Source organism: Carica papaya, chromosome 2 (assembly GCF_054855325.1).
Source record: "Carica papaya isolate Zhongbai chromosome 2, ASM5485532v1, whole genome shotgun sequence".
In the NCBI taxonomy this organism is placed as follows: Eukaryota; Viridiplantae; Streptophyta; class Magnoliopsida; order Brassicales; family Caricaceae; genus Carica; species Carica papaya.
In genome coordinates this window covers 10,187,260-10,259,348 of record NC_142310.1, presented here as the reverse complement: position 1 = coordinate 10,259,348, position 72,089 = coordinate 10,187,260, and the positions used below count along the sequence as shown (strand labels likewise).

General features: G+C 34.4%; 3 protein-coding genes and 2 long non-coding RNA genes across 5 annotated transcripts; 2 read left to right on the top strand and 3 right to left on the bottom strand.

The window, feature by feature from the left end:
- Nucleotides 1-31,230: 31,230 nt before the first annotated feature.
- LOC110823964 (uncharacterized) lies at nt 31,231-32,476 on the bottom strand. Its single transcript, XM_022054473.2, has one exon. It carries the CDS (start codon nt 32,291-32,293, stop codon nt 31,319-31,321), a length of 975 nt encoding a protein of 324 aa, XP_021910165.2. The 5' UTR covers nt 32,294-32,476; the 3' UTR covers nt 31,231-31,318.
- Nucleotides 32,477-42,499: 10,023 nt separating this feature from the next.
- On the bottom strand, nt 42,500-43,048 carry PDE337 (VQ motif-containing protein). The gene has a single exon (XM_022054474.1). It carries the CDS (start codon nt 43,046-43,048, stop codon nt 42,500-42,502), a length of 549 nt encoding a protein of 182 aa, XP_021910166.1.
- Nucleotides 43,049-45,220: 2,172 nt separating this feature from the next.
- Nucleotides 45,221-50,441, top strand: LOC110824253 (uncharacterized). The gene is made up of 2 exons (XR_002541518.2): nt 45,221-45,784; nt 45,974-50,441. It is a non-coding gene; the product is annotated as an uncharacterized LOC110824253 (long non-coding RNA).
- On the bottom strand, nt 46,316-51,588 carry LOC148268750 (uncharacterized). The gene is made up of 2 exons (XR_015816951.1): nt 51,319-51,588; nt 46,316-46,674 (listed from the first exon to the last, which is right to left on the bottom strand). It is a non-coding gene; the product is annotated as an uncharacterized LOC148268750 (long non-coding RNA).
- An 8,814-nt stretch (nt 51,589-60,402) lies between these two features.
- LOC110824206 (adenylate isopentenyltransferase-like) lies at nt 60,403-62,307 on the top strand. The gene has a single exon (XM_022054778.2). The coding sequence runs from the start codon at nt 60,669-60,671 to the stop codon at nt 61,779-61,781; it is 1,113 nt and encodes a 370-aa protein (XP_021910470.1). The 5' UTR covers nt 60,403-60,668; the 3' UTR covers nt 61,782-62,307.
- Nucleotides 62,308-72,089: the final 9,782 nt, after the last annotated feature.

Below are 72,089 nucleotides of genomic sequence, written 5' to 3'. Positions count from 1 at the left end.
TACTAAATGAAAAAAAAAATAATCTGTGAATTAAGACTAGCTGAATATACTTTTAATAGAAATTTTGTAGTGGTAATTAATAAATCAAACTTTTATGTTCTTGATGTCTTTAGAAGATACATGGTGTAAGGTAAGATTATGTGCTATTTCTTGGTATATTCATAGGGAAGGTTGAGAAAATTAATTATTTATGTCAATGAGATTCCATATGCATGTGATCAAAATGGTCTTTCGGATCTTTTTTCATAAGATGTGATGATTGCATATGAGTTCAACCCCATGTGAACTTTGTTAAGACGTGTCAAAGAAAGTGGACTAAAGTAAACGAAAGAAAAAAGTCTTTTTTTTCTTTAATTTATTTTTTTATGGAAATGTCTCCCTTTCATTTTTGAGGGATAATTTTCTAATTGATTATTGAAAAGAACTTAATGAGTTATTTTTATTGGTTTGACTTTTCAAATTATTCCAATTAATAGATTGATGTCGATTTGATTAGCATGTGTCCTTTTTCTATTTTTTTGTCCATATGTATAATCATTAAGATGTTATTTTATATTTATATTGTCGTTGATAAATATTAAATATTAAATTGGAAGTTTATTAGTAAAATGTACAGAATTCAATGGAGAAAAAAAAAATACCCGAAGAAAAAAGTTTGGGATTTGAGGAGGAGGTTAGAGAAATGTACGGAGAGAATAAAATTCCTGGGAGATGGGGGCTTGAGTGTAAATCAAATTTGGGCCCGCGAGAGATTAAGGAAAATGGCTAAAGATTTTCAAAACTCAATTTGGAAAATTTACTAAGAGACGGATGAAGGTGAGTTGAAAACTCAATTTGAATGGCATAAATGTAAATTACTGATACTAGTGGACGGCTTAAAATAATTTTTATTATAATTCAATTTGTGACAATCATATAACAAAAGCTCATATTCTTCAATTATTGATAAACAATTTGTTGGACAAATACTTAGTGCAGTTACTGTAAAATTATACTTTTTAAAAAAAATTAATAATATAGTTAAATAATCATTTACTTTTTAATATCGGTTTTGAGTTTCAGATTGATGATAAACAATATAGGGCATATACTAAATATATATTTTACAATCAATATATTTTTTAAATTGGGTATGAAAATTTTTTAGTACTATTAATTTTTTTATTAAGGTATTGAGTAATGATTTATCTGAAAATTTAATGTCTTTTTTCAAAAAAATTGTCTTAAAATTTAAAATATTACTTTTTTATTTAGACATATAATAAACATCAACAATCAATTGATGCTATCATAATTAGAGGAGACCGAAAATTTTACATTTATCTTCAATTTGGATTTCCAGTCCTCCAAAGAAAGTATTGCATTTCACCTTCTTATTAAACTCCACACATTTGCTTTTCTACAACACATATGTGATTGCTTTTTCCATTATCCAAGTATAATAAATTATTAACATCTTTACCCTCTTCTTTAATTGTTAGAAACAAAATTGACTCTTCAATTTTTTAGTTATTATCAAGAAAATTATCATTTTCTTCAACATTTTAAGTATCTCTGTGACATTCCCAAGCAATATGGCCAAGTTTATGAAAATTGTAATATCTAATTTTAGACTTGCTTATCTCCTTTGATTTGAATTTTAGTTGTAGCCTCATCTTCTTCTTCGTACTCTTCCATGTCATCTTAATGAGGGTTGACTTCTCTTCTAATTGTTTATGCAGTTTTTATTTACTTATCTTCCACTATAGCCATAATCACATTTTTTTCCCCTTATCTACATCATCTAAATTGGTTTTTTTATCCTTTGTTATTCTTTGAAGTAGCTTTAGATTTGAAAACTTGATTTAATGAGTCTTATTATCTTCTTTTAACCTTTTTTTTCATAAGCTTGTAAAGAAATTTTCGATGATAGGAAACTTTTTTAAATCAAAATAAATCCGATAAATCTAAACATATAATCTTGTACTGAATCCATACGACCTCAAAAGTTGTTTTTCTCTACTGAGGGAATTTCAAAAAAATAAAATGACGGACAAATAATTCGAGAACTATAACTGCCTATTTATATCAATATACTTTTATATTTTTCATTTTACCCATCATAAAATGAAAAATTATAAAAATAGTATCCATACATAAGCCCGATGCATTAAGTCTCAATTTTGTTTAACTGTATTTGATCACTTTTAAACAGTCTCATAAATCAATAACATGTTACGTATAATAAAACCAACATTAAGCCCATTTGTTGAAAAAAATCCAACAATCTCTCCCTTGCATTTTATGTGACACTTTAATTATGCATTAAATAACTATAAGAGTACTCACTATCAATACCTGAATGCATCACCAAACAATCTGGTCCATCAACCATAATGGCATAGGATCAAAGTGGTTTTTCCTACAGCTATCGTAGCTAAACCCATCAATTATCACGTCTATCAGTATAACTGAACGACATGGATTAAGCATGGATTTGCAACATAAAAATTGCATACTATATGATCTAAGCATGCTTAATTCTATCTGATCCTGTCTTAACCTTTGTGAGATCACCTGCAAGGAATTTCAAAAATGATATATAACCCAAAAAAACTAAATTACAATAATTGAAATGAAATCATATATCCATAAACCAAAGCTAAAGTACAAAGTTTATGGCATATCTTACAAAATAAATACAACTATGGTACAAGACTCTCGCTGAACCTATACATCATCTAAAGATACAACACCCATATGAGCAGTGTGCTCATGAAAGACCGTAGGTGGTAATCCCATAGTAAGTGGATCCGTAATCATGGAGTTTATTCCGATATGCTCTATCGATATCTACTTACTCTGAACTCTTTCTTTAATAATGAAAAACTTGATATCTATATGTTTTGACTTTGTCGAATTCTTATTATTGTTGAAATACATAACTACAAATTTATTGTCACAAAATAACTTTAATAGTCTTTCTATACCATAAATAATATGCAGCCCAGTGATAAAATTTTGTAGCCATATTCCATGATTGAATGTCTCATAACAAGTCACAAACTCCACTGCCATAGTAAAAGAGACTACAAATATTTGCTTAGCACTTTTTTAGGAAATAGCTTCCCCAACAAGCAAGCAGATATAACATGATGTAGATTTTCTATTGTTTTGACATTCAAAAAAATTAGAATCAGAATAACTAATGATCTCCAACTGATCTGACATCCTGTATGTGAGCATATAACATTTTATTGTTTGTAGATATCGCATGACATGTTTGGCAACTTTCTAATTATTAATACTAGATTGCTTAAATATTTACCTAACATCCTAACAATGTACGCAATATCTGAAAGTGTACAAACCTGTTCGTACATAAGACTCCCTATAACTGAAACATAAAAATCTTTTACATCTTTGTAGTCTCTAGGTCGTTCTTGGTATATTAACTTAGAGTAAACTTATCTCCTTTAAACACAGAGAAGTCACTTGGTTTACAATCATGCATGTCAAACCTTTTAAAAATATTTTTGATATAACTTTTTTGTGATAATTCAAGAATACTCCGAGAGCGATCCTGGTATACTGAATTCCTAATACAAAGAAGTGTCCTTAAGATCTTTCATCTCAAATATTTTTTGTCAAAAATCTCTTAGTTTCGTACAACAAGCTTATAGTACTGCTGACAAACAGTATGTCATCGATATATAAAACTAAAAAAATATACTTACTCCCAATGAACTTGTGGTGTACATAATATTTCATTAAATTCATCTCAAAACCAAATGACATGACGACTTGATGAAATTTGTGATACCATTGACGAGACGTCTGCTTAAGTCCAAAAATAGATTTTTTTAGTTTGCAAAACATTTGCTTTACATCTACGGATATAAAGTTTTCTGGTTGCACTATATAAGTTGTCTTATCAATGTCACCATTGAGAAATGCTGTCTTAACATCCATCTGATGTAACTTAAGATAAAAATGTGTCATTAAAGCCATTATAGTCCTAAAAGAATCTTTCAATGAAACTGGAGAGAAAGTTTCTTTATAATCGATGCATTCTATAATATCCGGACCTAAAAATTAGCTCAGATAAATTTTTTTATAAATAATAAATAGAAAAAAATATTAATTTAATTTGTTTTAATTAAGTTTTGTTGAATTTTTGAGAAAAAAATGAATTAGGGACGAAATTAAAAATAATTTTAGAAACAATAGGTGAAAATTTGAATTTGGAGGATGTTTTTGAAAGAAAATTTGAAAACAGGGGGTTAAAACGCAAAAAAAAAAAATTTGACCACATGAAACGGCCCGATCAAAAACCTCAGCAAACCAGAGCATGCTGCATGGCAAGCTCCTTGACATCGGCACCACATGGGAAGCCATACAAGTGATCAGCGTATTCGACGATCCAGATCTCATCACGTGCGCGTAAATGACCCAGTTGTGTTCCCTCTTTAGGTGTGATCGAATGGTCTGATTCAATCTAAATGTGCGATCCAGATTCATTCCCTGAATAAGATGGATCCAATGGATGAGAGAGGGCCACGTATCCCTGAACGGACGACCTAGATCGACACAAGATGGGTATTTAAATATCGTATCTCAAGGAACCCTAAACCTAGTCGCATCTACCCTTGTCGGAGAAGAAGAACCAGACGTCGGAGAAGAAGACCAACCACCGATCACCGCCACACCGAAGCCACCGTCGACCGCCAAAAAAGGTAAAAAAATTTTTTTCCCTGCTCAGAATTCAATTCCAACCTTTTTGTAGCCATATCGGAGCAAAAGGGGTGGCGAATGAGCCGAAAATCACAAGCAAAGCCCGACGGAGCCATCGTGGCCAAAACCTTAAACCCTCTCCGATGACCACATCCCCGTTTCTCATTTCACACGATTCTTTGACCATTATGTTCACCGTTCTTTTCTATGCAGGTTAGCCGAAGAAGAAACTCCAGCCGCAAAGGAAAACCGGCGAAGCCACTGCACCCAAAGACACCCCCCCTGCCTCGCTAGTAGGTTCAGGTTTTTAATTTTTCTGGCCAACCGAGACTTTCTAATGTATTTTTCGTAGGGATACATGTAAAATCAGCCAAAACCAGCTAGGCTGAGGCGAACTGCCACCATGCCGAAACTCTAAAATTAGCTAGAAAGTGTTTTCAACACCGATTTTTTATTTTTGGAGTATTTTTGAGTACGTGATGACTATTTTGATTTTTATAAGAAAAAATCAAGAAATTCAGAACTCTAAAAGGCATAGTGGGTAGCATAGTATTTCGAAATACTGATCCAGGTAATGATCCCTCACCTTATTCTCTTTTACTGTAAATTGAGGCTTAATAATCAATAATATCGTATTTTATAAAAATTAAAAAAATTCTAACAATAATTATATGTTACTAATGGAGTCAGAACTGGTTAGTGTATGATTGCCCTATTTTACTATTTATTTCCTCTTGTGTTGTTTAAGATGTTTACTACTTCATTATGTGCATTAAATTGCTAGTTTAAAATATATTCTCGGTTATTTGGTTTATTTAGTTTTCTCCTATACTGTTTATTGGATTGTCTAGGTACTTGGTTATTCAGTTATGTTAAATTGTATCACTTACTTAGATGTCGTTTAAATTAATCTGTTAATATATAATGAGATGTTGGTATGCGATTGGTGATTGTTTGGATGATGAGAATCTATTTATATGGAAGCTTACTAGGTTTCCTAAGAAAAGGTCGACGGACCTAGTATATAGAGAACCCTATTGTGGACATTATTTCAAACAGACGGGGCTGAGAAGTCCCATACCAGAAGGGTTTGGGAGATATGGCTCACCTTATACCACACGAGGTATCAAGGTGATGGTATGTTGGCGCCCATTATCGGACGAAGTATAGGGACGGCCAGATTAATTGTCAAATCTAGATACTGGGTTCACGAGTAAGGAGATATCTCTATGGACCCCTAAAGGTCCTAATAAGTAGGTTAAAATGAAGAATTACTGATCTTGTACATGAAATTAAAATGTCACCTAGTTACTTGTCTTTATAGGTTGATTTTGAAAAACTCACAACGATAAGTATGGAAATAATATTTTAATGTTAAAGGTATTTATTTAAATGAAGGACTCCATTAGTCATTTTGTGATTTTTACCAACCTTCAGTTTTTTATTTTAATGATTAGTGCGATATTCTTATTGGTCTAATGTAGTTCACCCTTTTATTAACCGCCTCAGATTAAGAAGACCAAGATCCAGATCTCGATCAGCAAGAGAGTTGTGAGTAGTCTACCTCCCGGAACCCTTTCAAGTGCTAGTAGAGGTTAACCTCCTAGGATATTTATTAGCGGAGCAAATTAATACAAATTTTTTACAAATATATGAGTTTCAATTACATACATATAACTGAAGCCATAAGTGGCTGCAAAATACAAAAGAGGGCCACTTCTTTCACTATGTTATTTGTCTCATCAAAGTGTGGAAACAATCATACACTAAAGTTTTGTGGATCCATGGAATCCTCATAAACTTCAATAGGTAGGTAAGTTAATGGTTCCTTATTTTCTTCCTCATCTAGGAGGGAAGGGAACATGAAAAGAGTGAGTTTCATATGCTCAGTAAGAAAAATAGTATTTAATTATCATCATAAGGTTTAAAAGGTGAATTATTCTAACATACATACTTACCGCTTGATTACTTGTAGACCTATGTTATCTTATGAAAATAATTTATTTATTAGGGAAAACATCATGTTAGTATAATCAAAACAAACACACATCATACTAGAAATAGAAAAAATCAAATAAATCATGATCTGTTTAGGTTTTTGTGCCATGATTTGTGAAGTCATTACAACTTCCATCTCTGAAGGCAGATACTGATTTCCAATACCCATATGCAATGACCAAATCAGATACAGATAACGACAATTTGCTCAAGCACATTTCTGGCTTGCCAAACCATGGTATGATTTATGACTATAGTCGTATTAACCATAGTGGTCATATCATATATTCTATGGTCACGACAGTACTTAGTCAAAGGTGACCCCTAATAGATATTCGCGTCACCACTTTCGTTAGAGAGTACGCCATCATCCACAGGGAGCGGTCCTCTTACACCTTTCGAGACTAGATAGGGGAGGGAGAAATAGATATCCCAGATGGGGTTAGGGGAAGGGGAACAAACACCCCTCGGAGATAAAAAGCCTAACGAGACACTTGATGCATTATGCATGTCAATACAGATACATACTCGGACCATTCACGCTTCATTCCAAATTTTTCTTTTTTTTTATTTTTTATTTTCCAAGTAACCTTATCAATTTCAAATTATTTTAATTACACGCAAATCATCAAGTGTCTATAAATCACATAGCATGCTTGAAATTAATAACAATTCAGCTTATTAAACTTACAAACACAAAAGCATGCAAAACAAGTAGAATTACAAATTATCAATTTTAATCTTTTTTTTGGTTTAAAAATACCCTTTAAGATATTTAAAGAAATACTAAATTTCTTACCAAAACTTGATAATTTCTTCTACGTCGTTCTTATTTTCTTCCTGTCCTTCTCTCTCTAGATCACTTTCTCTCTCTCTCTCTCTCTAATTCTTGAAAGGTGGAAGAATGGAAGTATGGGGAAAATGGGAAGGAAGGGCCCCTATTTATAGAAATTTTGAGGCGTTGGATTTGTGCCAAGTGGAAAAAATTGGTGAAAAGAGAGAAGAAGATGCTTGGCACAAAAAACAAAGGAGGAAGGTCTCTTCCATCAATGGTAGCAGCAGGCCGCCTGAGGTGGGCGGTAGTGCACTGCGCGAGGTGACAGTGACTCGCCAGATGCACTGTAGGCTAGCTTGCAGGTGCACGACCCAGCCGGTTGCCCAGGCGTGGGGGCCGTGTGCGTAGGCCTACAGCATGCAGGCCCTAGGCGCAAAGGGCTTATCCACGCAGGGCTACTGCCCGGAAGGTGCATGCATAGTGTGCCGCGCTGGTCCGCATGTGAGGGAGGTGATGCGCGCAGGGCTGACCCCGCGTCGTGCATGCGGATGAGACGTGCGCATTGTGCGCACGTCCTGTGCTTGTTATGTATGCGTGCATGCATAGTGGGCATGTGCTCGCGCAGTTAGTTTCCTTTCCTATGGGATTTTCTCCCGTTTTTTACATTTTTTTCAAAAATTCTTTTTTAATTAAACTAAATAAAATAAAATAATATCAACTAAAATTTAAATAAAATTAAATAAAATAAAAATAAATAAAAATCAGCATAATTCACGAATTACGATAATAATTTACGGAATAAATTAAATGAGTCCAATGCGGCCTAAAGGCCCAGATAAATAGAATTTTTTCAAATTAATTAAGCACAACAATGGGTTGGGTGTTACAGTACAGAGGTTTTTTCAGTTAAGATCCCACTTCATCAATAGTCTCGTGGATGAAATCTAACTTTGTGTACTGTTGGTTCCCAATTTCATTCCAATAAGTAAGGGATCAGCATGACCTACCGTAAAGAGCTTTAAATAGAACCATACATATGCTTGAGTGGTAATTGTTGTTATAAGAGAATTCGAAGAGAGAGAGGTGTTTGCTCCAATTATTCCTAAAATCCATAATACACGCATGCAACATATTTTCCAAGATCTACATGATGCATTCTGACTGCCCATCGGTCTAGGGATGATAGGTAATACTGAAATACAAGTTGATACTAGGGCCTCTTAGAAGCTGTTTCAGAATCAGGAAGTAAATCGAAGATCTCTATCTAATACTATAGAGGAGGGTACACCATGAAGTCGAACAATTTTGTCTACATACAGACAAGTTAACTTACTTACAAGGTAAGTGGTTTTGATGGCAAGGAAGTGGACTGTCTTGGTTAATCTATCCACAATGACCCAAATATCATCGCAGCCACTGGTGGTCCCGGGTAGACCAGTGATGAAGTCAATGGTCACATGTTCCCACTTCCATCTTAGAATGGGAAAGTTGTGCAACAAGCCATCAGGTCTCTGATGTTCAACCTTACTCTCTGACAAGTGATCCATCGAGAGACAAAATTCATAATGTTCTTCTTTATTCCTTGCCACCAGTATTGACATTTCAAATCATAGTACATCTTGGTGCTTCTTGGGTGGATAAACAGCTTAGATGCATGAGTTACTTGAAGAACATTATACTTGACAATAGAAGAAACCTAAACATGATTTTGGAACTCATACAGTCCATCGTCAGAAATCTTATAATCAGGGAAATCATTTGAGGCGAACTTGCTAAGGTTTTAAGTGGGCTCAGGATTAGTAGACTGGACTTTTCAAATCTTCATGAAAAGATCTAGTAGGGCTTGGATCTTGGCAAGGTAAACACTATTACCATAATAGTTCAAACGGAGAGGCTGCATCGAGTTTATCAACTTTCAACTAGATATCATCATCTGGGTTAGCATGGCTGATTCCTTCTGACTCAGGGCATGAATGACTACATTATCTTTATTAAGGTGATAAAGGATTTTACAGTCATAGTCCTTTAACAAATAAATTCAACACCTTTGTCTCATGTTGTGAGAACATGTACTTCAGGCTCTTGTGGTGGGTGTCAGTTTCAAAGGTTTAGCCATAAAGGTATTGATGCCAAATCTTTAAGGCATGAACAATGGCCGTTAACTCAAGATCATGAGTAGGGTAGTTGCGCTTGTGGACTTTGAGCCGGTGGGAACCATATACGAATACTTGAACATGCTCCATAAGGACACACCCAAATCAACATGAGAGGCATCATAGAATACCGTAAACCTTTCTGTGTTGCCAGGGATGATCAACACCAAAGCAGTATAGAGTCGACGCTTCAGTTCCGTAAAAGGCTCTTCACATTGCTCATCTAAAAAAAGGCTACTCCCTTCTTGGTGAGACAAGTTAAAGGGGTTGTTATCTCAGAAAAGCCTTTGATAAAGTGTCGGTAGTTGTCAGTTAAACCCAAGAAGCTGTAGATCTCGGCAACATTGATCGGGTGGTTACAAGTCACAACCTACTCAACTTTAAAGGGGTCGATAGATACTCCAGCACCAAAAATCTCATGGCAAAGAAAAGACAACTGGTTTAGCTAAAAGGAACACTTACTAAATTTGGCATAGAGGTGGTGCTCACGAAGGGTCATCATGACACGAGTAAGGTGATCGACATGCTCCTCCGGGCTCTTTAAGTACACTATGATGTCATCAATAAAGACGATGATGTATTGATTTAGTGCATGACGAAAAACTTTGTTCATTAAGTCCATAAAGGCTGCAGGGGCATTGGTTAGTCCAAATGGCATAACTCTAAACTCAAATTGGCAATACCTGTAGCAAAAGGCCATCTTAGGAATGTTTTCTTCCTTCACTCGCAACTGATGATAGCGGGACCGGAAATCAATCTTTGAAAATACAAAAGCACCCTGCAACTGGTCAAATAAATCACCTATGTGGGGTAGAGGATACTTACTCTTTGTGGTTAGTTGATTGAGTTTGGGTAATTGATACACATGTGGAGGGATCTGTCCTTCTTCTTGGCAAACAAAATAGGCGCACCCCAAGGGGAATGACTGTGGTAGATGAATCTTAGTTCTTGCAGTTTGAAAAGTTAGTGTTCTAATTTTACAAGTTCTGCAAAGCTCATGCGATAAGGGGTTTTGGTTGGGTACCTGGAATCAGGTCAATCGAAAACTCTATCTTCCATTTGGGAGGTAGACCTGGAAACTTTTCTGGAAAGATGTCCGGAGAATTATATATAATAGAGATTGAAGAAATTACTGGGTCGAAATCCATGTTCATATCCAACACAAGGTGAGCAAAACAGCGAAAATTCTTGAAAAGTAGCATTCTTTATTTATTTGACATAATTTATATAAAGCAAAGAAAGTTTACTCCCTAAGTGAACATAGTTTTATAATTTTTGTTTCACAATCAATAATGGCTCTGTATTTTTTTTAGTCAGTCCATACCTAGAATGATATCAAACCCTGAAAAAACTAATAATACTATATCTACAGTGAGTTCCTTCCCTTAGGCTCTTACTTTACAATTTCTATATATACAAAAGGCTTCTAGCAGTCTCCTAGACGGTTTCTTTACAGCTAAAATCTTCTAGGGGTTTTGGCCTAAGGTCTAATTTACAAGCAAATTTACAAGATATGAAGGAATGAGAGGCACCTATATCAATCAAAGCATGTGCAGTGGTATTATGAACAAAAATCATACCCTGAATGATAGCGAGGGTGATAAGAACATCTGCCTCATCTAGTTGGTAAACACGTCCCTAGGCAACATGACTGGCGAGGTCCTTGGGTCTTTATGGGTAATCCTTCACCAAATGTTATGTACTCTCGCACTTGTAGCAGAAGTGGTTTAGACATTAATAAGGATGGTCACCATGGTAGCGACCACAATGTTGGTAAGGGGAACAAGTCCGAATAGGGTCTCTAGTAGGAGGGGGCAAAACAGTAGGGGTTGGAACAACACGGGGTCCCTTGTCTAAATAGTTAGGGCCAGAGTCAGGGAATATCCTCTTCTACTGCTATTCTTGCTGACTGCGAAAGTGGATGATGCACTGGTTGTAGGGCAAGATAATGTCTTTGGCCAACTGGACATTTTCCAACACCTCACCGTAGGAACTGGACTTGGACATGACAACTCGATCAAAGATATCTGGGCGAAGACCCTTCAAGAATTTTTTACCCTTCCAAGCTTCGGTGGACACCGACAGTGGAACGAACCTAAATAACTGAATAAACTTAGCCGCATATTGGCTAACCATTAGATTTCTTTATCGAAGTTATATAAACTCCTCTTCCTTCTTATCTCGTACATAGGCTGGGAAGAAGTTCTCATAGAAGGCATCCATAAATATTTCTCAAGTAGTGGGAGTCGACAGTAAATCCTTCTTTACTCGCCACCAGTGGGCCGCTTCACTAGTGAACATGAAAGCTACCAAGGAAACCTTATGCTCTTCTGTCACATCCAAAATTGTGAAGAGCTTCTCCACTTCTTGGGTCTAGGCTTCGACAATCATGGGATCGGGACTGCCATCGAAGTATGAAGGGTTCATTCTTTTAAATTCTATGATATACTGGGAGATAGGATGGTCAAGAGGATGACACTCAGGAGGAGGAGAAGGTTGAGAATTATTAGCCTGATTATGCACAACAGTTGCTGTCAAGCCTTAATGGCTCGAAATAACTCGATAAATTCAGCCCTAGTTGGTGTATCCTTGGCCACGGTTCTGTCTATCGATGGTTTCCCCTATGTCATTTCCTATAAAATGAAAAGGGAGACAATTAGGAGGGATTTCAAAGAAGTTTCTAAATAAGGTTTCTTTATGCTAAGATTTTCCTAACTATTGACCTCAGTGTAAGGAATTTTTCTACAGATTCTGCTCTGATACCACTTGTGACATCCCCAATACTAATCATAACATAGGAGTGCCAGATATCAATACAAAATACGAGTGCATTAGATAGAATATATTTAGTGAAATTTTTGCATTTCAAAATCTCTTACAAAACATATGATTTTTCAATCACATATACAACCTAGGCTAGAACCGGTAATAAAATACAAAATACAAAAAGATACAAAAGAGGGCCACTTCTATCATTATGTAAATAGACTCATCAAAGTACGGAATAAGACACGCACTCGTCAATAATCATGGATCCACAGGATCTAGGCCAGCTTCAAGGGGTAACTGGGACAACTCATCCCAAACTCCTCTTTGACATCATCTGGGAGGGCCCAACATAGAAAGGTGAGTTCTATGAAATTCAATAAGGCATACAGTATTAAAATAACATAACTAAAAAATTTTATAAAACTAAAAGCATTTAATAAAATACATTTTTCTGCTTACAATTTTTTAACATTTTGTGGATATAAGAAAAACATTTAATATCAAGATCATCAAATAACGTAACGATAATGCATCAAAAGAGAAAATTAAACAAATTAGACAGTAATTGTTATTAAGTCTTTTACCATACTTCATATGAATTATGTTATAACTTTTTATATACTGGCTAATATAGACTCCCAACTACCACTGTGGTGACTATAACGGCTTCTTATGGTTTGCTCAACAATAACAAATTTACAACTCGCTACACCAAAGCTAATTTGCGGCTCGCTGCACCATAACTGATTTGCGGCTCGCTCACCATAATTGATTTGCGGCTCAGCACACCAAGGCACAATCTATGACCACGGTCGTGCTAACCACTATGATCCTAAAGACTATGAACATGGTCGTACTTTCCATAATGGTCCAAGAATATTTTATGCATTTTGACAAGGCCAGACACTTAATTCTGTGCATGCGCTGTTCGTGTAGTAGGCCTGCAAGCCTTGGCCTACGTGCCTGGGCCTTCGTGCAGTAGGCATGCGCGTAACACCCTGTGCGCTGTAGGCTCTGCACGTGTGCAGGCTAGATCCTACGCACGATAGGGTAGGCCGACCACTACAGGCTAGGCCTATAGCGCGCGGCTGGCCTGGTGAGGCACACTGCCGCCTCAAGTAGTGTGTCACTGCCCCCTTAGGCGCTGTGCGCCACTTTAGGTTGAGAGCCATCGCCAGTGGAGGATTTTTCCTCTATTTTTCATGCCGCCATCACGTCACATCAAATCGTTCATCTTCTACTCAACTCTCTCTCTCCTCACCAGATTTTGCCACTTGGTGCAAATCAACGGTCTCCATTTTCTATAAATAAGGATCCCTTTCTTCTATTTTTTCTCATCACTTCTATTTCATTTTCCCATTTTTCAAGAGCTTAGAGAGAGAGGGAGTGATCTACAGAGAGAACAATTCGACTCATCTGAACACAGAGGCATACAAAATAGACAAAATCAGAATCATATTAAATTAGCTTATCTATAAAAATTCCTTAAGACGTCAAAAGAAATACTAGATTTCTTACCAAAACCTTGATGTTTTCTCCCTCACCGTTCTAATTTCTTTCTCTTTTTCTCTCTCTAGACTACTATCTTTCTCTTTCTCTCTTTAAAACTTTATAAAATGGAAGAATGCAAGTTTGAAGAGGAAGGGAAGGGGGAGGGCAATTTATAGAATTTTGAAACTGTTGGATTCGTGCCAAGTGGTAAAATTCAGTGAAGAGAGAGGAGAAAAATATTCTTTGCACGAAAAACAAAAGAAGAGGGCGTTCTCCACCAATGGAAGCAGCGCGCCATCCAAGGCAGCGGCAGTGCACTACCTGAGGTGGCAGCGCTCCGGTCGGCACGCTGCAGGCTAGCCTGAAGGTGCACAGCTCTCCTATCGTGCGCACAAGGCCGTGCGCACAGTGTGCAACGCTTGTCCGTGAGCAAAGTGACGTGCAGAGGGCCTGTTTGCCCGCCTCACGCGTAAGCCCTGACTTTACACCGTGTACGCTATGCACAAGTCCCGCGGCCACTGTGCGTGCTGTGCACAAGTCTCATAGCTATTGTGCGCACATGCGCGCACGCACAGTGGTCAACACCCACATGGGCAGCCAGCCATCTCGTAGGATTTTTCCCACATGAAATTTTTTTTTCTGTTTCACCTTTTTTCGATTTTTTTTTAAAATTTTATTTTTCAATTTAATTTAGTTAAATTAAAATCATTTAAAATAAAATAAATTAAATTAAATTAAATTAAAATTTAACTAAAATTAAATAAATAAAATTCTTCTAATTCACAAATCATGATAAATGTTAAATAACATAAATTAATTAAGTTTAAAGTAGCCAAAAGCCCAAATAAGTAGAATTTCCAAATCATTTTAGTGCTGTGATGAGCGGGGTTACATCCCTCCCACCTTAAAAAATTTGGTCCCCAAACTTGTCTCGAATAAATCTGGATACTTTTTCCTCATTTCTTCATTCAACTCCCACGTTGCTTCTTCGGGGGTAGGATGCTGCCATCGTACCTTCACCATAAGAATCGTTTTATTGCGTAAGACCTTATCAGTCCAACCGAAAATTTCCACAGAAACCTCCTCATAGGTCATATAAGCCTGTACCTACACCTCATCGCGAGAAATAACATAAGACGGATCAGGGTGGTACCTCTTGAGCATCAAAACATGAAAGACATCATGCAAACTTGCGAACTCTCAGGATAGAGTAGGCATATGCCACGAGTCCAATGCACTCGATGATCGAAAGAAGTCCCACATAATGAGGGCTCAATTTCTCTCTCTTTTCAATTTGCATCTTGCCTTTGTAGGTGTAGACTTTTAGGAAAACCTGATCTTCCATGGAAAACTCCAAGGGTCGCCTACGATTATCGGCGTAGCTCTTTTGGTAGCTTTGGGCAGTTACCAAATTCTTGCAGATGATTGCGACCTTCTCTATGGCCTCCTGAATGAAGTCTGATCCTAAGTGGCGCTGGTTCTCGACTTCACTTCAGCAAGTAGGAGAACGATAAGGCCTTCCATACAAAGCTTTATACGGGCCCATACTAATGCTGGAATGATAATTGTTATTATATACGAATTCACAAAGACGAAGATACTCATACTAGTTATCACCAAAGTCGAGAACACAAGCACGTAACATGTCTTCCAATGTTTGGATCGTATGCTCTGACTACCCATTTATCTGGGGATGATAAGTGGTGCTGAAGTACATCCCAAACACCAGAGCTTCTTAAAGCTATCCCAAAAGTAAGAAGTGAACTAGGGGTCGCGGTTAGATACAATGGATGAGAGAACTCCATGAAGTCAAATAATCTCATCAACATATAGGCGGGCTAATTTACTAGTGGAGTCCGTGGTTCGAATAGGCAAGAAATGGGTAGTCTTGATCAACCTATTCATAATGACCCAAATCGTATTTCGACCAGAATCTGTCCTGGGCAATCCAGTGACAAAATCCATAGTCTTGTGCTCCTATTTTCATTCGAAAATCGGAAGACCCTGTGGCAAGCCACCAGGTCTCTGATATTTTGCATTTATCCGTTGACAAGTAAGGCATCAAAAAACGTAGTCAACTATATCCTTCTTCATTCTTGGCCACCAATTTTGTTGTTTCAAGTCCCAGTATATTTTGGTACTCCCGAGATGAATAGATAACTTGAAAGTATGGGCGAGTATATTTGTACATACAGCAATAGGGACCCAAATTTGGTTCCGGAATCTGAACAGTCAATCATCAGAGATTCTAAAATCAGGAGATTCGTCAGAAGTGAACTTACATAGATTCTTGATGAATTCCAGGTCTGTGGCCTGTACTTCCTAGATTTTCATAAAGAGATCTAATACAGCTCAAATCTGGGGGAGATAGGTGCCCTTGCTGTAATAACTAAGGCGGAGCGATTGTACAGTGTATATCATCTTCATTACTAGAGGCCACAGTTTGAGCTAGCACAGCCAGCTCCTTTCGACTTAGGGCATCAGTGACTACATTCCCTCTCCCGGGCTAATAAATAATTTAGCAATCGTAATCCTTCAAGAGATCCATCCAGCGTCTTTGTCTCATGTTTAACTCCTGTTGAGAAAAGTTGTACTTGAGAATTTTATGGTCAGTGTAGATTTCAAAAGTCTGACTATACAGGTAATGTCGTCATATCTTTAGGGCAAAAATAATGGCACGCCGCCCAAAGTAGCAGCGATGCACTGCCCGACGTGGCAGTGCTCCAACCGGCGTGCTGCAAGCACACAGGTATCCTACTGCACGCGCACAATGCACAACACCCGTACAGTTAACCAGCCTTCTCGCGGGAAATTTTTTTTCTCCCCTGTTTCGCTGTTTTTTGATTGTTTTTCTAAATTTTCATTTTCAATTTAATTTAGTTAAATTAGAATCATTTAAAATAAAATTTAATTAAAATTAAATAAATTAAAATCAACAAAAATTACGAATCACAATAAATGTAAAATAGCGTAAATTAATTAAATTCAAAGCGACCAATGACTTAACTAAATAGAGTTTCTAAATAATTTTAGCACAGCGATGAGCCGGATGTTATATTATCAATTATATTTTTGTTTTCCAATTATCTTAGTTCCAATCATTAATTGATTGTGGGTTATGTATGAAAGATTTACTTAGGAATAAGCTCTGGTGCTAATTTTTATTGTGTGAATTTTCAATTGTATTTTTATCATGGATTCCGCATTATTTAGTATCAGAGTTTAGGTTCAAAATAAACGTTACTCTTTTTGCATAGTTTATTCTTGCACGGTTTTTATCATCAATTTTTTTTTTAAAAAAGATAACCAAGTAAGAACCAAATCGATTGAGTTTTTTTCCTTGCTTGTCAATATTTTCGTTGAGCATCATCATTATCAAGTTTATATTCGCTTCATTTTTTTCCACCATTATTCAAGTGATCAGATTATTATCTTAGTAAAAAAAATTGAAAAGAAAAGAAACAAAAGTAGTTGCTCCTGTTACTTGTTTGACTACTTATTCACCACATTTTTTATTATTAAAGCTAACCTTTTTGTCTTTTTGTGCAAGGCTGAGACCTGCACATTAAAAGTGCCTTTTTTCCCCATTTGTTTCATTCCAAATCAACATGTATCCATTCATATACATTTTATTAGAACTAAACTACATCATACTAGAGCATAGTTTAGGATACATCATCAAACTAAATCATCATACACTTTAAGAGACATCTCTATTTTTTCCTTAGGGACAAAGCTGAATCTATACATCATATTCATAATTGTCTTTGATGCACTCCATGTTTTTTTCTTTCATTGTACATTAGTTTTGGTATGCCACTAAGTAACTATTTCTATCCTAGTTACTTAGCATAAAAATATAAACTCACTTTACTCTTCATTTGTGTGTTAAACTCTTGCTTTTAGAAATTGTGCTAAAATTTTCCTTCCCTAGGGTTCTTTGAGGTGTTTTAAGACAATGTTTGAGTATCTTGATTCAAGAGGATCCTATTTTGACACTCAACTTGAGGGATGAAGATTAAGAGGTAAAAGGCTTGAGTGAGGTGAGCTCAAAAGATGGTAAAAGCAAAATTTTGAGTGAACAGCTGTGATGTGTGCCAACCTCTCCTATGTTGCCACATGGACAGTTGTGATGTGTGCCACGTGACATGTATCCGAAGATTCTCAAAAATTATAAATTGGGCCCCTCCCCTCATTTTCCACCTACTTCTATCTTTCTTTCTTCTTACATCCATCTTAGAGAGAGAAAGTGATGTTTTAGAGGGAGAAAGTGAAGGTTTTAGAGAGATAAATTAGAGTTCTAGAGATAGAAAACAATGATAAAATTTGTAGGAGTCACCAAGGAATTCTAGACGTAAAGCACTCTTTCTATCCACTTATAAGAATCTGGTTATTCACAAAGTGTTAATAAGGGGTCTTGTATTTTTGTTTATGCATCTAAGTGCCTTTTTTAGGTAAATTAACTGAATTATGATGATGCATGATATTGTTACTATTTTATCTAATTTTAATAGAATGTGTATTATTATGTTGAATTATGTTGATCTGTCTTATATTTGTTGAATCTAAATGTGATGGGCCGTGTGCCAAAATAAGTTTAACAAACTCACTAGTTCGGTATTTGTGGATTGTGGACTAACATGAAGTAAGAAAAAGAGAAAACACAAAAACATTCGTTAGGTTGCTATCTCTGAGAGATTTCTATTTTTGTTTCTATTTCGGTCTCTGCTTCTGCCTGTCTCTGAATATGAATTTATTAGTGAACTATTCCTTGAGAATGACGAGCATTCCCTCTGACGAGAGTTGATACGTGAAACTGTAGGTAGGGGCCACAGTGGCGACGTATGACCGTGGTCATAGATCCCATCATTATATTGGTTTGGCACACTAAAACGTGTTGATATGATATGATCTGGCATCATTTACAGTGGTAGTTGGGAATCTCTTATGCCCTCAGTAGATATATGTTAGAACGGCTTCACACAAAGAAAAGGGTAAAAGATGTAATTTATTTCTTATGTTGTGTTTTTAATTAAAGACATGATTTCTGTCTATTCTTTGTAAGATTGTTTCTCTGTTTGATAATAACTTTATGATTTTATCTATCTCTATGATTTGTTGTTCTGTTTGATATGTTAAAAGGGTTTTCATATATGAACAACTATTTTTTAAATGTTTAAATCTATCCTTCTGGAATGGATCTCCAAGGTATGTATTTATTGGGTAAGCATATCATTTAAGGCTAACAACTTTTAAAACCTTAGCAATATGAATTTAATATTATTTTCCTTACTAAGTTTCATAGAACTCGCCCTTTCCATGTTGGGACCTCCCAAATGATTATAACGATGAGCTGCCCATAGTGTTGCACCTCAAAGCCTACTTCCCTTCTTTGGATCCCTAAAGTATTTACAGGTGCTTATTTTATCCACACTCTGATAACCAGTATTTTTGTAATTAAATAAATTTTGTGTATGTATTTATTCGATGACCCTTTATTGGTCCTACTTGTATAAACACTCATCCTATATTTTGATTGTAAGGGATTTTTAGTTTTCACTATACATATATATTTTCTATTGTACTTGTATTTGTTTCTGTTATCAGGCACCCTTATACCCTGCCAGGTATCTGGGATGTTACAATGACATTGATCTCTTTACTATCATCCAACCAGTGTAACTTGTAAGGTTTAAGATTTTGTTCACAAATTAACCCTGTCTGATCCATTAGCAAGGTGATGGAGAAATTAGTACAATTGCCTCCATCGATCATCACACCATAGACCTTTCCATTGACCAGGCATCAAGAGTGGAAGATAATTTCCCTTTAGTCATTGCCTTCGAGGTTAACTTATACATTTAGTTCTTGTTGAGCCATAAACACATCCCCCTGTACTGGTTGAGCCATACTTTCTATACTTACATCCACTAATGTAGGTCTTCCTACTCATTAATATTTTCGTGATCACTGACTATATCTCCATCATTTCGGATGATCATGGCTCGCTGATTGGGACATTCGAATGCAATATAACCAAGTGCCTTAGTGATGTAATCCTAGATGGCTCTAATTTAGTTCCAAAGATGAAATCTTCCATCAAGGAAGAACCCCATGGAAATTCATATTCTTGCGAAATAATTACCTGTGAGTCCACTGTAACACAAGATCATGCTCATGTAGTACAACAGACGTGCATATGTAAGTCCCACAAATCCCGTCCCAAACAGGCAAGCAAGTCCAGAATTCTTCTGTTTCCTAAACAAGATTAGCTCAAATGGGAAAGTAATGTCCAGTTTCCTAAACATGAATTGCCTAAATAAGAAAGTAAATCTCAATTTCCTAAATAGGAACACCCTGAATAGGAAAGTAAATTCCAGTTTCCTAAATGAGAAACCCCTGAATAGGAAAGTAACTTTCATTTCTGACCACTCTCCTAAATGGGAGTATTCCAAGGAGTGGGCCAAGTTTTTCCAAAGAGAACCTAAAGCCTTAGTAATACTTAATGGGCTTGGAGAAGTTACAAGGTAAGAAGAAAAGCCCATTTATGGCCCAACCCAAGATGGCCTAAAGACCTTATGACTAAAGTTGGCCAAGGCCCAAAAGAGAACCATGGAAGGCATGTGCCACACATGTGACCCCTTTGGCACATGCACGGACCATCACATGTGTGGGAATGTCCGCATGCACATACAGGAGCCTCAGCTTCATGAGGAAGCATGCAAAGTGTGCAGCCAAGCCAACCTGCATGCCCGCCAAGAACGTGCGGCATGCCCGCAGCTGTGAGCATGTGCACCGAAGATGGATCGTACGCCTTGCCACATGCACGCACTACACCCAAGCTTAGACAATAGGTTCATGGCTCAACCCCCAAGGCCCCCGACCCACACGCAGTCCAGCCCACCTGTGTGGCTCCTTTTTCCTATTCCTTTTTAGACTTTAAAAATTTAACTTTTCCTATTTCTACAAGGTATCCAAGTTTTCCATGTGGAAAATATGCTAATTATGAAGGTCGAATTGTACTCAAGGTTGAAGAGAAGATATCCTTGAAGAATTAAGAAGGGAGACCATTATTTAATATTATTTTATTAGTATTTTAATGTAAATCTTATCCATAGGATTAATTAATTATTATTTTAGGATTTGAATAAGGATAGATATTTATTTGATGTATTTAAATTCAAATTAGGATAGGATTTAATTATTTAATTAATTAAATATTTATTTTCTAGTTAGAATAAATCCTAGAATTTGGATATGATTTCTAAATCATACTCCATGTAGAAGTAGTAATTAAGGGCTTATGTAAAGGCCTTAGCTCAAATATTGTAAACACAATCTTTTGAGAATTAATAAAATTAAACTTTGAGCTTTATTAGCCTTATGCTAAGTTTTCTCTTCAATTTTTACTAAGCTAGGTGAGCTTGCCAAAATCTTGATTGAGCCGAGGAGTTGGGATCATGTGACTTCCCAAATGCTAATTAAAGCGTAAGGGTGCCAGATACAGAAACAAATACGAGGACATATAAGATTATTATATGCAGCGGAATAAAAATATTACAATTCTTTATAAAATAATAATAGAATTCTCATTCATACAATACTGAGGTAGAAACAAAATTAATTTACAAGCCTCTACAAAAGATGGACTCATCAGAATGCAGAACAAAATATGCATTCATAACAGTTCACAGATCCACGGGATCCTCGAAGGCTTTAATGATTTTTATTCTTTGCACGAAGTCGTTCCAACTTCCATTTATTGACGCAATACAAATTCTCGACTACCCATGTGAAATGACCAATTCATATCATATCAGCAATTTGTGGCTTACTAAACCATTAGCACATTTACAGCTTGTCAAACCATGACACGATCTATGACCACATTTATGCCAACCACAGTGGTCCTACATGTAAACTATAGTCACAGTCGTGCTTCGCCAAAGGTGACCCCTATAATAATATCGCATCACCACTCTCGTTAGAGGGTACACCGTCATCAATAAGGAGCAGTCCTTTCACATCTTTTTATATTATATGGGGGAAGAAATAGAAACCTCTTAGAGACAACAACTCTAATGAAACAAATCATTTATGAACCATGTGTGCCAATACCGATAAATATTTCTCATGCTTAATACATAACATCATGCTCCTCGTACAATATATTATGCTCTAACATTTACCATGTGCAAATTAATTATTATAGTTAGACATGCGAAAAACTGGTTTAAATACATTCATATAAACATACATTAACACACAATAATTATATTAAAGTGTATAAAATTAAGCATATAACCAACTAATTAAAATTTCATATTTAATCTATTAATACTCTTTAGTATTTAATCATTGTTTGTCTTTCTTATGAACCAATGTGGAAGGGACATTTTTCGTAACTCTTTTGGGCATTCTAATTTACTGTATAAGGAATGTAAACCCCAACTTTATTATTTGCTTTTGTATTTAGATAATAAATTCTTTTCTTTTAGTTTTGGACCCTTACACATTCTTTCTGTGTAAAATCCTTAACAACAAGACGGGTCTTGTACCTCTTCAGATTACCTTTCGAATCCCTCTTGGTCTTAAATATCCATTTGCAACTAATAGGTTTTGCATCCTTAGGCAATGAGACAAGATCTCAAATGTCATTATCCTTCATGGACTTTATCTCTTCATTCATGCCATCAATCCACTTTTGAGAGTTAGAACTTTTTACGACTTGACGAAAGTTAATAAGATCATTTTCTACGTACTAATGTCAAACTCATATTTTTGGATAAATACAATTTAATTATCTAGAATTGCACTTCTCCTTTCTCTAGTGAATCTCCTTAATGGCATAAGTTCTTGAGAGTGTGAAGTTTGTACTTCAGGAACAGTTTCCTGAACAGGAATGGGAGATACTATGACATTGTTTTGATTTGGATTTACTTCTTCAACATTGCTAGGTATAAGAACCTGATCCTGAGCATTGTCAAGAGCAACTGAGGGAATAGGAATATTGATTTATTCCTCTTCAAAGATAACGTTTCGAACTCTTTCTCCTATGCAAACTCAACATCTTCAAAGAACTAGGCATTTTTTGTCTAAAAAATTATCTTAGCAGTGGGATCATAAAACTTATAACCCTTGGATCATTCAGAATAACCAATAAAATAGCAGCTAACAGTCTGAAGTCCAATTTCTTTTCATGTGGCCTATATGGGCTCACCTCAGCTGGACATCCCCGAATGTATAAATGTCTCAAACTAGGTTTTCTTTCCATCCAAAGCTCATAAAGGGTTTTTGTAGTTATTTTAGTTGGAACTCTATTGAGTAAATATGTTGTGGTTTTTAATACCTCTCCCCTTAGTGATTCAGGTAAGGTAGAATGACTAATCATAATTCTCACCATATCCTTACGTATTCTATTTCGTCTTTCAGTAACACCATTCATACTAGGAGAACCTGACATGGTGTACTATGGGACCATACCGTATTCCTCTAGAAATTGAATAAATGGCCCTGAACATTATTTACCTGATCAGTCATATCTATCATAGTATTCACTACCACAATCAGATCAAATAGCTTTAATCTTTTTGTTGAGTTGGTTCTCAACTTCAGCTTTAAAACTCTTGAACACATCAAGGACTGGGACTTCTTATGAATGAGATATAGGTAGCCATATCTGGATTAATCATCTATGAACATTCTGAAATATTATTGACTATTCCAAGAAATCATAGAGAACGGTCTACAAATATCTATATGAATGAGTTCTAATACATTTATAGCCCTATTGGTGCTGAATATATTAATATTTATCTATTTTCCCTTGATATAATGGACACAAGTCTCTCAATTTTATCTAATACAAGTCTTTCAACTCTCTTTTAGGAGATGTGACCTAATCTCTTGTGCCATAATAAAATAGAAATCTCTTTGGTTAATTTTTTCTTTACACCTCTTATACCAACATGCAAGGATTGATTATAATAAAGAATTGTATCAAGTAAATAAAAATTATCATGCGCTAATAAAGAACCAGAACCAATCATATTTGAATTAAGAAAAAAAACTAAATTTTTTATTTCCAAATAAATATGAATAACCAAATTTGTCCAATACAGAAACAGAAATCACATTTTATCTAAATAACAATACGATAAAAGTCTCTTATAAATCCAAATAAAATCCAGTCCTTAACAACAATCTAAATTTACCAATTGCTTCCATCTCAACTGTTTTGCCATCGCCCACATAAATGAATCTGACACCATCACTTGGCTTGTGGCAATGGAGGCAATCTTGTATAAACACATTGATGTGAGTTGTGACACCAAAATCCATGCACTAGGTTTGTGTAGGTACAGAAGTTAAATTAACCTCAAAACAAACAAAATTAAGAAGCATGCCTTTCTTTGCGCACCATGCATGATAGTTAGCGCATTAGTTCTTTTGATGTCTTGGAGCTTTACAGAAGAAACAAACATTTTCGGTTTGAATCTTTTTTTGCTTCTTCTGTTGTAATGGAACCGCAATAGATTTATATGTTTTTTTTCTTGTTATTCTTATCCTTTGAGATCACTGCTAAATGAGCACTCTCTATCTTCTCAGACTTGAATCTTTTCTTCTCTTGAACACAGTGTAAAATGAGCTCATTCAAATTTCAGGATTTCTTCTGACAGTTATATGTCACATTGAAATGATTGAACTATGGTAGAAGAGAAATCAAAACAAAGTACACAAGTACTTCTTCTGACAATTCCACTCCAAGCACCTTAGAGCTTTACATGCACATATGACATCTCCATTATGTGCTCTCTGATATTTCTATTTCCTTTATAAATCATGAAAACAAGAGTCGACAAAAGTGTACATACCTCAGCCTTATCACTTCTAGCAAAATGTTGTTATAGAGAATAAAGGAAATTTTTAGCTATTGTGATCTCATTGGACATAGTACCTCAAAAAACCTACAGAATGACATGTTTCATAACCAACAAACTCATATGGTTTGACTGATCTCATCTTTCAAACTCTTTCTTTCTCTCAGGGGTACTATTAGTGGTAATCTGATCGGATTGATCAACCTGTGAAGTCTAATCCAAATCTATAACTCCAAGTACAAGTCAAACACTATTCGTCCATTGCTTGAAGTTTGTGTCGTTCAACATTGGAATGGAATTCACATTCCCAATGATACTCCCAACAATATAGAAAACTGAACATATAACATATAAAAATAAATTAATTAATTCATACTCACATAAAAACATTAAATCATAAACTTTAATAATGAATTTTAAGTAAAAGTATATTTCATCCCAAGATACAGAATACTCCATTAACACTCTATCTTTGGACAAAATATTAACTTGTAAGTGATACCCTGTAACAGTAATTAAATATAAATAGTAAGAACACATCAAATAATAAATCTTCATTTGGACTAATGTAAAGTTTATATGTTATACTGAATAACTGTCACGTATTTATTACCCCAAATAGGAATGCAATCATGTTAATTATCAATTTTTCATTGGACCGATTAACATTCACATAAATTACATTCATGCAACTATTTACATTATCAAATAAATAAATTATCCACAAGAGAGGTCACTATGGTGACATATTGTGTAAATTGATTTACTTTAATTTGTATATACATATACTAATATTTAAATTCAAAATTAAAGCTAAATTTAGATTGAAATAAGAAGAAAATCAACCATAGAAATGACCAAAAAATACTTTTAAAAAATATGATTCTTCTTTTTCTGTCAAATGGTTGACTGTTGACGGGTCAAAGTCAACATTGACTGTTGATTAGAAAACTTTTGATTGGATCAGGCAGGTTGGGCCCTGGGCGGGTCGGCCAACTCGAAACCTATCTGGGCCATGGGCAACGCAAAGGCGGGCCTCTTTTCTTTTCCCTTCCTTTTTTTCTTCCTTTTCTTTTTGGACATGAGCCCATACAACTTCAAATTAAAAACTTAAAAGAAAACCCAAGGAAAACCATTTTGGGCTTTTGGCCTGAAGCCTAACTAAAATATTTTTTTTTCTCTCCTTCTTCCTCATGCCAAAAACGTTCGGGTTCTTTCTGTAACAATAGAAAAAAACTAGCCGTTACACGCGAGATTCGGCAGCCGTTTTGGCTACTAAACGGCTATATGATTGTTGGGTTTTCTTCTTCATGTACGGTAGTCGGCCGCTGCTTTTAATTTTTCTACAGCATATATGTACAAATATATTTCTAATATACATATATATATATATACATATATATATATTTCTTTTCTTCTACATTTAATATACATATATATATATATATTTCTAATCCTAAATCCTGAATCCAAAATCGCAAATAAAAAAAAACTTGAATATTAAAAATCAAATACGAACAAAAGCTCTAATATCAATTGTTTGAAAATTTTTTCAAATCAAACTAAATCTGATAAATCTAAACATGCGATCTCGTGCTAAATCAATGAGAAAGGATAAAGGAAGATTTGATTGTATCATAGGTTAGATATGTAATACCCGAGTCTGAAATTTGGTCTGAGATTAATTTTAAAATTAAAAAAATATATAAAAATATATTTTTTAAATTTATAAATTTTTATTTAATGTAAAATTAGGAAAAAAAATAGGTAGATGATGAAATTGAAAATAATTTTGGGAAAAATGAGTAAAAATTTGGGTTCAGGAAGTATTTTTGAAAGAAAAATCAGAAACTGATTGTCAAAATAGAATTAAAGAAAATTACATCACGTAGGACCGCCCACTCAGCAGCTCCGACGAACCAGAGCACAATGTGTGGCAAGGCACGCTGGCAATCCGCGTACCAGCGATCAGACGGCCCGAATGCGTTCTCGTGTGCATGTGGACGGTCCAGATCCATTCCCTCCTCATACACGATCGGATGGTCGCAATTAAATACGATGAACAGTTCAAATTTGTTTCCTCTTTAAACGCAATTGTACAATCGAGATCAAATCGCAATGAACGGTCCATATTCATTTTCTCTTCAAACACGATTGGACGGTCGAGATCAAACGCGAGAAACGGTCCATATTTAAGAGAGACGTGTATAAATATCTCGTATCACACTAAATCTAAATTCTAGTCGCTAATCCCCGCCAGAGAAGAAGAATCAGTTGTCAGATAAAAGAGCTTACCGTTGCTTGCCATCGCGCCAGAGTCACATCCGATCACCAAAAAAGATAAAAATTCTCCTATCTGCTCGAAATTTGATTTTGAACACCCCCATAGCCAAATCGGTACAAAAGAAACGGTGGATGAGTCGAAAATTGGGGTAAATTCTGGCGGTACCGCCGAGGGAAAAACCAAAAATTACCTCCGATAAGGCCTTTTTCGTTTCCTGTTTCGTGTTATTTTTCTACCATTGTATTCACTGTTTTATTTTCTATAGGTTGGCCGAAGAGAAACACCCAGTTGTGAAGGTGAGCCGGCGGAGCCACCGCACCGAAAAATTCCGCTGCTTGTAAGTTTTTGTTTTTCGACTTTTTTCAGCCAATCGAGGTCCCCTAACATGTTTTCTCACAGGAATGGGTATAAAATCGGCCAAAATTGGCCAAAAAGAGCCAGTCCGAGGCAAACCGCCGCCGCCGGCGACAGTGTCGTCGCTGGAGCATGGTGGTGCCGCCATGCTGGAATTCTGAAATTGGCCAATTAACACCGATTTTGGATTTTTTGAGGTATTTTTAGGTACGTGAAGCGTGTTTTAATCTCGGTAGAAAAATTTAGAAAACTTGAGGACCGCTAGTAGACGCAACTGAAAGTTTGATATTTCGAACACCGATTCAGGTAAGAATCCCTCACTTTATTCTCTGTTATGGAATTGAAGTTTAATTATCAATAATACAATATTTCGCGTAATTTAAAAAATTTAGAGAATTAGTTACATGTTATTAATGGCGTCAGAACTGGTTATTTATTATAGTTTGTCATGTTTAATCGACTGTTTGAGCTTACAGATTTAAATGCATGATAATATACTAAAATTAGTAAAAGGATTCAGTTGTGTTTCCTTGATGCATGTATTGTTTGTCTTACGTTGATTTACGGTTAAATTATGAAACTGAAAATTAAATGCAAACAAAAAATTGATTAGTTAAGTAAATGAATGAATGATAGCCTTACTGGATATCCTATGAGATGGTGGACAAACCTAGTACATAGAGAACCCTACCATGATATCGCCTCATAACGAACATGGTATCGAGAATTGACATTTTTTGCGCTCATACCGAACAGGGTATGGGGACGACTCGTTTCACCCTCATATCGGACATGGTATTGAGGGATAATATTTTTACCGCTCATACCGGGCGCGGTATGGGAACGGTTGGTTAGTTGATAAGGTTAGATATTGGTTCACGTGTAGTGGGACATCCCTATGGACCTCTATGAATACTAGTAGGCAAATAAAAAAAAAATTATTATCCTTACTTACTTGAATATGAGATTATGATATTGTTGAGCTATTGTCTCTATAGGTCGGTTTTGAAAATCTCGCAACAGTAAGTATGCAATAAATGGTTTTACTTATGATAAATGAATTTACTTAAATTAAGAGCTCCATTGGTTATTTTTATGATTTTTACCAACCTTCATTTTCTGTATCAGTGAGTAGTGTGATATTTTTACTAGGCTAGTGTAGCTCACCCCTTCATTAACTATTTCATAGCAAGATTCAGATCCTGATCAATAAGGGAGTTGTGAATATTTCACCACCCGAACTCATTCAAAAGCTAGTGAAGGTTGTCATAGGATGGTCAGTTGTTTACTTTTCATTTATTTTTTTTTATTTTCGTTTGTTCTTTTAGAATGGATATTACCGTAGCCCTATTGAATATTTTAAACTATTGTGTAAGAAATGTAAACTCTAACTCTATTATTCTGTTTCCGCATGCAATTTATGATTTTATTTTCTTTTAAGTTCTGGAACGTTACAAGATATTTTTAAATGAACACAGCCTCAAAAGCTATTTTTCTCTGATGATGAAATTTCAGAAAAATAAAATAGCGCACATATGATTCGGGAACCATAACCGTCTATTTATATTGACATATTTTTACATTTTTCACTTTACCCATCATAAAACGAGAAATTACAAAAATAATATCCGCACATATTAAGCTCACACCTAACTCTGATGCATTATAACCAATTCTATTTAACTGTATTTGATCACTTTTAAACGAGCTCATAAATCGATAGCTTGTTACGCATAGTAAAGTCTACACCAAGCCCAAACCCAACATTTGATTCTTCAATGGCCATTAAGTCTAGATCATTTAACTCTCTAATGACACCCCTCCTAATCAAATTTAAAAATTAAATAATGAATTATCATCTCCATCACATTACATATTCAATTAATTAATAATCACCTTCACCTTTGAACAATAATCTGAAATTGATTTGGATTCCTTTATCCTCCAAGCTTCAAATTCACCCCTCAGTGATTAAAGTTTCACCTTTTTTGATTTCGTTTTTTACATCTCTAAGAGACTTTTTTGAGGTCTCAAAGGCTTCTTTTGTAGTATCATCAACCACTTTTAAAACAATCTTTTTTTTTTTAATTTTATTTCTCATCATTTTTTAATTCATTAATTTTATTTTTTAACTTTTAATATTTTTAATTATTTACTTATTTTAAGCAAAAAAACTGAGGTATAAATAAAATTTCATGTTATTTTGGTCAAATAAAAATTAGATTTGTCCTAATTTTATTCAAACAATATGAAAAACTGAAAATTTTATTGTTCTCCCAATTTTGACCAAAAATTTTGTAATTTTTTTTTTTCAACTTTTAATTTTGATTTTTGACTTTGATAATTTTCTCCTTTCTTATTAAAAAGATAGAGGTCCGTGAACAAGTTAAGACGAAACGTGAAATGTCACACCAATAATGTAATTAAAAGGTGAGATAAAAGTGTCTTTTTCTTTTCCATATTCTTTCAAATATATAAAAAATAAAGCTTAAATTGAAACAATACAAAAGACATGAAAATCATTTGTCTCTCAATTTTGACTAAACATTTTCTCGTAACTTTTTATCAACTTTTTAATTTTTCTAATTTTCTCCTTTTTGTTTGAGAAAATGAAGTGTGATGTCAAACCATATATTAAATAGATTAATGGAAAAAGTAAAATGTCAATCACACCAGTTATACAATGGGAAAGTGAAATACTATGAATGGTTTATGAAATGGTCTAAGGCAAAAAGTTAAATATGGTTTTAACACCGTAATAATCAAATATTTTGGGAAGATTAATCGGTTCTAATAATTAACGAGATTTATATATTAATAATAATACAATTAATTTAATAATAAGAAAACAAGATACTGATGTATTAGAATAATTTTAGAAAGAATGTATATACATTCATGTAATTTTTTTTGAATAAATCATTATTTTATATTCAAGAACATATTTTTCATAATATATTTTATCTAACTTTATTCGCCAACATTTTAAAGTTAAATTAATGTACTAAAGTACTTATATGCATGTATTAAACTAATAATTATATATAATAGATTAATTTTGGAACTAGTTTATTACATGCATACATTGGTTCAGTTCTGAAAATTAATTTTTGAAGCAATTAATTTATATTCATACATTAAATTTGCTTAAGTTAATTTTAGAAATAATAAATTTGAACCAATTTTTAGTTAATTAATTCAGAGATTAGACAATATTAGGTTGTTAAATAGTAAGATAAACAAGAACTATATGAATTAATTATTAAAATAAAAAAATACATTTAGTTAACCATTTCAAAAAAGCTTAGCACTTTTTAACTACGTGACAGTTAATAAAGGCTAAGACATATAATAAATTTTTATCTCCAATTCAGATTTAATTTTGAAGCTTGTTGATGATGGATGTTTGGCAATAAATTTATGCTACCAATATAATATTATATCAAGTGTTATGTTTCTTTGCATACATAAATTGATATATTAAGTGGAACAACTTCTTTTGATTAAACAATTAACAAAATAAATTAATTTTGTTTGACATGTATATATGTATATGTATACTTATTGGATTATTTTGTGAGGATGTGGTTTGATGTAGTAACATCACACAAGAAGCTATGTTAGATTATAAAATCCTAATTGACTAATTTTATTGTTAAATTAAATTAGACCGTAATATTTGAATCATAAAATTCTTATTGACTATTATACCCTTAATTTCAATTCTTGATACTTCTGAACATGGGTAACTTGTTAATATGGTTTTTCATATTGAATGGCGAGTTACGAGACCAAAAGGGTAACGTAGAGACATGCGAAACCAATTCACTTCAAAATAAATAATTGAATATTTACAGAAATGTCCTTGCTTCCAATAATCAAATTATTTTTCCGTTTCTCCCTACATCGATTCCTCCGTCACGATAACGGCGTCAGCATCCCACCAGGTGTCCACATCAGCAGATTCCGTCAGGTCTGCAAGCGGCGACGCTACCTTCCTCATATCCCCAACTTTCAGCCCGCCGCTGACGTCATCCCTGACGTAAACCTTCACCCCACCGCCGTCGACATTGACCCCCGCAATCCTCCCCAGATTGGGTCTCCATTCTCCGAGGACAGCAGGTATCCGGCACCGGGAGCGCGTGTCCCACGCGCTCAGTGCAACTCTCCCCGACTGATTCTGTCCGGCCGCCACAACAACGGCGGGAGATCCGGAGACTCTGGGATAGATAACTCCACGTTTCTCGCCGATGAATGACGCCACGTCTTGGCCTTCGTCGACGTTATCTAACCGGAAACCTAACCCGAGATTGTCCCACAGCTTCACCACACTCTTCCCCGAGGCGAGCTCGGACCAAGAGAAGAGGTCCCCGAAGCTGCCGCTGCTTCGCCGCCGTCGACGGAGCCCAAATTTACCGTTATGCAACTCGTCGCCGTCGTAATGGTCCGAACCCCTCGGTTTATTATCTTCATTGATGTGTCTCCACTTGGACGATGTCGACGTTGAAACTTCGTATTCTCCGTCTTCTCCCTCCACCTCCTCCTCCTCCTCTTCTTCTTCATCGTCGGAAGATGAGCAGGAGAAGTCTGTTTCACTGTCATAATCATCGTCATCGGCGAGAAGAGGTTGTAAGGAAGGCAGAGAACGGTCGACGTTGCGTCTTACGGTAAGGATCAAAATCTTGATTTTGTTGATTATGGTGGTGAAGGAGGCGAGCAAGGCAAGAATCAAAGCTCCCCATTTCCAAAAACTATAAGCTTCATGTACCTTACCGAAGCCGGCGAGACCAAAAGACTGTGATAAAATTGATGGGTTTTGCAGAGGGTTAATACCCGCTTCAAAATCGCCTATTCTATTGATTACAGGGATCTCCATAGCTAGCAAACTATATCTACCAGAGTACCGAGTAAAGAAATAATAGAAACGATGTTTTGTTGTGCGCTTAGAAGCTACGCATTATAGCTGGAAGCTAAAAATGGAAAAGGAAGTAGAGAGGAAGGATTTAAGGATTATCTGTTGTGAGGTAAAATGAACGAGGAGGCTGAAAATGGATATGACCTGCATTTTTATAGAGGAAGCAGTACAAGGTAGTTAGTGCTTACGTGGCAGATATGGGGTTGGTGCCACGTCAGAAAAGAGGCGGGAAGAAAGGGATAGGAATGGGGAGTCAGCAGCTGCCTTATGCTTGAGAAGTTGAGGAGGACCTCTTGTTTTGTGCTCTTACTTGGGAAAGAATCAGAGTGCAGGTGACGCCACGTCAAAAACTCGCGGTCATGAGGTAGGTGTCAGATTTACCGCTAGGATTTTGACACGCGGTGATATCTAATTGGTTGTTTCCAGCCTGGAATAATTTTTTTTTTGTGGGTTTTGTAATTGGAATATTCGTAAAATGGTTTCATATTGATACATGATTGAGGGTTTGGGAGGTGGTCCCCCACCGCCACCATAATCAACCGACCACACAATACGTGGTGATGATCAAAACGATCGTAGTTGTATAATTATTTTCTTGTCCGAAAATTACAACTGGAAAAAATCATGAAAGTAAAGCAAATGAAAGTATTTTGTCTTTACCAGATTAATATATTTAATTAATAATATAATTTTTTAATAAATTTATAAAAAAAAAAAATTGCATAATGCAATTCGAACTTATAAAATAATTGGTCTTACCCAATTAATATTAAACTTGAATTAATTAGTAGTAATCAGCGGGTTTACATACACAAGTATAAATTAAAGTATTAAAATGGGAAAAATTATAAAGTGGGGTCTCAATTGAAGCTGTCAGCGTTTGGTGGAGGAATACGCCATAAAGTCGGCTTAATACGGTTGGTGTGTTGGAATTATCTATTAAGTGCTTAAAACGTGCTGATCCATACGTTTAGCTCTGACGTTTTTATATATATATATATATATATATATAACTCGATTAACTAACTGTAATTTTATATTTATTTTACAATATAATAAATACTTCTTTATTTATAAATGGTAATGCAAATTTTGGAAAAAAGAGCCGCTTATCGTGATGATTTATGAAAGACTCCAGAGGTTTGTATTAGTGGCTAAATTTCCACGATAAATGACAAGTTGTTTTAAAAAACTAAGAAACATGATTATTAGAATTGGTGATAAGGCTGTGTATGTGGTCAAAGTATTCACCTTAGAAAATAAATTTCAAAGACCCATATATTGATATATAAAACATTCTGGGAATTCATTATTATAAAGGCCTATCATGTGACTATTTTGGGTGTTTTGATATTTATGTTCAGCCAAGAAAAAATATATATGAATATTTTAGAAAAATTACATATGTATCCCTCCTCAGTCTTTATAGTTTATTGAAATATCGTTGGTTGGGCAAACATAATGAAAATATCATTTCATAAGATTTGATTTCTTCTAGTGGCAAAGTTTTCTTTTTTGTCACATGTTCATCAATTTGGAAAATCAAGCATGTTGAGTGCCTTGAATGATTTGGTGTCTAAATAATGTCATATGGTTCACATGTGTCTCCTACAAAAACATGTGGTTCATGTTTCATCACAACCTATGTTGTTAACACTCTAAAAAAATAGGAATATATATATATACTTTGATTTTATAATATGTGACTAATATGTTGTTTCATTCTAATCGTCTCACCAAAAGCTCTTATGATGATAATTATTATTTTTTATTTCATATATTGCTCACTATATCTATATGTATGATTAATTTTTTTAAGATTCTTAATTTCTTGTAGTTTTTTTCTCTTTGAATTTTATTTTCCTTCATTTAGCCCCAACTTTAGTAAAATTAGCTCCCAAAAGATTCTTTCATCCAATGTTTTCAACTATTAAAAGTCTTTCTCTTTTTTTTTTTTTGTGAACAAAATATTCTCGGTTGTGGTAAAGATCTTATAAAATCTTTTTAAAAATTCTAATTTTTTTTTTTATCCTCATGTACCAAGAATCTTTTTAGATCTTTTTCGTCCATTAATCAGTTGCACATCTCATAATAATATCATAGAAAAAAATTTTCGGAGATAATAATATTTAAAATAATAAACTACAAAATAGTAGAAGAAAGGTTGAGTACAAAAGAAACTCATGTCTTATTGTTATTTTTTTGAACAACAAAATGAGAAATCGAAGAATAAAAGGTGACACCAAAGCAATTTATATCTTTATGCCTTTCTTAATAGAAAATTGAAATAAAAAAAGAATTACATGCAACATGTATGTTTTATTCTTGAAAGACATTGTAATAGTCTAGAAATTTTTAAATCAATTTATGACTTGACAAACTATTGTTAAGACAATAATATTTGAGATTTCAAAAATTAGTAATCTCGTTTACTTTTAATACGCTTGGTGATAATTATTGTGTATGTATCAAGAAATCTAATGATAAATTTCATAATTTTATCATTATATAAACTAACAAAGATAAAAAATATTTTGAAATTATAAAAAAATATGCAACCTCTAGTTTTGAGGTGAAAGACATGAGAAGATAGGTGCATACTTGGTATAAAAACAGGAGAGATTGTTTATAGAAATTATTAACTTTATTCATAAAATTATGCATTAGGATAATTCCTTAATAGTTCAAGACGAGCAAATGAATCCCATTAATGATTTTATTGCTAAAGGTAATAGCCTCAATCTTGATATGTGTTCTAAGTCTATAGAGGAAAACAAGATGTTAAAAAAGTCTTCATATTCTAGTGTAGTTGAGAGCTTGACGTATGCAATAGTGTGTTTGTTACAATCGGGGTGGTATAAATAACAAATAACTTTTAATCATTTGGGGATATTTAAAATTAAAGTAATTATTATTGAAGTAGAACCAAAAACTAATTATTACACTGATTTTTTATAAGAAGTTTGAGGTGAAATAATAGAGAGTAGGAATGTGCAAGACATCTATTATGTGGTACACACTAATTATTTTAGTTGTGATTTACATGCATATTTTAGATATCTGTCTATTGTCCAAATATGTATTTGTGACATTCATTTATAACTAAAATTTAATAATTAAAATTTACATATCAAATTGGAGAATGAGGTATATAAATACAATAAGAAGAAAAAAGAGAATAAAGAAAATAAAATTGAATTTGAATGAATCCTCCAAACTTCTACGTTCAATGTATTCTTTTATAGAGAACAATTTCGAAGATGATATGTTATTTATCAAAATAAAAAAAATAATATAAAGTAGCATTAGAATAAAACAATAGTCAAAATTAATGGATAATGATGTTCAACATTCAAATCGAAGTATTAATTAAATCGTTTTACAAAAGTTTGTCCAAATAGTTCAAATAGTTCAAGGCTTAAGTTTAATCTACTTAAGCCTTGAGTTCCCATTTTTCTTAACATTTTGATATTGTATTATCAAGCATAGTTTTGAAATTAACTTTGCATTTTCTGAAAATTCTTTTAATTAAAATTTTAAATATCAATAGTAAGTTCTCTTTACAAGCAAAAGACAATAGTACCAATGTGCGATTCCACAGTGTTTCGTTTGAAACATGCTCCAAGTAAAAAACCAAGAAAACTCAACTCCCTTCCCACATCAAATTATAACCCCATTAACATCACAAAACAAATATATTTAAGACCGAATTTCACAATAGATTTAAGAAGAAAGAACTTAGATCACCATTGTTCAACCAAATCAGTATTAATCCACAGAACATATAAAAAAAATCATTTCACCATTGATGGGGATGATCATGTTCATTCATTTTTCATAAATCAGAAGCAAAATGTAGAACTTAATTAACACGCTCATTCCAACATCCTCATTCAAATAAAAATACAAAAGGAAACAAAGAATCTTACCCACAAGTGTTCATCGAATCCCTTCTTCTATTTTATGCTTGAAGCCCTTAAATTTTCATCCTTTTGTTTTTTGGATTACAGCTTCTCTTCACCCAAAAAAAAAGGTTCTCTTTTCTTATTTTTTTGTCAGCTACAAAATTCATAATGTTGGGTTTTGGGTTCCCTTCTATATGGAAAAACCCAAATACTTTTGAACCAACTTATTTTTTGGCCCATTAGGATTATTATGATTTTTTTTTTGGTATACTACTTTAACCATAAGAAGTAGTATAAAAATAAGTTTTTAGCCACCAAAATAAAAAGTGAATAGAAAAGGAAATTTTTGCTGGAAAATTACACCCAACATATTTTACTTCTTTTCACGATCTGATAGTGATCTTTATTCGGATCAAGCTGAAATTTGGTGAGTATTTAGAAGACTCATTTCTTAATGGTGGAGATCGATTTTCGATGATTGAATTTTTGGTACTTTCAGTTCGAAGTTACTATTCACATTTTTCTTTTATACAACGACCAATTTAACTTTCTCCAACGATCGGACGGTCATTTGTGGTCTGATGAGGCTGAAATTCGATGAGCATATTCGGGATAAATTGTTCTTTAATCTGAACAGTGAAGATCGGATTTGAACAATCAGAACTCATCCGTTTCGCATGAACAGTAGCTACTTTGGTGATATTTTTCCATTCCTTTGTTTATTTATTGGTGTTCGGTTAAGTTGTTGTTGAATATTTATTTGAGGATTATAGTGGTTGCTTATTGTTGTTGTAAACACTTTATAGTGGAGCTCTTTTTATTTGGATCAGGAGAGGTCCTGTGGTTTTTATCCTTCATATTAAAGGAGTTTTCCACGTTAAAAATTTTGGTATCTTTGTGTAATTTTTTTTAGCATCTTGGGGCAGATTTTATCATATTTATTTTGACTAAATTTTTACTTAGTTTTCACTCCTCATAAATTCATTCAAGCACTTCGCTACAAGTGGTATCAGAGCCTGATTCACTAATTCATTGGTTGATTGTGGATTTTCGCTTGCCTGTTTGAATGATGGAGGTGAATGTGAGTAAAATGTATTGTTTGGATGACACAAATTATTACAAGTGGAAAAGAAAAATGAGGGATCTTCTTGTTGTGAAAATATTGTATTTACCCGTGTTTGCTTCTCAAAAGTCAGAGTCTAAATCCGATGAAGATTGGAAATTTTAGAATTTACAAGTATGTGGTTTTATTCGAAAATGGGTAGAAGGCAATGTGTTGAATCATATTGCTAATGAAACAAATACCAAAACTTTGTGGAAAAAGCTTGAAACCATATATGCTTCAAAGATTGGAGACAATAAGTTATTCTTGCTTAAACAAGCTATACGCTTACAATATAGAGAAGATAGTTCCATACTTGATCATATAAATGAATTTTAATATATCTTTAATCAACTATCTGGCATGGCTGTCAAATTTGATGAAGATGTTATTGGACTTTAGTTGTTGACTACACTTCCTGACTCATGAGAAAACTTTCATGTATATTTGACTAATTCTGCTCTTGATGGTGTTGTAACCATGCAATATGCAAGGATTGACATTTTGAATGAAGATATAAGAAGAAGAACTCATGGGACATCTGGTTCATAGTCAGAAATTTTGGTTACTGAAAACAGGGAGAGAAGTAAAAGTAAGGGTCAATATCATAATAGAGACAAGAGCAAGAGCAAATCAAAATCAAGGTACAAGAATCTTGAATGTCATTATTATGGTAAAATAGGATATATCAAGAAATATTGTTATAAATGGAAGAAAGAGAACAAAGCAGACAAAGGAAAGCAAAAAAGAAGGGAAATGACAACAATATTGATTGTGTTGCCACTACCACTTCAGATGATGACTTGGCTCTCAAGAGAATATGATCAATGTAGCCTATGATGATACTATTTAGGTTCTTGACAGTGGTGCATGTTTTCATGTTACATCAAAGAATGAATTCTTCATATCTTATACTCTAGGTAATTTTGGAATTTTAAAGATGGGTAATGATGGAGTGTCGAAGGTGATAGGCACTGATATTATTTATTTAGAGACTCAAAATAGAACAAAGTTAGAGCTCAAGAATGTTAGACCTGCTCCAGACATTAGGTTGCATTTGATTTTCACTAGTAATCTTGATGATGGTGGCTATTGTAGCACTTTTAATGATGAACAATGTATACTCAATAAAGGTTCCTTAGTTGTAGGTAGAGGAAAGAAGGCTTCGGGCTTATATTGGTTGCAAGCTTCAATTTCTACAGATCTTGTTAATGCAGTTAAAGGTGATAGCTCTTTATAATTATGGCACAAGAGATTGAGTCATATTAGTGAGAAGGAACTTGATTGTCTAGCTAAAAGGAATTTACTTTCAGGATTAAAAGGTGTAAGGTTAGACATGTGTACTCATTGTTTGGCTGGGAAACAAAAGAGGGTTTCTTATAAACATCATTCTTCATCTAGGAAAGATGATTTGCTTGAGCTAGTACATTCAGATATATGTGTTTCTTTGAAAGATAAGTCATTCAGTGGTGCACTTTACTTTGTTACCTTTATTGATGATCATTCAAGAAAACTTTGGGTTCGTACCTTAAAGTTAAAAAATTAGGTGCTTTGTGCATTTAAAGAATTTCAAGCTTCTGCTAAGAAAGAAACTGAAAAGAAGTTGAAATGTATTCGCATTGATAATGATAGTGAGTATTGTTGGCCTTTTGATGCATATTGCAGAGAACAGGGTATTAGACATAAGAAGACACCTCTTAAAACTCCTCAATTAAATGGGCTGGCAGAAAGGATGAACAGAACATTGATGGAGAAAATCATATGTGTGCTTTCAGAAGCTAAATTGTCTAACTCTTTTTAGGGTGAAGCTTTGTATACTGTCACACATGTGATCAATTTAACTCCTACTGTTGCATTGGAAAATGATGTTCCTAATAGGTTCTGGTATGGTAGAGATGTTTCCTATGAACACCTATGAATATTTGGTTGCAAATGTTTTGTGCATGTTCTCAAAGATGAGAGATCCAAGTTAGATGCCAAGACTAGGCAATGTACTTTCATTGGCTATGGGCAAGATGAGTTTGGTTACAGATACTATAACGCAGTTCAAAAGAAAGTTATCAGAAGTCGTGATATAATCTTTGTAAAATATCAGACTATTGAAGATATTAATAAGGTGGAGAAATCAAAGTCTCATATTGGTGGTTTGATTGACTTAGACCCATCTCCTACAACTCATATGCCTAATGCAGTTGAAGTTCAGAATCATGATGTACAAAATAACAATCATAATACAGATGAGATTGGTGCTCCTGAATATGAAGCAGTTGATGGTCAACAAGAAACACATGTTGAGGAACTTGAAGTTCCACTTAGAAGGTCTACTAGAGATCAAACACATTCTACTAGGTATTCACCTAATGAGTACATACTTTTGATAGATGAAGAAGAACATGAATGTTATGAAGAGGCAATTGAGAGTGAGCAAACGGTTGAATGGATTGTAGCTATGAAAGATGAAATGCAGTCTTTAACTGATAATCACACATTTGAATTGGTGAAACTTCTTAAAGATAGAAAAGTCATGAAAAATAGGTGGGTCTATTGAGTGAAGCAATAAGAGAATTCCAAATCTCCACGATACGAAGTCAGATTAGTTGTCTAAGGCTTCGATCAAAAAAGGGGAGTTGATTTTGAAGAGATTTTCTCACCAGTCATCAAGATGTTATCAATTCGTGTTATTTTGGGGTTAGCTGCTAGTCTTGATTTAGAAGTTGAGCAAATAAATATTAAAATAGCATTCCTTACAGTGACTTAGAGGAGGAAATCTATATGGAACAACCTGAAGGTTTTATGGTGAAAAGAAAAGAAAATTATGTTTGTAAATTGAGAAATAATATATATGGATTGAAACAAGCACCTAGAAAATAGTATAAGAAGTTTGAGTCAATTATGGTTCAACAAGGCTACAAGAAGGCTACTTTTGATCATTGTATTTTTATGCAGATATTTTTTGATAATGATTTTATCATCCTGTTGCTATATATTGATGATATGCTCATTGAGGATTTTGATTCTTCTAGAATTGATAGCTTGAAAAAAGAGCTGAGTAGATCTTTTGCAATGAAAGACTTAGAGCAAACACAACACATTCTTGGCATAAAATAAAAATCACTCGCGATACAAAATGCAAGAAGTTGTGACTATCTCAAAAAAAGTACTTCCAAAAATAAGATGAGCCTTCATAATTAAGTGTAGTAAAATGACATTCACAGTCATTTCCATGTAAGTTCATATTCCACCTAAAAGTCAATCGTCATTTGCAAAGGTTCACTTCCATGTAACATGTAACAGTTCATATTTGATTTCCTGAATAATCTTAAAGATACTTTGATGAGAACAAAAAACTAACCACACTCATCCCAGCAAATCTGAATGTTTCCATCATTTGACAAGGGGTAAGGAATCAAATTTGACATCCAAACTCAAAAGATCAAGACGCAAAGCACAAATCCTGAAACTTCTTGCAAGCTACAGTTACTAATGATTAATGAATCAGTGCCTCATTAGGTAATGAATATCATCGCCCTGTTCTTCCGCTTCTCGTCCTCTCCCATTCATAGGACTTTCGGATCCGATTTCTCTGTCCTCTTGTATGTGTCTCTAAATCCTTCTAATCATTTCCTAAATTTACTCTTCGTTTTCCGTACAAAAGACACACAAACAGCCTCTATTATCTTCATCTCTATCCCGTTCTCTCTCATTCGTAGGACTGACTTCCCTTCGGCTTGCCCTACTCTTTAGCTTCCTATAGAGAGTTCCTTTTCTTATCCTCCTTTCACGGCCTTTGTTCAGTAAGCATTTACATCAAATTTCTAGACTCGCACACGTATTATTTGTCTTTTCCCCAAGCTGGCCCTCTCTCCCTCCCTTTTCTATTTTATAAAATTTTGACTTCATTCCTCTCAGTGTGGCTCCCATTCTTCTTTCTCTGCTCTGCAACTACCCAGTCCATATGCAGACACCTTACTAGATCATCATCAATCAATCATCAAAATTATTAGCTGATCATCTCCATCGCACCACCTCTACTCCGTTTTGTCGAAAGAAAACCTAACATCTCTCTGCCTTCAATTTTGGGAGCTGAACGGGGAAGAAAAATAAGTTTCTTAAACAACGATGTATCGGGAATCAGAGGCATGGTATGGGCTTTTATTTTTTTTTTTCAGGGCCGTTGTTGGGCTAGTCTAGGTATGTTTTGATCGGATTTAGAGTTCTGGACTATGTTTGGGATTCAACTTAAGTAAGAAATGAATTTGAGGGACACGACTGAGTCTTAATATATAGATATGTAACAGAAATAATGATGACAATATAATTCTTTTGAGATAATTTTTTTTTTAAAAAAATAAATAAATAAATGTCTTATAATACATATGTATATCCATAAGATTTCTATTGAGCATTAATACTGTTGTTGGTGAAAACATGTTTAAGAAAGTGATTTGAGTTAAGAGGATAAGATTCAAATAGAGAATAAAGACTATTCTTAGTAACATAATTGAATGCATTATATTCACAAGTCAAATAAGTATATAGCTTATAGATTGTCTATAAATGACAATGTAAAATTATTTAGGTGATTAATCACAATAGAGTAATAGGATGTATTTTGACCAATATGACAAAAGAAGGCTATGATATAATGGGATAGTTTTGTATTATAACAAGTACTTGAGATAGTATTTGGTAGGTCATATACTCTTTTCTCAGCATTCTATATAATTTTTGAAAACATGAAACCATGTACAATATTGTTTTGACATGTTGACTTTTAAATAATTAAATTGTTATAAATCTCAATAAATCAGTATATTAGCCAGAAATACCACTTTAAATTATGAATAATAATTACTATACATAGTATACAAAAGAAAAAAAAAAAAAAAGGAATCAATTAATTAACTATCAAGACACCAAGCTTAATCAAAGAGATCATGATCATGAATTGTAACAAAAAGAATGAATTAAACTTTTCAATTTAATGACAATTAGTTAACATTTTGTTCAGTAAACAACCTCTATCCCATCACCCTCACAAATTACACTGAAAATACGCAACCCTATCTATAAGTATAAACAATTACAAAGATGCAAATCAATAGAATGATAGCTCCTGATCAGACATGTATATATGTATACTTAGATATATACATAGTGTTAATAATCTGGTAATCCTTTCATGAACTCCAAAAAGGAAGGAGACAATGAATTAGCAATCGTCGACGTCTCAGAAAATCTGAAAACAGGGCGTGGAGAGCAGAACAAATCTGACGAATTCGGAGTAAATATCGGAATATGATTATGTTGATTATTATTATTCGTCGTGTTCATAACCTGAGAAGGAGACGAAGACGACGAGGAGCTCATTACAGTGGCCGCAGTTGCAGCCGCAGCGCTGTTAATATTAGTTGCGGCGGAGTTTTCGTCTGTGAGCACGGAGGAAGAATCGTTCTCGTCGGAGGTGGTCTTGTCGAGGCCGGTGAGTCTCTGAACCAGAGCCATGAAATCTCGAGCTTGGGTGTGTATGACTTTAGGTGAATGAGCGTAAATGATAACAGGTTGTCTGTGTTGTTGTTTCTGAATCAAACGGGACTCTTTGTGGATCTTCAATGGAGAAGGACGTGATGACCCGTTTATCATCATCTCTTTCTTTGCAGATTCCTGGCCGTGATTCCCATGTTCGTCGTTCGACTTTGCAGAATTCATGGCAGCTTTTGGATGAGTAATCTATTCTGTGTACCCGAAAAAGAAGAAGAAGAAGGAGAAGAAAAGAATTGACAACTAAGATGAGCTCTACGTACAGAGAATTTAGGAGATGAAAATAGACAAGGGTCGTTCAGATGTTATAAATGGAAATATGTACATTTATATATTGTATATATAGGTATAAGAAATATATAGATAGAGCCAGCGATTCTGACCGTTGACCAAGAAGGGAAGATGTGCATATATAATTATAAGGGTACTGTTGTTGAATAAGCCATTGTTTCTCCCTCAAAGGCGTCTCTGTCGGCTGTGACCTCAGCGACGGCGTGTTTGGCGGCAACTACTAGCTTGCTAATTAATTAATTTAATTTAATTTAATTCATATGTTTTAATTATTCACATTTGTTATGTCACGGCAAACCCACTAGCACTTAATTTGTTGGTTGATTAATCATTGTTTAAAGAAAAAGATATATAATATAATGCCAAGTATTTAACTTTATATGTGTCCCCATCAAATCTAATACTTCTTTTTATGTTATTATTATTATTATTATTATTATTATCATTCTGCATGTAACATTAATAAAATTTAATATTATTATTTTCTATCCCTTAAATTTTAATTTATATGACTTTAAATATTTACGTGCTTCTATATATGTATATTTTGAGAATTACATATTTATATTTATAGTTTGGACGTGTACTGGTTTAGTTTATATGAAATGATGAAGTTAAAATACAGACTACTCATTTTCTACAAGAAAATAAATTTAGATTATAGTAAAACTAAATCATATAAAATAAAATTATAATTTATGTTTACTATTTTATAATTATCTCCAAACAGCCATATATGTCCCATTAATAAATTAATCTGGAAAATGTATGGATACCGTTGACTGTCCATTATAATTATTAATAAAGGGGCTTTTAAATAATTTTGATGTCTACATTAAAAGGTATTCGTATGGACAAAGCAATTAATAAAAGGAAGTAAGGAGGGTAAAAAGAATCATTTACACCAAGTTCTTTTCTAAATTAAAATAATAATTATTAATATATTTATGGGATTACAATTTTATTTAATTTATAATTATTACATATTTTTTTCAGTATTAAAAAAAAAGTACTAGTTCACGTTAAAGAATTTTTTCGGATCTAGATAGAATATTATTTTTTAAGATTTTATCTCATAAAAAAAGTTTTCATTTAGAGATAGGATGGTCAATTCTTATAAGTAATAATATATACTTAACTCTAACGAATGTAATATATTGAATAATTTTTAATAGTATTATAGTGTTCGAATGTGTAAAATTTATTTTGCTAATACAACTCTTAGATTACTTATTGAGTTTATGGGTAAATTTGACAACAATATGGCCAGAGTTTTGGTAAAATAAAATAAAAATATTTTTTTATCAGAGTTTTTATTTTATAAAAATAGATTAATTTAAATAATAAAAAAGAATAATATCATCGTATAAATAAAAAGATTAACATTAAGATATAATATTTTAAATAAATTACGTAACTTTAATAAAAATTTAATATCTCAAGTATGACATGAGAGATTAGAGCTAAAAAAATATTATTTATTTATCAATCCCATATATATATATATATATATATATGATACTATAAAATTTTGAAGTTTGAGGTTATTTATTATACGATTTAAAAATGAATAATACTAATGAGAGTAAACTGAGTTAAGCCATCTTACTGCTGCGGGATTGTTGAACCGTCTCTTGCATAACATTGCCATCTACATTGAGAGCTTAAAAAAGCATACGTACAATTTAAATAAAACCAAAATAGATTTATTTTCCCATTAAACATCATCACAATGTAATGTAAACTTGGAATTTGCTTGAAACTGAGGAATAATTATGCTGCCCTCAATGTTTTGTTTTGACCTTTAATTTTTTATTGATAAATCATCATATCACTTTGTTCATTTTTTAAATCTTTTTAACACTGTGAATAATTTAATTGCTAAAATTCACACCCTCACATTTATTTTTTTTCTTTCAAGTACGTATTATTTTCCACACAAATTAAATTTATAGAAATTTGAACAAGTATTTAAAAGATTTTAAATTATAAGAGAATTTTAAATTTATCGTATTAATTCACATTATTGCTGTATATACGGTGATAATATAGTCGAATAGTCAATAACTTAATTACAAAAAATTCAAAAGATTAGAACTATTTTTCCAAAAAGAAAAAGTCTAAAATCATAAACTATTTTTACAATTAAAATTAGTTATAAAAGTCTCATGGAACGCATTCTAATTTTTAATTAAAAAAAAAAAAAAAAAAACAGCTATTTAATGTCAAAGTTCAAGTTCTGAGTGTTAAACTGTTCAAGTTGAGAAAGGAGGATTTTGACTTTTCCTTTCAGTTTCTTTCCAACAAGGAGCTCCATTACCAGGAATAAATAAATAAATAAAGAATCCCTCCTACTTGTTTAATTTGTTGTGTCTTCTTTTCTTCATTTTTTCCATGTTTGTGGTATCATTGCTTTCCCATATCATGATCCAATCTTCTTACATTCTTGGGCTCAAGTATTGTCCAAGGTTCTCCGAAGACTAGACCGGCTCTAATACCAGTGATACACTACGATTCATAGAGAGAGATATTGCAAAACAAACTACCAAGATACAGAGAGAGGAACAACATCGGGTTATATTCCATTTGTTATTTTTTACAATCTCAATCCAGGTTCTTATTTCTCCCCTCTCAATCTTTTCCTATACAACTGTCTAAATTGTTTTTCTGCTAATGTTTTACCGTTGGATCTGTAATTGATTCGATTATTTGAATTAAAGTTCTCAATTTGAAACCCCAATTATTATAAATGTCTATTGTTGCTCCCTGGCATCATCGTTATAGAAACCTCTTGAATTGCAGGGTCTCCAACTTTGGCAGAGTGTATTTGTATTGAAATATTGGAGAAGATAACTCCAATCTGAAATCTTTCTAAAAAACACTCGAGAAAGGCCCCAGAAAAGTACGAGGTTTCCCTATCACTTGTTTCTAAGTACTTGAGGTTCATTTGTTATTCACTGTAAATATCTGCATTCTAGTGAACAATATGTATCTAGAATCACCAAATGTCCAAGATAAATTAAAGTTTTATACTGTAAAATGAAAAACTTTTGGAGATTGCCACTGAATAGCTTGGATAAAAGCACATCTATTACCCATAGAGCAATAACCTTCACCTTTATCATCATATAATTATGACCCGTATATCCCAAATAACCAATTCCTAAAACTTTATTCAAAGCACGCATCCAAGAAAAGATATCATCAAGACAAATATAGAAAAACTATGAGACAGATGAGAACCAAAGGTTACAAAGGATAACCTAAATCAGAAAGAGGTTTGCAGAAAACAGAAATAAATATAATAGATAATGTTTGAGGACGTGCCTTTTCTAGTGGTCTGAGAAGACTTGCCTGTCTTGGAGCATAGTCCAGGTTCCCAGCCTCTGATTTTCAGGCATGGTTGCTTGCGGACGCTTGTTTTGGATTTTCAAATTCAGGCTCGCGTTTGCCAGAAGGACCAACAATAACTGGGCGTGGTATTCCTCTTAGCTTGTTATGGCCTATAGACATAATAGTAATTTACTTAGGTTATTATTGTTTGTTTCTTTTTCCAAATCTTATTAGTGTTAATACTTTTATTAAGGAGGGATACACATAATTTTAGATCTAAAGACTAAGTTGGTTCCATGTTATTTTTAAATATTTGATTGGTTTCTATACTAATCTTTTACTCTTTTGGTCTCTTTACTTTGAAAACATTTCTCTATTAAATGTCATTAACACCGTTAGTAGATTTATTACGTGAAAGCAAGTAGAACATATGGTTGTTTCAGGTTGGGTAAATTTTTACATGGTATCAAGCATGTAAAACTAGTTTGATTTTTTAACATAAAAATTGAAAATTAAAAACATAAAAGAAGCTTCCTCACTATCATTTCTCATTCCAAACTCTTTTTTTTTTTTAAGATAAAAAAATGTAACTTATATTCTTTAAAAATAAGCACCAAGAGGGTGTCGACCCATATGCAAAAGATATTACATATCAATAAGGATTTTGATAAGGTTAACAAAATTCTCCATAGAGAATAAAGAGTTACAGGTAACCAGATAACCCAAAAATTGATACCACCTATCCCTAACCCTATCAAATCCTCCTTCCACCCCTTCAAAAACCCTTCTGTTTATTTCTTTCCACACCACTCAAAATATTGTAAGAATAATGAGACCCAATTGTTTTTTCCTATCACTCACCCCCTTCAATGCCTATAACGCATCCCTCACACTGTCCGCCGTTGCCCAATTAACACCCAAAATCCCCAACACCGTATTCCATAACTTGATCGCTAGAGGACATCAGTGGAGAATATGATCGCGAGTCTCCTCTGTCATCTTACAAAGATAACAACTGTTGACCATAATCTTGCCTCTTCTTATTAACATATCCATTGTCAAAATATGTCCACTCCCAACTTCCCAAACAAGAAATGCAATTCTAGGCAGAGTCATGAATTTATCCTCTACATCATCATCCTCAATCAAATATTTATAGAATGACCCAACATAAAAGGACCCATTTGGATTAAGAGTCCAAATAGGCTGGTCATCACTCTCCACCAGAGCTATAGAAGAAAACGATCCCAAAAAGGACTGATAATCATACACCTCCCAGTCATAAAAATTCCTTAGAACTTCCACATACTACTCCCTCTTATCCCCTGCTACGCTAAATGCATCCTTTACTATAATATTCTTGAATTGTACCATACTATAAATCTGCAGAAATCTATCCTAGAGCATTTCCTCTCTGAGCCAAGAATCCATCCAAAAACTAGTTGTCTCCCCATTACCCACCCTCCATTTAATACACTGCTGAAAACTCTCTTCCCATGCATATTTTTTTCGAACACCTGTCCGATGCGGTCTTGTCACATCTCTAGAAAATAGTCCCTCCCCCTTGTCCCAACTGTGCTTCAATAACCCTATGCCACAAAGTGCCACTCATTCACAACCTCCAAATCCACTTACCTTGAAGAGCCTGATTCATTTCAGCAATAGATCTCAACCCTAACACTCCTTGATGCAAATGCCTTTTGAGAACGTCCCACGCCACCAAATGATATCTCACTTTCTCTTCCTAGTCATCCCAAAGAAATATGCATTGGATTGCTTTCAATTTCCTTACAACACTCACCGAAATTATTAAAAGAGACATATAATACACTAATAAATTTGACAGTATACTTTTAATTAGAGTAAGACACCCCTTTTTAGATAAAAAATTTCTCTTCCATCTTGCCAATCTCCTTTCAAACCTAACCAAAATAAGGTTCCACATCCTCACATCTTTATATTTTGCTTCCAAAGTCATACCCAAATACTTGATTGGAAGCTTTCCAACCTTGCATCCCAAAACTTTAGCCAAACTCTCTTTATTTACTCATTCGCCCAGTCTCACCAACTCAAACTTTGCAAAGTTAATCTTAAAGTCCAACACTGCTTGAAAACACAATAAAACAAACTAGATCAAGCAAAAGCATTCTTGTCCAGTTCATAGAAAACAAGAGTGTAATTGGAGAAGATGAGATGAATGCTCTCCTCCTCTTGCTCTCCTCCTTCCACCTTAAGTTCTCTGAGTAGACCCTCTTCCTTAGATATCATCATCAACATATTCAATGCTTTCATAGCTATGATGAAGAACAAAGGGGCTAATAGATCTCCTTGCCTAAGGCCTCTCGTAGCCTTGAAGGAAGTCAATGTCCACCTTTTCAATAGTACTGCGAAAGATGTCATTGTGATATAGGAATTAATCCACTTGCACCATCTCCCACCAAAACCTGTTGTCATCAACATATAATCGATGAAAACCCAATTAACATGGTTATACGTTCTCTCCATTTTTAGCTTGGATAGAATTCCATATCTATTATGGTATAAAAGATCATACACAACTTGATTTGCTACCAAAAAAACATTCGTATTATTTCTTCCTTCCACAAACACGCTCTGATATTCTCCTGTGACCTCCCCCGGTACCTTTACTATGCGTCTTGTCAATACCTTCACAATGATCTTGTACACACTCCTTATTAAACTTATAGGCCTGAAATTCTTGATATTTGTAACTCATTCCACTTTTGGAATTAATGCTAACAAAGTAGAATTTAAAGATTTCACAAACATTTTTGCTTCGAAATTTTTTTTAGAAATCTCTAGAATATCTTCCTTCGTTAAGTGCTAGAACTTATATATAAATCCCATATTAAAGCCATTGGGTCCCGAATCTTTATCCTTGTTACATTGCATAGGTCCGTCATAGATTTTTTCCTCTGTGAAATCTCGTTCTAACAATTCTCTACTCCTGTCACCCCAAACTCTGAAAACTAATACCATCCAGTTGAGGTCTCCAATTAAACTCGTCTAGATATAGTCTACAGAAAAAGCTTTTAACCTCTTGTCTAAGTTGCTTATTACCCTTCATCATTCTATCCTCAATCACCATTTTCTCCACATAATTGATCCTCCTATGATGACTAACCATAAAATGAAAAAATTTAGTGTTTTGATCACTGTCTTTTATCCACATGCCTCTTGATTTTTGTCTCCACAAGATCTCCTCCATTTGTAAACTCCTTGCTAGATCAATCTTCACTGATTCCTTTCTAGCCTGTTCCTCATCAGATAATCCTACCTCACATTCTTTTGAGGCAATTAAGTTCAGTTATTAAAATATTTTGAGAATTCTCTCAATTTTCCGGTTGTGTGATGCTTAAGAGTTAGATGTGATATCTAAGAAACCCAAGTATGATGTCTAGATTTTTTCCCCAAAATCATAAGTAGTCAACTCTAATTTATACAAACACAACATCTAGCCTAAATTTCTTCAACAAAGGGTTAGCAACATATCTGTTGTGATTTTCCAAATGTCTTGTGTAGCTTTAAGTTTGCTAGCAGGACAAAAGTAGGAAAGATGCAGCGGTGAGCTGTCGATTTTCTGAATCAGTTGAGGGTCTTAAAGTGTTTTATCTAGATATACTACTGCTATTGTCAAAGATTGATCCTATTAGTTTCTGCTGGTTATTTATTCGCAACCAAAAGCTTCATCAGTTCTGCTTTCCAAATCTGTCAGTTAGATCCTCAAAGACGTCTATGTTGGTTCTACTGATGAGTCTTCATTTTAGGTTCTTGGGCAGATTCATGTTCAAAGGTTGTCTTGGGCAGCATTAAGTTTGTTAGCAAGACAGCGGTAAAAGATGTTGTGAGCTGCTGATTTTCCAATGAGTTGTGGGTCTATACATAATTCAAATATAGTAAAGTGACTTCAGACGCATTACAAACTCTCATCATATTTATAAGTTCTGCACAAAATACAGTTAGGAGACCCCTAAACAACAGAAAATGTAATCCGACACAAAGGGGAAAAAAGTTCCAACAGAAGGCCCAAACCGAGTACCAAACAAAAAGCTGATAAAGATAACAATATGGCCAATAAAACTGAAAAACCATTAATAGAGCTTGATAAGGCAGACAAAACAAATGATACCCATGACAACAATCGGCAAAAGCTTGGTGAGGTAGCAGGGTTATACCAAATAATCCAAAAAATTAACTTTAGAGACCTAGACATCACTAGTTTCTGATTAAAATAAAACTTTTGCTTTCAAGTAATGTGATAGAAAGAGATATAAAGAGAAACATATTAAAAGTATATGCAGGGCCTACATAAACAGAACATAGATATATGCATTTAAAACCCATGAAAAATCTATGATGTGGAGAGACTTATGAAGATAATTTTTTGAAAAACAAAGAAACATAAAAGAACTGAGATATAAATCCATGAACCTTCTGCAAAATAAGAAGAAAACACGTCTACAAAATTCATTAAAATGGGTCCAAACCATTGAACCAGGCAACAATCATCGACCTTCCCCAATTCCCTACATTATATTCTCATAACTTCCAAGTACCAGGTATCCATATAAAAAATAACAATAACCAACAAGTCAATAGGGTATGTTAATTTATTTTACGATATTTGTGAACGTTGAAAATTATAATTGTTTAACCAATTTCTTCACCAAGCAATTCAAATTTTCGGACCCTTAAAACTTATAAAAAGCTAAAAAAAAACTAGCAAAAGGTAATGGAATTTTAACTATCCAAATCACCAAGCTAAAATAGAAAGGGAGAGAAGAAAAATTAACTGTGCGGCCAGAACAGTGATTCCTGAACTTGATGATGGTGTAATTGGAGGTGTTGGCACGATTAGAAGGGCCATTGACTGGCGCATTGCAATGGGTTTGGGAGGAAAATGCAAAGAAGCAGGAGATGGAGGTTCACAACGGCTTCACGATTTACCTCTCGATCTCCTTTTCTGGACCCGGCCCCTTCCATTGGCTGCACGTCGACGAACTTTTAATAAACTCAAGAAACGGTGAAATGAGCCTGTATTCTTGGGTGGGATTGGATTGCGTTGCTTTAATGTGTTGAGGAGAAATACAATTTTATTAATGTTTAGTTGGGCTTCCAAAACCAAAATTAATGGACCCAAATTTATTAGTAAATTTACTAGTTCTTTATTATTATTATTATTATTTTAAAAGAAAATTATATACTTGTATGCATTTATTTTTAAAAAATGTGAAAATAATCAGAACAAATTTAGGATATGACGTGTGCAGCACACAAGAAAAACTTTTAAGAACGTCCTTGGTTAACTTCAACCAACACTTAGGATTCAAGTTTGCTTGTAAGATGTGTCACATCATATAAATATTTAGATTTACTACTACTTTTATATTAAGCTCTCTAATACTTGGTAAGGGTGAGTATTAAAATTTTTTTAACTAAGAATTGAATTGGATCCAAAATATATTATTTGACCGAAGAGGACTATTAACTAAAAGATTAATTTTTTAAATATATTATTTAAATTTAGATTTTTAATTTCTAAGTTAAAGTTATGCATATGTATTATTTGGATATTTAATATTTTATTTATATAATGTATATCATATACATATATATTATTTTTATATTCAATATTTTAATTTTTAATATAAAAAAAATATTAATAGTACTTAATTCAGATAAAAAATTTTAGTCTAAAAATTTCTGAACTAAAAATCAAATCTAATATTATTTGGTAATTCAAATCAAACTGATCGAGTCCAGTCTAATTTTTTAATCTGAATTAAATAATACACAATAGTATATGCTTATTGATCAAACTTTTTAAAATTGTAAAAAGATTATTACAATAAAGTTATGTCTTTTGTTTCTGCAACAAACAAACATTGGCTAATCACCCTTTTGTCTATAGACAAATAATTTCAGTTATTGATATTAATTATGGCACGAACAAATGGGTTGTGTTTTCACCAAGAAAAATTTTTTGGTGTTGATTCTTTAAAAAAAAAAAATTAAATGAATTGTGTTTTTAGGCATTAGGTATCAAAATCGCAATTTATTGTGTAAGACTAATGGTTTATTTTTGTTACGCTTTGTTCTTTTTTTAAAAAAAAAAAAAGAAAATCAAATTAAATTGTATAATATTAAATAGTATATTGAAATTTTTACATTCAATATGGAAGTAACATAATTTTAATATTAATTGACATAAAACGTAAAAACAAATAAATTGAGTTGTTCCTTCAAGTTTTAAAGGTGATTTGGTAACATACAAACAAGACGAATAACATAAAATTTATTAGAGTTTAATTAGAATCTATAGTGAAATAAAAAAAAATTTAAAATTTACTAAAATATATGAAAATCATTATAATATACATTTAAAGTTAATTATATTTAAGGTCAAAATTAGAATATAATTGGTGGCAAATAGTTAGTTAAGAGAGTCGTGTGCCAGAGTGACAACTATCTTACAAGACAGTAAAATTTTATTTACAATTTTTTTAAAATGAATTACTTTTAAAGTTAAAAAAAGAGAGACAATAAATAAGAGTATAGTGAAATAATATATTTTTAAAATAATTTAGAAATTCAAATATTATATAGCCTCTAGATAATCTTTTAAGTCATGTTCGACTTCCAACGCAAGCCAAAGGTTGCATTTCTAACTTTGGAATTTTTTCCTAGGTTACTCTTAGGTTCTAAATGAGGGAAAAAAAATATTTAAAAAAAGAAATGAAACACAACCCTAATATTAGTATAAATAACCATAACTTGAAAATGAAGGAAGATGGGATGGAAGTGGTCAAACTGAGTCAAAATAGAGTTGGTGTGTAATTTAGGTAATAAGTAGTACAAGACGTGGTTTTGAAACTCTACATTGCTCTCATTGTGCTTGTAAAAACATCATGCAAGACTCAGCTGTATGTATGTATGTGAGTCAGGAACCCCATAAACATGGCTATTCTACACTGCGCAGTGTCCCCAAAATAATAATTAATACTTCTGTACATAAAAATTTTCTGGGAAGATGGAGTTATGGGATCATGCGCAAAGGAAAAACCTGCACGCGCACTGACACCTTCTTCACACACAGTCTTCCTTCTTCCTTGATCTACATAAAAAAAAACAATCATATATTCTTATGTTTTCTTTTCTAATAAACAACATCATGTTTTCTTATATTTTATTTATATTTAATATTCAAATAAAATTAGTGATGATTTCTATATATATGTATACATATGGGTAAGCTCTGGAATAGAAAGACTGACGAGACAACTCTCTTCTCGATGATTTTTTGTCTTTCACTACTCTTTTCGTTCCTTATTGGATCTCCCACTAATTTTCATTATTCCCTTTTCCTCGACTGTAATACTAATCTTTTTAATTCTTCAACCAGCTACCTGCATGTAGTAATTAATAAATCCAGCTTGGCTAATAGTGAATTTTATATACATGTATATGTATATGTATATGCACACACAACATTTCCAATTAGTAAAGAGGGTTCAGTGTGTTTTCATGCTCCCTGAGCTGTTTTGAGTTTAAATAATATTCCAGGCAGGGACCTGTTTGAAATGTGTTTTGTTGTCTCAGGGAAGAATATTATATTTTTTGCCAACACATTTTCAGCTCAGGAGTCTCGAGTAATTGTTGGAAAATTTTGAGCGTAATATTATATTATATTAAAATTTTGGTCTTTCCCGATTCAGCCCATATCTTCCAGAATTAAGTTTTTGACCCATATATTATTATTTTCTTATGTTTGTGCCCCTGCCCATAATTATTGAGAATTATACTTTTTCCTATTCATTGAACTTGTTCAAATCAAATTAAATCATAATAAAAGTTTTTATTTTTTATTTTTTTAATGCAATCAGCATAATTTTGTGGCATTACTGAGTTTTATTTATCTCATGAGATTTATAACACATAATAAAAATGTAGCTCTCATTCTCTATAAAGTTTAAAAATAATATTATTAATTACAAAATAAAAATTCATAATAAAAAACTTCTAATGACGTCTAACATTAAAGGTATCAATCATATGGAGATTAATATTTTCATGATAAAATAATTTATTACAAAAAAAGAAAAGAAAAGAAAAAAACACGTGAACATTATAGTAAAGTATGCCTACTTATGGACTAACTAAAAAGACTTCATTCTAGTCTTTCTAAGAGACATGTTGGTAAAATTGGTTTGATGATAGACATTGTGATTGTTAAAATTATTGTTTAGACACATCCATGCTGATTTGTTATTTATATTCATGATTATTAGCAGTTAATTTTTTTTATCATAAAGTTTTAAATATCTTGACTAGAAGATGTTAATTTATTTATTTGAGTACATAGTATATGATGTTTACCTAAAGTCTTAAGATATATCCAATTTTAAGCAAAAGACTTCTTGCGTTTTATTTATATATAGTCTTATTGATATGTCTCGTGTTTATAATATTATCTTCAAATATTAAAATATGTTAAAATATATGAATTTATTTCTTAAATTGTATATAAACAAAATTCTCTAATATGTTCATGCTATCTATGAAAATAATTGACTAACGAAAATGACACATAATAGATTATAAAAAATGTATGGCTATGTAAATTGCTATGTTACTCATTGATATAATTTGTTATAATTTCATATCAAATACCTTATTAGACTAAATGAAAATTGAGAGGTGTTTTAAGATCAGTTATATTAGCCTTCTATATATATATATATATGTTTAAAAAAATTAACTTAAATTATCGTAACCAAGTGGGTATTGTAAGAAATTTTTCTTATGTAAGTTAAGATAAATTAGTCTCAACCTTTCGTGTGCTAAACAAGCATGTATGATCTTAAATTTTCTTTTACAAACTTTCTTACATTGACATTGTGGATCTTTTATTTCATTTCATTTTCTTTTTAAATTTTTCGAGTGTAGTTTGTTAATTCATGTTTTGGTAATTATAAATTATTTTTATTTACGTTATTTTATAGTGCAATAATTTTTAAAAGATTAGATGATATGATTGGAAAATTTAGAAGAAAAGGTATAGACAGTTTACATATATATATATATATATATTTACTATTACATGTTTCTTATTCTTGATTAATTCATTTCATGTTATATTTAATAAATCCTTAAATAATTTACATATATAACTTTAATATTATTTTATTTTAATTTTATTGTTCTTTATCTCTTAGATAATAAAAATTTATTTGTTATACTTATTTACAATAAATATATTTAGTAATTTAGTTTTAATATAGATAGCAGACAATAACTTTAATTTTTAAGTTTTTCTTCCCTTTAATATTTTATTTTTAAAATATTTATTTTTTTGAACATCTATAATTTTTCTTTTATTTTTCTTAATTCATAGCAATTTGTTGTGCATTGGGTTGCTCTAATCATGTGCATATATCGTATATTATTTAATTTAATTGAATAAAATAACAAAATTTCTCTCGTGCTTATTAAAAATATTCAATTTTTTTCTTGAACATTTTTTTTTTTGTTCATATAATTCTCTGCACTTTTAAAAATGAGTAAGAATATCACAGTGATATGATCAAATATTATAATATTGTATTTAAAGAAGTAAATATGGATGTTATATTACGTATCAATTCATCCGATAATAAACTAAATATATGATAATTAAAAAGATTGAATAATAAATTAAAAGTTAAAAAATACGAACTAATTTCACAGTTAGTGAAAAAAATAATAGCAAACTACAATTTTGAGATCATGTAAATAAATATAAATTAGATAAGCACAAAAAAATGCATGAAATAATATTATTCTCCGCTTGCTGCCTCCTCATAGATCCCCCAACATCATATGCAGCTGAAACACAACCAAACACGGAAAAGTCACTCCAAATTGAATCATAAAAAAGAGAAAGAAATCAAAACATTTTAGAGTGTAGCTTTTAATTAACGCATTCTTTCTTAGCATTAATGGAGGCAGAGCATCCCTTCAGTTTCAGTGCGAAACCCACAAGTCCCACTGGAGAGCTTACACATTTCCCACCCACTATCCGCCAGAGTGTAAACGAGCTTGATCTCGTAAATGCAATCCACCTACCTCAAGCCCTTCGAGACCATCAATGTAATCACCGTGCGTAATTCGTACAGTCCAAAATATTCATGCTCATGAACTTGACCGTATCGTAGCTAGTGAAATATCATGGCGGTGGGATTTTGTGGCTCACCGAATAGAAAAGCCTGAAGTCATTGCATACCCCAGTGAAGCTCCTCGCAAGAATGGCCGAAGAAGTTGAAAAACAGGAGTCTTTGTAGTGGTTGAGCACTTGTGAATCTGTAGAGCAGTTCAGAAGAGGAAACGAAGGTGCGAGGATGGCAGAATGTCAGTCATGAGGAAGTCACGGTGGAGCTATAAAATGGATCAGGTGGACATGGTTGGGTGGTAGACGACTGGGATCTGCTTTTCCATATTCCTCTAAGATAATATATGTTTTTATATTATGAATTAAAATGTGTATTTTAGCTGAATCGAAAATGCAAAAATATTTTGCCATCAGTTACACATTATTTTTTGGTTTTAGCCAATTACTGTTTGAACCTTTATAATAAAAATATATGGTGAATTTTGATAAACAGTTGTCACATACCTTTATAATTTCACTCTCTTGTTAATAACATCCATGAGATTCTGTTGCTTGGTGTGTGTTTCGCTTACTGTCTTGTTAATACCTTTAATTTTATTTGCTTGAATAGGTATATTATTTAATTGCAAATTAATATTTGATGTACTATAGCACTTGAGAAATTTATGAACCTAATACTCAACGAAATTTCATAGTAAATCCCAAAATTTCTTCTTAATTTGGTTAAATTAGTGCCTAACAATCACCAGGAATGTTTTGTTTCTCGCTAATCTATAATTTAGGGTTGAGTTTAATAAAAAAAACAGACGAGAAATAATGAGCAATTTAAACAATTCGGGAAGGCCCGCATAACAAACGTGAAAACTCACAATTCTTTAACAAGGATGACAATGGTGTTTCCCCTTCAACCCCACGTGGTGGCATTTGTCATAAATTTTTCTTGGCAGGGTATTTGACTAACAATTTTCTACAACAAATGTTGTAATTTTTATTTACTTCTCAATTAGTAAAATATTTTGTTAATTCTAATTGTAGATTAGGCCCCCACCCACGTGTTGACACAAGTGAACTATTACGTTCATTTCAGGAATTAAGTTTTTCAATTCTAAGAGTAGCAAGAAAGAATCATAAAAACAAATAAGTTTAGAGAGACACCAATATTTTATACAAGTTCACCCAAAATTTAGACTGCATCATCATGTTGTCGTTGCATATTGCACCGTGATGATGAAGCTTGCAAGATTACCAGAGAAATCTCTTGTAGGCAACTCTCAGTTTATAGTCTTAAATCCTCTCCCTTATTAATTTCTCTCAATTTTGAATAAACATTAACTGCATAAAAATTTATACGTCTAAAAAAAAAAACGAAAAAAAGATATTTTTGTAATTAAAAATCACATTCAGGTAGATCCGTGTGTGTTGCGGCATTTAAACTTGGTACTGTGATGCCCAATTATTGTTTTTGGTTGCTATAGTGTTGGAGAAAAAAAATTATAAGAAGATAAACTTTTCCTTTCTATCTTTCAAATGCTAAGTATAAGAAAATATTTATAGGTACAAAAAGCAAACTCAAAGATACAACTAAATTATTCTTAATTAATTATCCAAAGACATTTTTAAATAATTTTTAAACTCTATAAAATTACTTAATTCTTTTAAAATTTTAACAAACATAAGAACCGTAAGAGTCACATAATACTTTCAGTAACTTACATACATCCTGAGAGTTAGATAAATAAGTTGGTAAATCTATATATATCAATATATGACTAGACATATTAAAAGTTTCAGATTGAGAAAATAAAAGGATAAACCAAATATTCATTAGCTCTGATGGACACATTATGGTCCCTAAAACAATTGTCACAAACAAGAGTGATGTTCATTGTATAATACTGACCCTCTTTTATCTCAGTTGTCACAAGCTAAGTATTGTGCCAAATGGAGTTTATGAATATACTATTTAAGTGTCGACCTAGCTAAACTTGGAGGAGTATCTTAGAGGAAAAGAAACCATTGATGTAAGGTCCATCATGTGAGAGCAGGGACGACTGAGGTATAAGGATTTAGGAAGATAAATAGTTTTCCTCCCAACTTGGGGAAAGGGTTTAGTCTAAAAACCTATGTACTATCATGTTGATGGTATTGCAAATATGACATTTTCATAGGGACTCATGTAGAATGTATAATTTATTAACTATCTATTTAATAGTACTGAAGCAAGATAGGTAATATTTATTTCTTTAAATTTTAAAAGGCTTTTTAACAAGTTAAGGTAGAAATTTGGATAATTAAATATGTATATGTTAAATTTGCACATAAGCTTGCGTGGAATAAGAGATTATAACTTGAGCCACAAACATATACCCATGGGAATGATCCATTGCGGGAGAGGCTTTGGAGTGTGTCTAGTCTGCCTAGGGTAAAATATTTTGGTTGGAGGCTACTTCGGGATATAGTTTCAATAAAATGCAACTTATTATAAAAGATGATAATTGTAGACACAATATGTCCTATGTATGGGAATGATGAAGAAAATATTGATTGTTTATTTAGGACGTACTCTATACTACAAAAGTAAGAAAATTAAGTATCTTTGAAGGTTTTTTTATTTAGAACTCTAGTTAGAATAATAAACTCAGTACAACTATAATGTCTCTACCCATCTAGAGTTTTGTCTACTTTCCTTTACATGTTATAGGGTAAATGGTGAGGCAGAAGCATATAGATTCATCATCGAAAATGGATGAGACCTTTTAATCTAGTTCAAAATAATATAAGCAGTATTGAAGAATTGGAAACATGTAAAGATTGTTGCTTTATTGATGGTAATCTAGGCAAAACAATATCATTAGTTTCCTACATTATAGTTGTCTCCTCATTATGATATGTATAAGATAAATTGTAATGCATTTATTGGGGATAATGATTAACGGGATGTAGGTGTTGTGTGTAGGAGATTTGATAGAATTGTAATTTTGCAGCCATGAAATTTTTGAGAACTCTCTTGTTGATGGATATGATTGAAGTTGAGACAATTTTATATGAATTACAAATGGTATAACCATTGTGATCGTAATTTATTTAAGTTGAAGGTAATGAATAGAAAATTTTTTGTGTGCTCTATTATGGTATTATGTCTAATTTGAAAGTGGGTTTGTTGATTAATGATGTACTTTCTGTTTTGGTTTTGTTTATTTTTGCATAGTTTTTACATGGATTTTGAAATTGAATTGCTCATATCTTGGCACATAGGGCATGTTCTAATGTGGATGGGAGTTTTGTAACTTGGAAACCACTTGCTTTCTTAATTCCTTTGCTTGTATTGGATGAAATTCACCCCATTCAAAGATAATTAGCATTTTCGATTCCACTAAAAAAGTTACAAAAATAAAACTTAAAATATGGCAAAAACAAAATGGTTAGAGCTGAAGTTTGACGGCGTTACAAGTTTTTAGATGCAGAGCAGGAAAGAGGTATGATATGGCGAACCGAATTTGAGGTGTAGTTTTATACTTGGCTCAGCACACCACGCATTTTTGTTGAGTTGGCGTGTCCCAAGTAATGCCTCTGATGTGACTAACATAAAAGGACTTATTTCTACTTTATATATATAATTATTATTATATTATATTATTTTATTACATATATATATATATATATATATATAAAGAAAAACCAAGTAGAACTCGCATCACTCCGTTTTATTGAGAGAGGAGAGTCCCCAAAAACAAAAACACACAAGCAGAGAGTCCTCGGCGTCCTTCACTCCCACATGAAAGTCACAGTGAAAATTTCATTGTCTTTCCCTCCAAGCAGGAAACGGAACGAAACGAAAGAGGCAATAAAGTAGTCACACTCCTCAGTCCTCATCCTTGAAACGAACAGTTTGTCACTATCTCCGTACATGTCTCTGCAGCCCAGGTTGCAGCCGCACAGCTCACCCAAACCCACCATCATCATCTTCATCTCTCCTTTTTATATATTTCTCTTCCTATGACATTGCTCCCTTCCCCATTTTTCTCCATTACTCATCATCATCATCATTATTCTATCATCTCTCAATCTCCACCTTCCTCTTTCTTCACCTCCATTACAGCATCCACTCCCAGTCGTCAACGCCGCTGCTGCTCCAGATGGGTCCCCATGGACTCAACCCAACCCCACCGTTATCCTACGGGGGACAAGAACAAGCTACTTGTTCTTCTCGGAGCCACTGGTACCGGCAAGTCCCGCCTCTCCATCGACCTCGCCACACGTTTCTACGGCGAAGTAATCAACTCCGACAAAATGCAAGTCTACAAGGGCCTAGACATCACCACCAACAAGATGCCCATGCACGAGCGCTCAGGGATTCCCCACCATCTCCTTGGTGAGATCGACTCCGAAAAGGGCGAGTTCACCCCCGCCGATTTCCGCTCCATCGGAGACCTGACTATCTGCGACATAGTCTCCCGGCAACGGTTTCCTATCCTAGCCGGTGGGTCCAACTCCTTTGTTCATGCGCTTGTCGCTGAACGTTTCAATCCCGACTCCAACGTCTTCCACGGGTCGGGTTCGGTTAGCTCCGAGCTCAGATATAACTGTTGCTTCATCTGGGTCGACGTATCATTGCCGGTTCTATTTGATTACCTCTCCGTTCGAGTCGACGACATGCTTGACTTGGGAATGTTCGAAGAGTTGGCCGAGTTCTATGACCACGAGAAGTATCCGGGCGAGCCAACGAATCGAACCGGGTTGATGAAAGCGATCGGGGTACCCGAGTTCGAAAGCTACTTCCGAAGATTCCCACCGAAGCAGGGGACGAAAACGGAAAAGAGGAGTAAAAAGGAAAACGACAAGAGAAAGTCAGAGGCAGGTGGGGAGAGAGAAGGATACGAGGAGGCCGTTAGGGAGATCAAGGACAACACGTGTCAGCTGGCGAAGAAGCAGATAGGGAAGATCTTGAGATTAAGGGGAGGGGGATGGGTGATGCGGAAGGTGGATGCGACGGCGTCATTTAGGGCAGCTATGGCAGCAACAGGTTCTAGGGAAGGATGGAGAGAGATATGGGAAAGGGAGGTGTTGGAGCCAAGCGTGAAGATTGTGAGGCGGTTCTTGGAGGAGTAGGTCTTGGATCCAGCTTGTTCCACTTATTAATTTATTTCAGTTTGTTAGAGAAAACAACACATTTTAGGCCCTCCCTCTTCTCTCTCTCTCTCTCTCTCTCTCTCTCTCTGTATTTCTCTTTCTTTATATATATATATATACATACACATGTATTTATCTTCCCTAAATCTATAGGAAAATTGGAATGAAGGGTGACATTCGGACTGGGGAGAAGAGAACGAGTGCACCAAAGGGGGCGACCAATTTTGGAGGCTTAGGCCGGTGGGTCGCACGGCGGATTTATATTTGTGTGGGTAATGGAGACTGGAGCCACAACCATAAGAAGCTTTTTCATAAGGGAAAAAAAAAATGCAAGCCAAAAAGTTGAAAATCTTTTTCTTGTCGGAAATTTTGTATTTTATTTATTTTTCTAATTGAATGTATTATGAGGAGAAATATAGTAGTAGAATGGCACATTCTGTGTGCAGATTTGAAATGGTAATGATTTTTGTATATGGGCGGAAGTTATTTATATACTCAAAAATTAAATGGGAAAGTCCTGCACAACTGTGTATAAAGTGGAGCATTTCACTGTCCATTGTCTAAGCATGGATATATATATATATATAATGTGTGTGTGTGTACATGGTGTCAAAGTGGCCCTTTTTGGTATAACCAAACACGGTTTTTAAGGCATAACCCCCGCCTTGCATTAACAAATTGTCAAATCTACATTGCCATTATATTCCCCAATTCCTTCCTTCTTCCACATCTTTTTTTTTTTTTTTTTTTTTTTTTTCTTATAAGAAAGAAATATGTTTTTTCTTCATATATAATACTGGAGAATATTTTAGAACAATATGTACATATATATTCTTCCCCAAACTTGTTTTCTTACGCATTTTTAAAGAGTTCATTTGTTTTCTTTATCTTTCCATTTTAATTTACTCCAATTAGCTTATGAACCTACATGCAAGTTTAGATACATACATGTCAGATAAACACATTAAAATATAAAACTTTAATACATAATCTAATAGGAAAGGTGTATATCTATAAAAATGGGTTGACTTGGTATTTTGTCTATGCATAAAGTTACGATAAATCTTTCTTCCAAAATTTTGATGGAGGGGACACTCCAATCATTTTAATATCCAAGGATGGAGAGAATTTAAAGAATAAATAACAGTTTCTAGTTTAAAAATACTAAAATACTTTACTATATAATATTATAAAAATTTATAAATCAACTGTGTACTTATCAAATAAATTAAAAAATTTATAAATACGAATAGATGATAAATGGTTATCCTAAATTAAAAAATTTATAGTAACAAGATTTATCACACACTATTAACAAATAATTATATAAAATATTAGTTATACAGTTAGATATTATTATCTGTCAACCTAATAATGTATATAAATTAATAGCACTATAAATTTAATTGGTTGATTTGAAATTTATGTAAAAAAAAAAAATAAAAAGGACAAATTTTAAAATTTATGACTTATTTCAATTCACCTTCATTCTTACATAATTTTATAAAGATCAGAAGTAATAACTTAGTATTAAATAATATATAGTTACCTAACTTGATCAAATTTATATTTGGTTATCCGGTAAGATAAAGTTAGTTATCATTGTAGAATCATCTGAACTAATATTATCACTTTAAATATGTTAAAAAAGCATATATATATATATATAAATGATAACCCTTTGGGGATCATTGTGAGAATAGTTACTTAAATCTAAAAAAAATTATGACGCTAATGAGAATATTAATAATGAGAATATAGAGAGATTTCTTTAAAATAGATTAAAAAGAAAAGGACAATTAATTCCAAATATGGATAAAACAACAAACAAGAAAATTGGGTAAGCCTATAAATATGTTTCAATAAGACAAGTCTAAGTCCTAGGGCATATGAGAGTATAAGCCTCACATAATTTATTTGAGATTCATAATGATAAGAATAATAAGTAAACCAAATTGACTTATTTGAGTTTATAATGATAAGGATAATAAGTAATCCAAATTTGAAGGACCTATGACACAAGAAATGTCACGGACCACACCCCATTTTATAGGGTAATGACCGGAGCATATTTCTTTAAATCATATAAACTCGAATTAAGTAAAATAACTTAATTTTATTAATAATAAAAGAGTTGCAAAAGTGTTACATCTCTTAAATATAAAACATAAAGATATTTACGAGATTCTAAATTTTCTTATTTACATTATTAAATAAAAATAAGAAATAGTAATCTTAATATAGTACATGTAATATATACTTTCTTTACGCACGACAGAACATATATAATATAATTTTTCTGAAATAAATACAAATCAAAAGACGAAAGAACAAATCATAAAACAGATGCATGTTGTATACTTCATCACTATTATGGAGGATTAATCAGTTACCATACATTATGCATAGGCACAGATACTTATCATTGGTTTTTCATGTACCCGAACACGAAACGACATCTATGAGTACCTTGAAACACTGCTACCCCTGAATACGAAACAGTTAGGGCACGCAGATCAGACTATTTTTTCAGACACCCAAACACAGAACGGTTATGCATGGGTACACACTTATCACTTCGCTAATACACCCGAACACGGAACGATTATGTACGGTCATATTGAAGCTTAGCATAATGCAGGTTCTTTCGGATAACTTCTTTCCATAATGAGTGATGTATACATATTAAAATCACATTTTAAAAATATAAAGCAAAATAATATTTATAATGAAGTAAAACTTTAACAAATGCTTACTTAATAAATACGGAAGATAAATTAAATATGTGCACATTTTTATACTGAAAATACATAAAATACTTCAAAACTACGTAGGTTATGAATTCATAATATTCACTTACATTAGATCATTAGCAGTTATAGTCTTAATTCCAGCAGAGTTCCAGCTTTATTTATGACTTTTTTCTCTAAAAATTTGGCAGAGTTTCGAGATAATTTTTTGTCACTCTCTTTAGTCAAAAATATCTAACACAATACTCAAAAACTAATATAAAAAATCAAAGAAAAATTAAAATTTAAAACTTAAGAAAAAGTTTACCTTTCTTACAGTTTATAGGTTCCTTTTGATCGTGAACCTTATTTTTCTTTTCTTTCTCTTTCTTTACTCTCACAAATTTAGCAGAGTTTTCCTATGGTTTTTATCTAAAACCTCAAAATACTCTTAAATATCGCACACTTCGTACTCCCTCTTCTTCCTTCACCTCTATGCTTCTTACTATTTTTCTCTCATTCGGAATGTCTCTTCCTCTGAGTCGGGAGCCACGAGAGAAAAGTTACCACTATTCTGTCTTACTATTTTATCTAAAAGTTATCACCTTTCATCATATCAGACCCCGAAACAAGTAAGTATTTCTCACCCTATTTTCAATCACGGTATTAAAGCTCAATAAATAAAAAAAATGGTATTTCATGAATTGTGTATAATTAATTAAGGTTGCTAATGGAGCCCGAATCTGATGTATTTTTCGGTCAATTGTTGTTTGATCTATTTTACAGTTTAAAATGCAGCATGGTATCTAATGTATTTATTTTATGGTTTCGTATGCATGAATCACGGTTTCATTTATTATAGTTTGAATTATTGGGAACCCGTTGTTGTCTTGTTTGGTGTTCATTACTGGTATACGTGTTTATGTTTGATTGGAAAATTGAAACCGAGAAAAATGAAAAAAGGTATGTGAATTGATAAATGGATGATGTCGACAGCCTAACTAAATATCTTGGGAGATGGTGGATGGACCGGGTCCGTAGAGAACCCTACCGGGAACGTGGTCTCTCATATCGGACGGGGTATGGAGACCTTACGTGTTTTGGCGCCCATACCGGACGAGGTATGGGGACGGCCCCTTTCACCATCATACCGGATGGGGTATTAAGGTTTATGGTTTTTGGCGCCCATACCGGATGGGGTATTGGGACGGCCCTGAATCAAGCTATCAATATGAATGGTTCACGTGTAGCGGAGACCCCTATGGATACTAGTAGGCTGATAAAAGAGGAAAATCTGTTGTCTGATGATTGAAATGCAAAGGTATGATATGTGTTATGTTATAAAGCGTGTATAATTTCATGATATTATAATATTATTATTTTCTTATGTTGTTTTCATGAAGCTCACCGAGATAAGTGGATAGTAAAGGGTTTTATTATTGATAAATGAATTTATCATGAATTATGCTCCATTGGTTGTTTTTGTTTTCTACCAACCTTTACTTCTGTGGCAGTGAGATAGTGTGATATCTTTACTGGGCTAGTGTAGCTCATTCCTTATTTAACCATTTCAGATCAGGAGGATATGGTTCCCGAGCCCGTCCCGCAGGAAGACGGCGAGTATACGCCTAAGGATTTCATAGTTTTATTTATAGCATTCATTACTAGTATTTACCTTAGTTAGTTTATTCTTTCACACGTTGAATACGTTTTTGGTTATTGTGTAAGGGATGTTAATCAGAATTTTTATCTCGCTTTCGCACTTAGAATTTTTAATACATACATTTTCTTTTAAATTTCTGGGGCCATTACAGTTGGTATCAGAGCCGCGTTCCTCGGACTCATCCCTTACACAATAATGCTTAGAGAAATACCCACCGATAAATCGTTACTCAACTCTTCCTTGTGAAATGCAGGTGCAGAGAAATGAGGAGAAGAAGACCCCCACTAAACTGAGCAGCCCGGGATGATTCACTTCGGGAAGATGTGGACAGAATATTTGAGATGCTGGAGAGGATCATGGTCGCCCAGCAAGGTCGAGAGGAGATAAGGGAGTTACCCGAACCTCCCCCACTACCACAGGTTGAGCCACCGCTACAGCAAGCGGATCCCGAGCCACCCCGACACGAGCCTGCTCCACCACAGTACCACCCGGTACCACCACCGTAGTATGAACCGGTGCCCCCACTATATCATCAGGTGCCACCACAGGGCCCCTCAGTCTATCCCTAGTCGGGCCCAGTCCCTCTTCCACAGGACCCAACTCTCTCCTTGATTTTTCCAAGCTATATAGAGAGGTATAGGAGACTAAACCCTTTCACTTTTGCAGGGGGATCCTCTTTCGAAGATGCCCAGTACTGGTTGGCAGAGACTGAGAGAGCTTTCAAGACCTTGGGAGTGGTTCCCGAGCAAAGAGCTACCCTTGCCTCCTACATGCTGGTAGGGGAAGTAGGTCGTTGGTGAGAGCTCAAGCAGACCACCCTGCCTACACCAGCCATTTAGGAGCAGTTCTTAGCGGCCTTCCATGCTAAGTATCTCCCTGAGCACATCCGACACCTGAAGGAGATGGAGTTTGTTTAGCTGGTCTAGGAAAACATGATGGTATCGGAATATGCTAGTAAGTTCCTAGAGCTAGGCTGATACTCCCCGGAGACATTGATGGATGAGGGCAGGAAGGCCAGGAGATTCCAGTAGGGCCTCTGCCCAGAGATCAAGCAACACTTATTGGTATTGGAGCTCAAGACATACTCAGCTGTTCTAGCAAAGGCACAGATTGTGGATAGGAGTTTCAACACCCGTCCTCAGTCAGCAGGGAGTCACCGACCCTCAGCTCCACCCCGCAGACCAGCACCTACTGCGACGGTCCAACCAAATAAGAGGCCCAGACCAGTGATCCAAGCCCCTCCTCAGGCTCCAGGGGCAGCACGTGGAAAGATCTGCCAGCACTGTGCTGGAATCACGGGGACCGACCATGCTACCGCCTCAACAACAGCTATCGCATATGTGGTAGTGCCCAGCACTATGCGAGAGAGTGCCCGAGGAACCAGAGCCAAAGAAGACCTCCTTTTTAGGACAAGGTTTACAACCTCACCCAGTAGGATGCCGACGCCGACCCGGATGTGGTACAGGGTATGTACACTATCTGTGACCATATTGCTCATGTTTTATTTAACACTGGTGCATCGCATTCATTTGTTTCACATGTTTTTGCATCAAAACTTAATGTATCACCTGATAAACTTGATTCAATGTTGTTTGTGTCTACTATTGGGGGTGAAACATTATTAGGGGAAGTTGTCTACAGGGCTTGTGCCGTAGAGATAGCAAATAAGAAATTGAGTGTAGATCTAATAGGGTTAGACACGGGGAATTTTGATGTAATCTTATGAATGGATTGGCTAGCGGCGCATCACGCCACCATAGATTGTTTTAACAAGAAGGTTGTATTTAATCCTCCCAATGAGGAGCCATTTATAAATTAATAAAATCATTTAGTACTTATTCTTTGATGGCAAGTTTTCTTAATTTTCTAGTACCTTAATCTTGCTGTTTTCTCTAACTAGGTAAGCCTAAGAAGAAAATTTATATCCAAGAGATTCTGATAGTTCGAGACTTTCCAGATGTGTTTCCGGACGAATTATCTGGACTCCCAATGGACAGGGAAGTCGAGTTCACTATAGACCTATAGCTAGACACCCAGCCCATTTCGGTTGCTCCTTACCGCATGAGCCGCATTGAGATGGAAGAGTTGAGGAAATAGATAACTGAATTGCAAGACAGTGGTTTTATTAGATACAGTGTGTCCCCTTGGGGTGTCGGAGTCACTTTTACCAGGAAGGGAGATGGAACATTGAGACTGTGTATTGATTACAGAGGATTGAACAAGGTTATAATTAAGAACAAATATCTCCTTCCCAGGATTGATGACCTCTTCGATCAGCTGCAGGGTGCACAGGTCTTCTCTAAAATAGACCTGTGATCAGGTTACCATCAGGTGAAGATAAGAACAGAAGACATCTCTAAGACGGCCTTTCGAACCAGGTACGGACACTATGAGTTCCTGGTCATGCCATTTGGGCTAACCAACGCCCCGGTAATCTTTATGGATCTTATGAACAGGGTCTTCAGAGAGTTCTTGGATCAATTTGTTATCGTGTTCATCGATGACATCTTAGTTTACTCAAAAAGTAGAGAAGAACATGCTCACCATCTTGCCCAAGTTTTGCAGGTCCTCAGAAAAAAGAAGTTATATGCAAAGTTGAGTAAATGTGGATTATAGCTTGAGCAGACCGCCTTCCTAGGACATATCATATCGAAGAAAGAAATATCAGTGAATCCCGAAAAAGTTAAAGTGGTACTTGGCTGGGAGAAGTTGACATCAGTTAAGGAAATCCGGAGCTTCCTGGGGATGACAGGTTATTACCGCAGGTTCGTTAAAGGATTCTCCAGCCTAGCAGCTCCTCTAACCCGACTCACAAAGAAGAATGCCAAGTTTGAGTGGAATGAGGACTGCGAAAGAAGTTTGTCAGAATTAAAGAAGCGGCTGACTACTGCACCCGTACTGGCTTTACCTAGTGGATCGGGGGGATATACAGTTTATAGTGATGCCTCCTATCTAAGCCTAGGTTGTGTCCTGATGCAACATGGGAAGGTCATAGCATATGGGTCCAGACAGTTAAAGAATCATGAGAAGAATTATCCACCATGACTTGGAGCTTGCCGCAATCATACACGTCTTGAAAACCTGGCGCCACTACTTATACGGAGAGACCTTTTAGATCTATACCGATCATAAGAGTTTGGAACACATATTCACTCAGAAGGATCTCAACATGCGTCAGAGAAGGTAGATGGAACTCCTTAAAGACAATGATTGTGATATCTTATACCATCCAGGTAAGGGCAACGTGGAAGCAGACGCTCTCAGCAGGAAAAGTGCAGGTATCTTAGCCCATTTGATGTTTTCAAAATGCAGGAATATTGGGGCTGCACAACAGGTTCGACTTCAGGACCTGAGGAGAGCCATATGTTTGGGCCACCTGACAATCTAGCCTGAGTTAATATAGAGAATAAGGGAAGCCCATTCAGTCGACCCCGCCCTGGTAGCCCCCAAGAAGGATGCAGAACAGGGAGTGAGCTCAAAATTTCGAATCTCTGCCGATGGGTAACACCGTTTCCAAGACAGGGTGTGTGTCCCAGACGACAGTGAGTTAAAGAGAGACATCATGACAGAGTCCCATAGCTCGAAGTTTGCCATGCATCCCGGAAGCACCAAAATGTACCAAAGCATGTGACCTCGGTTTTGGTGGAATGGGACGAAGAGAGACATAGCCGACTTTGTATTCAAATGCTTAGTATGTCAGCAGGTCAAGGCAGAGCATCAGCGCCCAGGTGGGCTACTTCAGCCTTTACCGATTCCAGAGTGGAAGTGGGAACACATCACCATGGACTTCGTAATGGGATTACCCAAGGCACGTTCAGGACATGACGCCATCTGGGTAATCATTAACCAGCTTACCAAATCTTCCCACTTCTTGGCCATCAGGATGACCGACCCCTTGGACAAGTTGGCAGGAATGTATATCCGAAAAATAGTAAGATTGCACGGAGTTCCAGTGATAGTGGTATCCGACAGAGACCCAGGTTCACCTCTCAGTTTTGGAGTAGCTTTCAGCAAGCCAAGGGAACAAAGCTGTCTCTCAGTACTGCCTTCCATCCTTAGACTAATGGACAATTAGAAAGGACAATTCGTACACTTGAGGATATGCTCCGAGCATGTGTCCTTGACTCCAGGGGCCAATGGGACGACCATCTACCCCTGATAGAGTTTGCCTACAACAACAGCTACCAAGCAAGCATCGACATGGCTCCATATGAGGTGTTATATGGGCACCCATGCAGATCACCGATTTGTTGGGAAGAAGTGGGCGATAGAAGATTGATCGGCCCGGAGTTAGTAGAGAAGACCACGTCTAAAATAGTTAAAATCAGAAAGAACATTCAGACGGCTCAGAGCAGGCAGAAGAGTTATGTGGACATCCGAAGGAGAGATCTAGCGTTTGAGAAAGGCGACCGGGTATTCTTTAAGGTCATTCCTTTCAAGAAAATTAGTAGGTTCGTTAAGAGGGAAAAACAGAACCCCCGATTTATTGGACCTTTTGAAATCTTAAACAGGATTGATACTGCTGCCTACAGACTAGCACTGCCCCCAGAGCTCTCCAAGGTCCACAATGTGTTCCATGTATCCATGCTACGTACGTTCAACCCTGACCCCCTCATCTCTTGGCTCATGAACCGCCCCCACTTCAAGGGGACTTATCTTATGAGGAAGTCCCAGTCGGTATCACGGACCGAAAGAGCAGTATACTCTGCAACCGGAAAATATCATTTGTAAAGGTAGTGTGGCAGAACCACTCGCCAAGGGAGGCTACCTAGGAGCTAGAATCAGATTTTAAACCCCAGTATCCCCATTTGTTCAACCAAGAGTAAGAGGCAAATTTGAGGGACCAAATTTCCTTAAGGGAGGAAGAGTTGTAACACCTAAAATTTGTATTTTTATTATTTAATTTATTTTAATTTTTATTAGAATTTTTTGTTTAATTCTATTCCATTTTAATATTTAATTTATAAGGTTTTAATTTAACTTAATAGAAATAAAAATAATAATAATAATAAAATAGGATAAAATTATTTTTCGAATTTAATTGAAATTGATTTTGGAAAAAAGGGGTGAAAATTTGGATTATGGGGGTATTTTTGAAAAGAAAATAAAAAATCGAGGGTCAAAACGCAATTTAAAAAAATTGTGCCACGTCAACAGCCTAGTTAGCAGCCCCGGCCAACCAAAACACGCCGCGTGGCAAGGACGCTGAAGCGGGAGGCCACGTGGGACGGAGCCACATGGGCGATCCGCGTGCACGCGATCGAACGGTCCAGATCTCACGCGTACGGACGACACAGATCTCACACGCACGAACAGCCCAGATCTCACGCGTGCGAACGAGATTTATTTCTATTTTATTCGAGATCGGACGGTCCAGATTAAATCGTGTTGGACGGCTGAAATTAAAAGGGGAAGGTTATAAATAACATCACCCACACCCAACCCCAAATCCTAGCCGCCAGTACCCTTGCCGGAGAAGAAGAACCAGTCACCGGAGGAGCCGGCCGCCGCCACCTGCTGCCGCAACGGAGGATTTTCCTAGCGCTAAACGAGGTAAATTTTCTCTCATTGGCTCGTTTTACGATGTTGAATTTGCCTATGGTCAAATCAGAGTCAAACTACCGGCCAATCGACCAAAAAACACCGCCAAAGTCCAGCGCCGCCGTGACTTCCCTCAGTTTTTGCCTCCGATGATGCCCTTCTTGGTTCCCGTTCGATGCAATTTTTACACCATTGTGATCACTGTCTCTTTCTCTGCAGGTTGACCGGAGTAAAACATCAAATCGTGACTCGCTCTGGAGAAGCCGCCGCACCCGAGAGCTCTGCCACCGATAAGTCTCGGTTTTTCATGATATTATAATGTTATTGTTTTCTTATGTTGTTTTCATGAAGCTC

Excerpts from the sequence above, each read along its gene's own strand:
- LOC110824206 (XM_022054778.2), top strand. The coding sequence starts at position 60,669 with ATGACATTGCTCCCTTCCCCATTTTTCTCCATTACTCATCATCATCAT.
- PDE337 (XM_022054474.1), bottom strand. The coding sequence starts at position 43,048 with ATGAATTCTGCAAAGTCGAACGACGAACATGGGAATCACGGCCAGGAA.
- LOC110823964 (XM_022054473.2), bottom strand. The coding sequence starts at position 32,293 with ATGGAGATCCCTGTAATCAATAGAATAGGCGATTTTGAAGCGGGTATT.